The following is a 72,089-nucleotide window of genomic DNA, read 5'->3' as shown; positions in this document are numbered from 1 at the left end:
TTGGGAATATCGCGAAAACTAAAGAGTTTAGGAGAGAATAGTTCTAATAATAGTTATAGGCCAAAAAATGGGCTTCAATTAAGTTGTCGGGGGTTTTTTGCGCATGTCAAAGGGGAAATCGCGATTGAAAATATCGATAAAATCATCTCCGGTCGATTAGGGAAGGGGACGAGTATTCTCTTACTCCTCTCATTTGTAGCGCATCCGTGGCCGAAATTTTGAGGAATTTACATAGAATATTATTATAAAATAAAAGTAAATATTGCGATTGGGCTTTAATTATTTTATGAAAAATTTCGTTTATAACTATATCGTTAATTTGAACTATTTTTCTACAATATTCAGAGAAATTAAAAATGTTCCACGTAAAAAATAATTAAAATTTTTTTTTTCTCGATAAATTATTCAATAAACAATTTAAATTTTTTGATAAATAATTGAACCGAAAAAAACATTTTTTTGAAACTTCATGGAACTTTTATTCTTTTTTTGAATTTTTTATTAAAATTGTTTGAATGATCGATATTGTTATAAGTTATATAACTTGTAACCAAAATTTATTATAAACAATTTAAATCTCGATAGCAGTTTTTAGTCTTACAATATAAAAATATTCTATTTTAGATAAAACGAAGGAAATTATTAAACAAAAAATCAAAAGAAAGCAGTTTTTCAATTAGAGCCACTTTTTCTTACCACTATAATAAAATATTTGAACAAAAAGTTTTCATATAGCATGCTATCGAGATTCGAACTCTTTATAATAAGTTTCGTTTACAACAGTATCGATCATTAATTTAGTTTTTTACTTAATTGAATGTAAAGTATATATGTTTGGAATACAATATGTACATGGCAAAACAACGTTTGCCGGGTCAGCTAGTTATTATTATAATAATCTGGCATCTACACAATATTATCTTTCCGATTTCTACTCTTTCGGACTCTTTCTTCCCCCCCCCCCACAGTAAGTTTGGACTCACTGGAGACGGAGTTGACTGTTAGTCCAAAATGTCCAACTTATATCTAACGTGCGAACAAACTTCTATGTAAGTGAGTGGTTATTAACTATTTATATGTCTATTCCTCCTCTTGTTCCAATTCTTTTAATTAACTCTTATTTTGAGTAAGTATTTTAGCCTCTTCAGGCGAAATTTTTGATAATCTGAGACGATTTGGGGATACTTCTCCCCTTTTTCCACCGTCTATTAATTCTACTTCTTCTCTATCTGTTACGTTCAATATTTCGAAAGGCCCGTCCCAGTAAGGGTAAAGCTTCCCTTTCTCAATATAAACGTAATCTCCAATCTTAAAATCTACTGAATTTTTTTTTTTATCATAATATTCTTTTGTTTTCTCTTTACTTTGTATAAGGTTGTGTCTGGCACAGTCTTGAATTTCATGGATATTGCTTACCAGGTCTTCCATGTACCCTTGGAATGTGGGTAACTTTCCTGACTCTAGTAATGGTTTACCTGAGGGTAATCTTGCCCTCTTCCCATAAACTAACTCATATGGTGTAAATTTGGTAGACTCATGGACACTTGTGTTGTAGGACAAAATTGCCAAAATTAACCACTCGTCCCAATTGTCTTTTTTATTATTTACATATTGTTTGAGATATTCTACCAGTGGATGATGTGATCTTTCTAATGAACCATTGCTTTGTGGATGGAAAGCAGTGGTCCGACATTTATCGATTTTAAATCTATTTGCCATTGCTTTCAAAAGCTGGCTCTCGAAAGTTCTCCCTCTGTTACTGAGGATTGTGACTGGAGTACCATAAAAGCTTACGAAATTATCAATAAATGCTTTAATTATTTCTGGAGTAGTTCGATTAGGAATGGCTGCTGCCACTACAAACTTCGTCAGTAGGCATTGCACTGTGAAAATACATTGATTGCCCGATTCGGTAAGGGTTAAAGGGCCTACTACGTCCATAGCAATTTTTTCAAATGCCGACCTTGGTGTATCAGTGATCACCATTGGCTGTTTTGTTCGCTTACGAACTAATTTATTTTTCTGACAGTCCAAGCAGTGTTGTATTCGTGATTGGATATCTTCCTTCAAATTTTCCCAATAAAATCTTTCTCGAATTCTATTGTAAGTTTTATTTACCCCTTTATGCCCCCGTATGGGTGCCTGATGGGCTTCGTTAAAAATTTTATCCATTTCTTTTGCATCTACATATTCAATTTCGTTAGTGCATATTATAATTTTGATTTTACTATTTATGAATTTCTTCGTTATCATTTCTAAAATTTCGGACCATTCTATATTACAAATTTTATTTGACTTTGATATTACTACTGACTCTATTTCTTTTTCCGACATAATTTCGTGAGCGTGTTTTAGAGCCTCTTTTATATAATTAATTATTAATAATATTGACTCCCCTTCCTTTCTTCTTATTATTAGCGGAAAATGAAGCTTCACATTGAATTTGTATTGAGCCAATTTTAGCCTCCATTTACAAATTCTGTTATTATTATTGACTGGGTTACTGAAGCTTTGAAGCTACGTGGTCAGTTACTACCGGAAACTATGAGTTATATACATAAAGCCGAAAATTCACAATCGATTCCAAAATGGCTCTGGTTCTTTTTCATATGTATAATTCAGTTCAGCCCCTCTAAGAGCTCTGGAAAAATGAGCAATCGGTTTATCTTTCCCGATTTCGCCCTGCGATTAAACGCCACTAATAGCATATCCAGAAGCATCCGTAGTAATGATGTATGGTTTGCTCAAATCTGGGTATTGTAGAATTGGGGCATTACAAAGGAGGTGACTTTTAAGAGTCACAAATGCTTTCTCTTCCTCCTCCGTCCACACAAATTCTACGCCATCTTGTAATAATTTTGTCAAAGGTTTTGCGATTTTTGAATAATTTTCGATAAATCTGCGGTAGTATCCACTAAGCCCTAAGAATTGACGGACATCATTTCAGTAATTTTTTTATTATTTTCTTCGAGAGTTTTTGCAAAAATGACTATATCGTCCAAATAGATGAACATAGAGATTCCTTGCATACCGACAAAGACTAAATTCATTAATCGTTGAAAAGTTGCAGGTGAAATAGCCAAGCCAAACGGCATGCGCGTGAACTCCCAGTGACCTCGTGGAGTTGAAAAAGCAGTCTTGTGCGCATCTTTAGGATCCATTTCTATTTGATGGTATCCAGATGCTAAGTCAAATACAGAGAAATATTTCGATCCCTTCAATTGGTCCAATATATCCGTAATATTAGGTAACGGTAACGCATCCGCAATCGTTTTTTCATTTCATCAATGGTCGATAATCAATTACTATTGATTAGACATTCTATGTCTAATATTGCCTTTAGAATCAGGTATTTTAGGGACAATCCAAACAGTCAAACCAAAACTCCCTCCTGTACTTGTCTCTCAACTTCTTCTCGTAAATTATGGGGGGTCTATAAATTTTATTATTTATGGGGAGGTCATCCGTTGTGGGGATACGATGGCGAACCAAATGTGTTGAACTCAATGGTTCATCAGGCAATTGAAACCTGTCTGAGTATTTTTTTATTATGTTACATACATGGTCCAATTCTTCCGTATTCAAATGTTCGAGTCTTAATAATTCTTTGACTTGATTATAAAGTTCCAAATTATTTACCTCATTTATTGTGTATACATTATTAGATTTATTTGAATTTATTTCCGCATATCCGGATAAATTGGACTCTGTATTGGTTGTAAAATTTAATTTATTTTCATTTGATTTGAGGTTACAATTTCCTCGCCAATTTGGTTTATTATTCTCTTTTTTTTTTTTATTACTTTTGAAAGCTTTTTTATTATGTGGGTTAAATAATTTAATTTAATTTTCTGATTCATTCTTTTTCTCATGCAATAATTTTTCTTTTACTTTGTAACGTATTTTATCAACATTTAATTTTTCATTTTCATTTTCACTCAAGGCAATTTCATTTAATTTAACATCATTTATATTTAACAATTTTTCATTTAAATCCCTACCTAAAGGAACTCTATTTGAATCAACATCATTTATTTTTAATAATTTTTCATTTAAATTTAATTCGGCAATCTCTAAAGAATTCCGGTTCCGGATTCCATCGTTCTCTCGAGCATGTCGTTTAAAGTTCTAAAACCGACCATATTTCTTTCTGGTCCTTTAGTAAGTTCTTTAATTTTTGGATTCTCAAACACAATAGCTTTATCATTAATTTCTAATACATTTTTATCAAAGTTTATAATTGCGCCTGTTGATTCGAAAAATTCCAAACCCAAAATACCTGCGCAATTAATAGGCACTTTATCAGGTATAATTAGACAGATTATTTCTTTACCTAGAATATTTATTTTTGCTTTTCCCAAAGTGTTTATAAGGCCCTTCGATATGCCTTGCAAGGTTTCTATTTCGCCTTCGTTCATCTCGAGGCCCGATGCCGGAAAGTTTTTTTAAAGATTCGGGGTTGCTCCCGAATCTAACATCATTTTAACCGTTTCATTACCGTTATTCAGCTCAATTTCTATATAAGGAATAGTGTTAAAATTTGTTGCATTTATGGTGATGACTGGTTTATTTATTTTAATTGACTCTACCTTTTTATTTATTTTAAGCATTTTATTGTTTAAATTATTATCTGTTTCTTTTATTATTACACATTCGTTATCAGATACAAATCCAGTCGCCCCCATAGCTGCAATATTTTCACTATTAATTTTTTTAATTATTAGTTTATGCCGTCCCTCCTCGCTTAAAAGGACGGTTGCAAGTTTTCCTGCACTCTATGTCGGAAATTTTTCTTAACGCAATTAATTTCTATGTGATCATCACCTTTGCAAAAATCACAACCTCTAATCGAGCCATCTATTCTATTATCCGCATATTTATTACCACCAATGTTACCATTATTATTACCATTATTATAGACATTGTAGTTCGGCCGTCGTCACTAATCGCAATGTCTTGCTTATTGACCAATTATATTACATAATTGGCAGGTTGGACGTTGGTTCCACATCGGTGTTGGCTTTTCATTAAATCTTACTTGAAGACGCTGCTGATTTTCTCGTTGCATTCCACAGTTTCTTGCAGCATGCCTCTTTATTCTGCATAATTGGCATGTTGGTGTAACGTAGTTTTGTTGTGGTCTAACATAATTTCCAATCTTGTAACAAGTTTTTGCGTCATGACCTTTAATGTTGCAAATTTGACATACTTTGTCATTTTCTAGCTTTGGTGCGATTGTTGGGCAATTTTTTGCTATGTGTTCCATACTGTCACACAATTGGCATTTTTGTTGGCTTTTATTTTTCCAACACTTCTGAATGGTTTTTACCATTACATTTTGTACGCTGCTTCCAAGTGACAAAGTCTTGGGTGCACTCACTTGCCGAATGTCCCCTTTGTCTAGATTTAAAGCATATCTTCATTTCTTTTGACATCGTGGGCTTTTCCTCTATTGTCATTGGAGGTTTAGCTAATTTGCATTGTGGTGCTATATGATCTTTTTCTCGACATAATTGGCAAAAATTGACTTCGAAAGTTCTTCTTTTACTTTCTTCTCTGCCTAATGCTGTCCTTCTGGCCAATTCTTCTTCTCTTTCTGCTGCCTGTTGTATAATACTCTTATAACCTTCTGTCCAGGTTATGTAATCTCCAAGTTCAGGTTCAATTCCTGACCTTAATACGTCTTTTGTTAATTCTTTTATTTCATCTTTGATTTGGTTTATTCTTTCATTTTCTGTGGGTATATGCATTTCTTCAATGAAATTTGTGCATTTACGAATTCTTTTAACAAAGTTTCTTACAGGTTCGTTTCTCTTTTGGACAAGTTTGAATGCTTCCCCAATTAGTACTTTTTAATTTTTGGTTTTACTGATTAATTCTTTGAGTGATTTTATCAGTTCATCAACAGTTTCGAAAGTCATTTTCGTCATATCGTCCCTTACCTCTCTAATTACTTTTGTTCTTCGTTGTTTCTACCAAACGTTTTTCCAAGTTCTACCTACATAGTCCCGATTTTCTTCACATTCTATTCTAAATTTTGTGAGATCTTGAGACTTACCTGTATAATTAGAGATATTTTTACACAACTGAGTCATGAGCGTCATCAGATGAGTTGTTTCTTGGATCTCTGCCAACCTTCTTGTTGATGTATCCGTCATTGTGTTGCTTGTTGGAGTTCTTGTTCGGACTCAATATTGGGTTTATTTCTATTTTCTTGATAGCTGTACTTACTTCCCTTTTTTAGATTATTGAATGCAACTAGACTTGTATTCAATTTTCTTTCTTTTTATTCTTTATATTTTCAGGATCAATACCACTTATTAATCTCTGTGATTCCGCAATTTGTTGATTCAGCTCGTCGTCCCCCCAATATTGATCATCTATTTCTTCTATCAATAATTCTTGTTCTCGTTCGATTGATGCGTCGCTGCTGCTGCTGTCTGGCAACCTGGTGTTTCTTGCAATATAATTACTGAAGTTGTTGTTAATATTGTCTCCGTCGTTGGTTATAATTGAATCGTTATAGTGGTGTATATTTATTGTGGGTGAATTAATATGTACTTTTATTGGGGTGGTATATGTAAATTTGTTCGATTCTGGTAACTCTTTAAGTGGTTCTGATAATGGTGTGTTTTCTAAAATTTCTTCATCTATTTGACTTTTAATTTCTTGACTTTGTTTACTGCTAAAAAACGATTTAGCCAATGAACCAAAACTTTGCAAACTTGAATTAGTCTTAGCGCTCTCGCGCTAAAAAGGATAATAAATATTCTAGTTAAAAGGAATAAACTGATCTTCGAATAAACACTCGTTGTTGTTTTTATTAATTATTATCAAAAAGAATACTGAATATTCCAATTAAAAGGCTTAAAATGTTCTTTGAATGAACAACTGTTTGTTGTGTAATTATTAATCATTATCAAAAAAAAATTAATAAATGTTTTCGATGTTTCGATAATTAACAGGCTTAAAATGTTTCTTAAATAAACAATGTGATTGTTTATTATTGATTGTTATAAAAAGAATAATAAATATTCTAATCAAAATAAATAAAATGTTTTCGAATAAACAATCGTTATTGTTTAATATTAGTTTTTATAAAAAAAAATAATAAATATTCTAATTAAAAATGAATAAAATGTTTTCCGAATAAACGATTGTTTGTTGTATATTATTAATTTGATATTAATAAAACTTAATTAATGGAACAACTAAATGGAAGGATTTGACAGCTGACCCTAAGGGGATGCACGGCCATTGCGTTTTTCAATGGCGGCTGAGGGTTGCTAGGGCCCGTCCTTTAGTGTTGTTTAGTCCCACTTGCCTAGTCCTTCTATTCACGCCTATCCGGAGGAGGGGTTTGGGCCTTGGAAAATATGGCGTTTTCCAAAGATGGCTTCTTCTCTTTCTAATTCTTTTTCTTGCCGCTTGTCGTAATTTTCCCGTTTGAATTTCTGTGGTGCATATATATATATATATATATATAATAAAAATATTAATAACCAAGCAAATAACACATAGATTTTTAACCTTTAATTTAATTGAACTCAAAAATTTAATTAGTCATCGATTCAACATTAATTTGTTGATATATGTTTATAATTTATAAACAAAAAAAAAAAAAAAAAGGGAATAATCTTTAATATTTATCTTTAAATTCTTTAGTGTTGTAAAATTTTAAGAATTAACCCACAGTTTATTTTTGGTTCTTATTGTTTTTTAATTTAATTCATTTATATATTTATAAAAGGATAATAAATACTCTATTATTCATTATAAAACTATTAACAAAGATTCAAATGATTGTTGGAAGAACAATCACCTATTTATAGTAATTCATAAAGAGCAATAGTAAAATATATATATTTTTTTGTAAGTTGTTTTGGTTGAATTATTGTCTTCAAATGTATTTAAAAAAAAATTTAAAATGAGAATCTTAATCACATAATGTTCGGAATTATGTCGGCTTACGAAGTAGCCATAAAAAACTGTGTAAAATTTAAAATTTATAATTTCTATTGTAGTTTATTCCCAAAAAAAAAACTACTTTCTGGTCTCTCTGGGATCAACAGACGGTTGTTTTTCCAACCGAAATGCAATGATTTATTCTTAGTTATTGTTATTATAACTGTACTCATTAATTAATGAGTTGATATTAAATATAATAATGTTCATTAATAAATTCAATTAAGCAACAAAAAAAAAAAATTATTTATTATTGAAACCACTTATAATTTTTGTTCATTTGACAATAAATGTTTGTATAGTTCTTTATCATAAACTACATATGAATGTATTTTTATATAAACAAAATTATTTCATTTATTAACAATCACCCTAATATTTATTTATTAATGAAATTTAAAATTTTTATGTATTTCTATGGACATTCATTTAAATACACCAAAACAATTGATTCCATCATTAAAATAAGTAATAGGAAAAATATTTTTTTATTTATTGATCAATATGATTATTGTTGTATATTATTTAACCACTCATTTGCTGTTTATTATAAACAATTTACATTATTATTGTTGTTTACAATGCTCGAGTCTTTCCCGAAGAGCTTGCATTATTATTGGGTTATGTCTTTAATTAATTATCTAATTAAAACTTCAATGGGGTTATAATATATTTTTTCTATTATTTTTTTTTTTTTTAAACCGTTACTCACTTAGACTGTTTGTTTTCGTGTTATTTCTTGTTATTTCAGGTTAATTGTTCACTTTTTATTAATACTTATATAAATAATGATTATTGTTAACACGATGATACACAACAACATTGTTACTTAAAGTTGGGGATTTTTTTTTCTTTTTTTTTTTTTTGTTAAATATTTATTTTAATAAAAAAAATTATTAAAAATTATTTATTTTTTTTTTTTTAAATTAAACAATTGTTAACACAAATACAATAATATATAAGCGATTTATTATTTGGAATTTGTCATGCAGCCCTGCTTGACATGCTCTTATTTTCTCTCTCTTTTTTTTTTTATCGGCGTTTTGTTTGGGGCCAGATGTCGGTCATCGTAGAGTAATAAAAAAAAAGCATAATTTTATTATGTGAAAAAAAAAAATTTGAAGCTTGGGAATTCTAAGAGCCCCCCGGGTAGTAAACTAAACAGTAATAAAAAGAAGTGAAACTAGAAAATAAAAAAAAAAAAAATTTCATCGTTTTTCTCGAGAAAACACATTAAATTTTATTGTCAACGTTTTTAGCTGCATAAACTTATTTATTAACAAGGGGAAAAAAATTAAAACATGTTTTTTATTCAATTTTATTTCAAATATATTTTTTTTTATGAAAAATGAAAAAAAAACATGTCAATTTCCGAGCACGTACTTAAAAAAAAATTATATAAGCATTAATTCCCAGAATTTTTTTTTTTTCTCCCCCAGACAAAATTATTTAACGATAAAAAAAAAAAATTGACGTCAAGCTAAAAAATTTTAAGAAACAAAGAAAAGTGACGCCGAACTAGAATTTTTAAGAACAAAGGAAAGTGACGCCGAGGTAAAATTATTTAACCACAAAGAACAGGACGCCAAGCGGTAATTTTGGCGCGTAACAACAAAAAAAAATTAACAACTATTTTTATATATATTTTTTTTTTCACAACAAAAATTTACAAGATTTTCCGCGAATTTTTCCGCGCGCGATCTAATTTCTCCGGCATTCTTTTACCCTCCACGAACACGTTTTTTCTATCTTGGTCTCGGGCGAGCCCCCATGAAATATCGTAACCGGATTATTTACTGGACATAAGTATTTTGCCCTATAAAATAATCCTGCCTGATATATAATTAATTAAACCCAATTTAAATTAAAAATTCTTTTTTTTCACATTTCCAACAGAATATTAGTTTGAATAAAAGAAAAAACCGTTTGTATCAAACCAAACATTGATTCCTTCAAAACCCTTTTTGTTCATAACAAAATTTAATTTTTCTTAATTCATTACTTTTATTGTATTTATTGAGTCATCTGTCATTTGAAAGAAACAGTATATCGTTTTAAACAAATGACAATTGTCTTTTTACAAACAGCCAACGTTTACGTCAAACGTAATGTGGCATAACTTTAGAAGTTATCTTCTTGAAAAAATCCCCCTGCCGTTTGAAACGAGAAACTTATGGAATATAATAATCATAATAGTGCTTCTGTCAAGGAGTAGTGAGGATTACGTTTAGAAGTTTTTCTTCTTGACGCGAACCACTTATCGTTTTTAACAAGACTCTATCTGAATATTATAAACAATTTATTATTTAAAACAAAAACTTTTAGTATTTCTAAACAAACCATTTTTTTATTTAAAATGTATAATTTTTTCTTTATTTTAAACCATTTTTTGCCAAGAAGTTTTCTTCTTAAATTAAGAACAATTCCATTTATTCATAACCAAAAATTTTCACAGTGTATGAAGCACTGTTACATTTATTTTCTTTTGACGAACAAAAATTTTATTCATTTATACAAATTGTATATCGTGCAAAAAATTAATTTAAACATGACTCCACGATTTATTTTTTTTGTTTTATTCAGTTATTTATTTTATTATTTTCTATTTATTTTTTTCGAACAATGAGCAGTTAAAATATATATATATATACCAGGGATACCGAGAAAAAAAAAAAAAATGGATAAATTAATGCTTAATAAATTAATTGTTTTTTTGTTTCGAGAAACCCAAGGGCTATATAGGATTCGACAAACTAACAAAAGCTGATAATGTGATTTATATAAAAATACGACGATTTTATTTTTATCTCAGTTCATTTTGAACTATCGTCTCTTAAAAAACTCTGCACTCCGTTTGATAAAATAAAAACATCATTTTCATAGAAAAATAAAGTTTTAAACTCTCAATATTAAAATGTATTAATATTTTCCCAACAAGTATGGAACGTATTGTAATTGATAACTTCGGTCACGAAGAATCTTTTATTTATCGTGTGTGGAATAATTATTAGTGGCACAGAGAGACACCCCTTCCATTAGATAACTATTTGTTTGATTATCGGTGAGTTTTTAGAATTTTATTGTTATTTGTATTATTGTTATTAATGTAACTGCTTGAAGTTTCCGTTTCTAAATGTGAAGATAATAATAGTCGATAATAGTTTGAATCGATTGATTTTTTTTTGAATTGAATATATATTGTAAGTCCCCCTTTTTTTTTTATTTTCTTTTTGAATTTTGAATATAGTTTTTTTTTTTTTATATTTATTTTTTTCAATTTATTGAATATAAATTGTATAGCTAGTGCTAAAATAATGAGTGCACGAGTATTTTCATGTACTTAATATTTACAAGTTTAGGGACATCCTCAAATTTATAAGCTAATAAATTTATAGCTGTACATAAATTGAAAAATGAAAAAAAAAATTTTAATAATATGATTTCATTAAGCCCTTCATGGTTTAATTTTTGTTTTTCTAAGAACTAAGGATTCATATACATATAAAAATAAAAAACAAAAACTGACGAGCTAAACCTTTATTTTATTAACTGTTAATTGATCATAACAACTAACATAAATTATTATATCTATTCTCATTTATTATTATTTTATATTGTATACATTATCATCAATAATGGAAAAGAAAATAATGACAATAATGAAAAAGATACATTTTTTTTTTAAATAAAAAAAGATGAATTATAATTTCTGTCTTATTTTATTTATTTTTTTTTATTTTGACAAATGTTTAAATGAACTTTGAATAATGGCTTCCTATATTTGTTACCGCAGAATGGGCAAGTACTGTAGTCAGCACGGGAATATTTTTTTTTCGGATTAGGTCGACGTGCAGTTTTAATTGCTTTGCCCTCATCATCATCCATTGAGTTGAACATGAAGTTGCCTTTAGCAACTATACTCCTTAGCATCGCCTTTCTTTTAGTGCTGCCAACTTTCATTTTTAGGATATCTTTCGCCCTTTTATCATTTTTGTGCACTGTCAGAAAATGGCGATATAGTTTTGCCACTTCTTTGCCACAAATTGGACATATATATCGTTTTGGACCAGTATTTGACGTTGGAATTATTGCTTTTTTTTTCGGTCTTTTATTAACTCCATCTTCTTCATTTTCTTTTTCAATATTGACCTATTTTGAAGTAAATTTCATATAAACATGAATTGCAAAATTGCAATAAAGACGGAAATTTATCATCAGAAATGTTTCTAATTTCAAACTGATGATTCTAGTAATTTACGTAAATTTAGCATCCAATAAATCATTATTATTTATACTGGTTATGATTTTCTTTTTTTAAGTTATCAAATTAGTTTTGCATCCACAATTGTGCTCTTTCCTAATTATTCTACAAGACATACAAATTGATATTTTTTAAAACTATTCAAAGGTAGTTCAAGCGTTTTTTTTTTTACAATAATAAAACAGTCATACGAAGTTTATGAAAAATTGAATAGTAAAAATATCCATGTAAAAATATTGATGCTACAGAAAATAATTTACAACTTAATAAATTTATAAATGAAAATTAACAAGTTAATGAACGTCTAATTAATAATAACAATAATATATTGGAAAAATAGCTTTTCATTGCGAAAATTAAAAGTTGTTTATCGTATTTTATTAGTTAGAATTACCCAAATATCGAAAAGCATTTTTGTTCATAAAATTGCATTCATTAAATCAATAACAAAATAACAAAAGCAAGCAGCAATAACAAAAAAAAATAATTACATGTAAATTTGTTTGATTATCGGTGAGTTTTTAGAATTTTATTGTTATTTGTATTATTGTTATTAAAGTAACTGCTTGAAGTTTTCGTTTCTAAATGTAAAGATAATAATTGTCGATAATAGTTTGAATTGATTGATTTTTTTTTAAATTGAATATATATTGTAAGTCCCTCTTTTTTTTTTTATTTTCTTTTTGAATTTTGAATATATTTTTTTTTTCGAATTTATTGAATATAAATTGTATAGCTAGTACTGAAATAATAATAAGTGCACAAGTATTTTCGTATACTTCATATTTACAAGTTTAGGGACGTCCTAATTATTATTCTTAATTTTATTCGAAATTTCAAAAGTTATCATTCCATGTCAATTTTCTGATTTTTTTACATAAAAAAATTGACGTAACGATTGAATAAAAAAAAAAAAAGATTCAAATTCACTTATATAGTGTATTCAATTGGATTTATCCATAAGAAAATTTTAAGAGTCAATATGATAGTCATTTTTATTTATTTGAAAAACATTTTGAATATATACAAATATATTTCACGTAATCTAAATTTCATTCGACTAAAATTTATCATTTAGGAATTACCCCCTGCCATGAATTCACTATGACATATACAAGCGTGGAATACGGGTATTTTTCCAAGAAAAAAATAAATATAATTTTATTTTTGCCTTCAATCTTCTATTACAGTTCATCAAAGAGAAATTTTTTATTTATATTATTTATTCGAATTAAGTCATTAGGTATTCTAAAACCTCTGCACTGAAAAAAAAATTTAAAAAAAAATTTATTTATAAATATATTTAAACCTATTGTCAACAGAAATTAAGATTTCTCTAGAAGACAAAAAAAAAAAAAAATAAATCGTACTTTATAAAGCAATCGTACTTTATAACACAATCTGGCAGTTTTTAAAATTTATTCTTCATCTATTAAACAAAATGATTACTATAAAGTACGAGCTGTTAACATATGAAGTCTTTAGTTACCTAGTACTGTATTTATCAGATGATATGTCACAGAGGCAAACAACTTTAAAAAATTTATGTATTTAATAATTATGAAAAATTTAATTTTATATAAAAATGCAATTTGTTACGTCTTGCTATCAATATTATAATCAAATAAATAAATAAATAAAATATTCAGTAAATTCAAGGGCATATAAAATACCGAGTAGGCAGTTAAAATTTTTCCTTTTTATTTTTTGATTATTTTAGCAAAATCAACATTTTACTTGTTTCTCACAATATGTATTATATTTTTTATTTTTAAATTATTTTTGCAAACCGTAGTTCAAAGTCACATTAGCTACTCGATATTTTACATCCGTTGACGTTACAAATAATTCTCTAATGCTGACTATCGTGGGACAGGTAAAATATAATTGGCTAAGATGTTTCCACCTAAAATCATCCCTACTTTTTAATTTCATTTTTTATGGGAATTGTTATTTTAGAATTCAAGGAGCTCCACTCTTGCGACAACTTTTGTTTGGACAATATCTAAATTAATTCTAAATTTTATATTTTATTACTTAAATATTACAATCAATTGAACTTTTAATTTTCTAATAAATAAAATTTTAAAAGTGAATTTAAATTAAATAATCTTTGTGTTTCAATTGTTATTTTTCCGTTTATAAATTGACTGTTCCTAATATTAAAAATATATTGACTGTGACATTTTTCCGGGGTGTTGTTTTTCTGTGCTACGAGTTTGTGTTACCTATTGGATTATTCTAAATTATCAACATCATCAGGCGACCATCCAGATTGACACGCTCTCTATAATTTAATTTTGGATAATCCACAACAACAAGGTAGAATCTACAAAAATTACACATTCCCTCCTAACCCGTTACCCTGTAGGGAATAACAAAACAAGAGGATTTTTATAAAATACGTTAAATATCAGGCTCATTAATTTTTATTATTGTCAATTTATTATATTATTATTTTTTTGTCAAACGTTCTTCCTTCTTTTTGCTATTTCATAGTTAAAATAAATTAATTAGCCTGGTACGTAACAAATTATAAATTATTTTTCAATTTAGTTTTTGTTTGTCGAACAAAAATTTATCTAAAATTCAAAGAGTAAATATGGATAAACTTTTGCATTACGATATTTTTTTTTATAATGACAAACTCAACAATAATACTCATGTTTTTTTTTTTCTGCTTGTTCATGTTTGAGTTGGCAATATTTGTGTCAATATTTAGGCTACTAAGATGCGATGAACAATGTTTTATGTCAATTATTTATTGACAATTATACTAGCATGAATTATTACCATAATCAATCTGAAAGTGAATGTATTTCTTTTTTTTTACTTTTTTTTGTATCACTTCTTGTTTGTGGTTCAAAGCAAGGCCATAAATAAAATAACATGAATTATAATTTATGAAATACATATAATATAAAATAAAACAACTTACAGTTTTACAAATGTTCATGTTACAACAATTTTCAATCATAATTTTACACTGATCACGTGGTAGCTCTGGTCTTGTTGTCAATGGCGTTAAACCATTTTTACTAACAATAAAACGTATCTTAATACGTGGACGTTGACGTGATTTATTAATAAATAATCCAAGTGTGAAAATCAATATTGATAAAGCTCCAATAATCACAGATAATATTGTAATTAAATTATTGTTTCAAAATTCATAAGTACAATGTAAAATTTCTTTATCTTTGGACATCTTGATAAATTAAATGCAATAGTATTGTTATTTATTATTAAATGAACATTTTAATTTTATTTTTCGGTTAAATTTAAATACCTGCAAGAAGTGTTGATAGCATCACTTGTATTATTTATATTATTTGTAATTTTTGTACAATTATTTTGACAATTATCATGAATTTTAATTTCACAACGTGTTCCACTTGAATCAGTACGATTACAAAATGGCTCACCATTTTTTACACTACATTTAACATCATTTAAACAATATCCAGTACGAATATTTTGTAGACATCTTGGACCAGTGAGCAATGATGAACAGTTACATTGTGGCTTATTTTTTTCAGTAACAATAAATTTACCTTGAAAGCAATAATTCCAACAAACTGATATTTCACAATGATCACCAATGAATCTAAAATTAAATTAAATTAAATTAACAATTTTAAGATTTTATAATTAATAAATTGTTAATATCAAAATTTAGCCATTTTTGCATAAACAAATTTTATTATTTTCAATAAATTTTTCTTCATTTAAACAAAACCTGAATTTTCATTGTTATCTATATCTTCAGCACTTGTTACTAGTTCTTCAATTTTATTTGTATTATTTATTTTTTTAATCACATTGAATGTATCATATAATTTATCACGTAATTTCGATTGTATAAGTTTATCATCAATTAATTTTACTTGTCCTTTTTAATTGTCCTTTTCAATAAACAAAGCTAAAAATTCAATAAATCTAACATAATAATAATAATAATTTGTATCCGAAGACGTAATAAATAAAATCAGGGGTTTTCAAATCACCTTAAAACCGGGAAAAGGCATAACACAATCTCGCGCTCAGAACATACTCATATCTGGACAAAATACAATCGAACAAATGAATAAAACAACCAGAATAAGCAATCTAGAGGATAGCCGCTGGGTCGCTCAGTGTGTGGGTGTTGGTAGAAGGACCGGATAAAGCTGTTACTATTATTTAATCCTAAAAATAATAATTAATAAATACCCCAAAAATAAAAACGAATGACACAATTAATTTATTTTACTCCATATTTATTTATCAAACATTTCTCAATCAACAACGTAACTCAAATACTCAAAATACAAAATAAACTAATCCATAATTATTTCAAAAATCCTAAACTAAAGGGGACCACGTCCAACAAAATATTAATTAATTAATAAGTAATAAACTAATTCTAATAATCAAAAGTATCAAAAGTATCAAGATCAACTCGAGGATCAGCTTTAAGTTGATCACAAAAATCAAAGCTAACAAGAGAATAACACATAGTGGTTGATCCACCATGTCCAACATACAAAAATAACCTCAAACTCACGGTCACCAGACGACTGGTTAAAACAAAGGTCCAGCCAGTCCAACGTCTCTAAGACAAGAGAGCGAGAGTTTTCTCTTAATTATTTTACTGAATTTTACATACGAAAAAGGGAGGGGTTTTGCCTTACCCTAGCGGATGCGTCGACACCTATTCGATCAGGATTTGACTCTCAAATGTAGCACTCAGTCGACAGCGATTTGACAGCCATTCGACAGCATATATAAAACGTAATTCACGAGCACCGGATACTCAAAATGAGTTGGAAAAATATGAAATAAATACAAAATTATAATGAGAATAACTTAAACTGACTGAAACCTTGACTAGTACATGTATTTATTATAAAATAAGAGATTTAATTATACACGGTAGAGAGGTTAGATTGATATGATTCGCATTTCTACTGGAGTCAGAAAGCTGTCGAGCGTCAGACCATTCATCGGTAGTTGACTCGGTCATTATTACCGAGATATTTTGTCACTAAATCGACAGGCTTTCGACACCGAATTGAGAGCTGTCTAATTTATCCATTTTTCATTGTTTTAAATTGTTTAAACAGTATAATGGACTTTATTAATGATAAATTTGTATTTTTTTTATAAAAAAATGGATAAAAAATATAAAAAAACTTGTAAAAATTTAAAAAAAAAAATTTTTTTTTTGTTTATAATTTTTAAATTAATTATTAATAACAATTGCATGTAAGAAACATGATAAAACAGTATAATTAAGCATTTGAAGTATAAACAATCGCCAAAATAATTTTTTTTCAATTTTATATCACTATATGCCAGTTGACTCTGTCTCGACACCGTTTCGATCGCGTTTTGACAGCATTTCGACCGCCTTTCGACAGGCTTTCGACACCGAATTGATAAGTTTATTCTGCTATTTTTATTGTTTTAAATTGTTTAAACATTATAATGGACTTTATTAATGATAGATTAGTATTTTTCTATAAAAAAATAATAGAAAATAAAAAAAAACTTGTAAAAATTTAAAAAAAAAAATTTTTTTTTTGTTTATAAATTTTACAAGTTTTTTTATATTTTTTATTAATTTTTTTATAAAAAAAATACAAATTTATCGATAATAAAGTCCATTGTAATATTTAAACAATTTTATACAATAAAAAATGAGCAAATTATACTTCTCTAACATGGTTCACCATATCCATGATAAGCTAGTGATGGATGATGAATAAGTGGCAACCACTCGGTCCATCACGAATTCCATCACTTCGTCCAACCAGTGGTAATAGTAGGTACCTGGTTTCTGTCTTTCTGTTTGTGTCTAAACTTGGTGTTGTAGATTTGGATGATTCAGCTCTATCAGTTTGTTACTTGATGATATAAAGCTGGTTTAGCCGACACGTCTCCAGTAACTTGATGATGTGTCAGTGATTGCATTTGCCTGTGTGGTACAGTGGAATCACTTTGAACTTATTGAGCAGCACATAGTTTTCTCATCTAAAACACAAATAAATATTAGGTCGTATTGGTGTGATTCGGTTACTGGTTGTAAATTTGCTGGTTGAGAACCAGGCATTGCCTAGCGTTGCATAGGATTACAATATGTACAAGACGCCGTCGTGACGCCTGGTTTTCTACAGCGATAGCAAAAGTGATGCCGTAGTTCCTGGCAATCACGATGGGTATGTCCACGAATATCACAGTTCCAGCACTCAACTTCATTACCACCTGAACGGTCAGCATGCCCTGGTGGAGAAGCAAGATCTGGGGTTGATGATTGATCACGACCAAATCTTCTAGGCAAAAGTACCGGAGTTCCAAGTGGTAAACACTGAATTCCCCGGTCAACTCTACGCGATATTTTTGACAATTTAGCTTGTCTAAGAACATGGAGTTCAGAGGTTTTCCTTTGCTGTACGGTTAATATTCCAATCATGAAGGTCTCTCCTCGAATAGAGTCCGTACGTCGTCTTGATGTGAATTTCTAGATGACGCAAAGGTAACATTACGTGTGTTTGGACATGCAAAACTTGGACACAGAGAGAGCTCTGGTTTGGGAGGAAGTCTACGTGTCTGAGCACCTCTTGTGATACACTCTTGACGTATAGCTTTATCCTCCACAGCTCGCATAGTCGGAAAACGTCTGGATGATATAAGACGCTGATAGGGTGGTAACATATTACGAATAGTATAAAGAACACGTTCACTTTCTGGCCAAGGTGGATTTGTACGTTGAAATAGACCACGCATACAAGTAACGGAGTGACGAACTAAATCACTTGGGCCCTGGGTACGTCTGTCTATTTTTTCCCGTCATGCTCTTTGATAGTCTGGGTCAACAAAACTATCACGAAATGCTTGTCTGGTGACCTCCCAGTTGAAGAACTCCTCAGTGTGAGCCATGAATCAGGTTAAAGCCTCACCATGAAGGCAGAAAGATAAAACTGATAGGATTCCTTGATCAGTGGCACCAGTGACCATTCGTGTCTGATCAATTTTGAATAAGATTCCCTCGACATCTTCAACTGGTTTACCAGCGAAGCGAAGGTTGCGATCTGAAAGAAAGATCTGAATCGTCCAGTATCTACGTAATTTTCAATCGCTTGAATGAAGAAAGTGCTGGATTGACCAGGCAACACGTAATTTTGATTATCCAAGACTTAGATCAACAACAATCAGAAAGAATTGAATGTATCTGAACCTGGTACGTCTAGGAATCACGAAAATCCAATGATCTGAGTCTTGGATCAAGTCAGTACCAGGTGAAACCAAAAAGGCTGTGCATGGGTCGTCCAGGTACCACGGATCACTTCTTGGATCAACCAAAAACACGAGAATTTAACTAAAAACTAAATCTCGGATCGACCAAGATCACGTGAAGCCAATTGATAAACAAAGGGACCTAGATCGTCCAGGAACCACCATGATTTATCAAGAAGACCAAGAGAAATACTGGATCGACCGAGTATTGCGTAATATTATCAACTAACAAAGAAAATATCGGATCGACCGTTACTTCTTGAATTTATTAACTTTCTTTCACTTGATTTAATATTTGTTACGTACCAGGCTAATTAATTTATATTTTCTATGAAATAACAAAAAAAAAAGAAGAATGTTTAACTAGAAAAATACTATTGTAATAACTTAAAAATAATATAACTCAATGAGCCTGATATTTAACTTAGTTTTATCAAATCCTCTTGTCTTGTTATTCCCTACAGGGTAACGGGTGAGGAGGGAATGTGTATGATTGTAGATGTACCTTGAAGTCAGATATACATATACAGACTGTCCCATTTTAATTGGATAATGGATTTTTCTTGAAAAAAATAGCTCAAATTAAAAAATGATTCAAGTAAAAGTTTTAGGGTTTAGAAAGGGACCTAGAAAAAAAAAAAAAAAAAATTCAAAATGGTGGAGTTTCAGGTATAAAAATAGTTTTTTAAAATAAATACTGAATTTTTTTTATCACCAAAATGTTTCTTACATCAAAACTAACACTTTTTGTTTGAAAAATTTTTCGATAAATTACTGTTTTTTCGGCCTGATTTTATCTGTTGATGGATTTTCCTAAAAAAAAAATGGCTTTGATTTGAAAATGGTATTTGGAAAAGTTGTAGCGTTTAGGAAGACAAACACGAAAAAAAAAAAAATTTGGTAAAAAATTCAAAATGGCGGAGTGAGAAGCATGGATAAAAAAAATGGACTTAGCCAAAAAATTTTATTTAAAAAAAGTGTTAATCTTGATGCGAACAATTTTTTAGTAAAAAAAAATTACACCTAACCTCAAAAAAAAGATGTTCATACTCTAAACTCCGCCATTTTGATCTTTTTAAATTTTTTTTTTTTTTCGTGTTTGTCTTCCTGAACGCTACAACTAAATATCAGTTTTCAATTTAAGCCATATTTTTTGAGGAAAACTCATCAACAGACAAAATTGGGCCGAAAAAAAAGTGATTTTATCGAAAAACTTTTCAAGTAAGAAGTGTTAGTTTAGATGTAAGAAACATTTTAGTACAAAGAAAAAATATAGTATCCATTTGAAAAAACTTCGTTCATACCTGAAACTCCGCCATTTTGAACTTTTTGGTTTTTTTTTTTTCCAAGTCCCCCGCCAAACCCTACAACTTTTACTTGAATCATTTTTCAATTCGAGCCATATTTTTCGAGAAAAATCCGTTATCCAATTAAAATGGGACAGTCTATATATTCATGAAATACTGAGTTTTTTTCAGTTGCTCTTTTATCTTCAGGATTTCTGTCGGGATGATATTTTTTAATATTTTCCCGATATATCTACTTTAGATGACTTAAGGTTCCAATATTATTGAATATTGAGTCAATTTCAGCCTCGTAATCTGACATGTTACAGCCTGAAAAATATAAATAAAATTAATACAAATTATAATGGAAATAAATTTGATTTTGATTTAGTAGCTATCTCCTCAATATTTCAATAAAAAAAAAAAAAAAAAACAAAAAACAAAACGAACTATTTGATGTTTAAAAAATTTAATGTCAAATATTGATCGATTTTTTCAACATCTTTTTTATGAGCGAATTAACCACAAACACATGATGGTGCATCATCGCCGCCACTACCACCACCGTGTATTTGTTCTATTATGATTGCTGTTGTTTATATATGATCAATATTGTTGTTGTTATTATTATAATTTCCACTTGGTACATCATTTATTGAATTATTATTTACTCCTGTTGTTGTTGTTTCATTGAATGATTCAATATTTAATCATCTGTTCCATTTTTTTGTCCTTAACAAATTCATTCAAGATCTTGAATTTATTTTGATCATGACAAGCACGATCATAACAAGCACAAGCACTTGAATAACCACTATCTTGTGTATATTATTTGATTTTCAGACAGATTCATTTTAAATACTCATTATTTGATTTAAAATATTATTACAACTACCAGTACAAGTCTCATTACCAGATATTGGTATAGCATCTGGTCCTATTTTAAATTTTACTGATTTAGGATTACCAGTACATTTATCAGATGTTTTTGATAATATTTCAGTGTCATTAATTGTCTCTTCAATTCCTATACAATCTAAAATACGATCTTTACTATCTTCACGTTCACGTAGTACCAAATTTTATCCAAATATTATTTATTGTTGTTTGGTATTGTGATTATGATGTTGCTGTCGTATTATATCAAGCACTTGAATAACCACTATCTTGGGTTTTATTTGTTTATTTGACAAATTCATTTTCGATACTCATTATTTGATTAAAAATATCATTACAACTACCAGTACAAGTCTCATGAAAATTACCAGACATTGGTATAGGATCTAGTCGTATTTTAAATTTTACTGATTTAGGATTACCAGTACATTCATCACATGTTTCTAATAATATTTCAATGTCATTAATTGTCTCTTGAAATCCTATACAATCTAAATTATCCATCTTTGCTATCTTTACGTTCACGTGGTACCACATTTCATCCACATATTATTTATTGTTGTTTGGTATTATGATTATGATGTTGCTGTCGTATTATGTCAAGCACTTGAATAACCATTATCTTGGGTATTATTCGTTTATTTAACAGATTAATTTTAAATACTCATTATTTGATCAAAAATAATATAATAAATTATATATTGTATATAATAAAAGTTTTAACCTTAATATTCACCTTTGTCTCTTGAATCTTTTATGAAACTATTTATTTAAAATTTTGAAACAAATTTTAAACAAATTTTTTCGTATCGTTGTCAAGGGAATAAATAAATAAAACAAAATAAAAAATAATTCAAAATTACTTACCTTCATACCGTTACTTTCGTTGCATCCATCTTTTGTTTTTTTTTTTTTTACTGCCCATTCTAAAGAAGTTTCACTTCAATAATAATTTTACCACAAAGATTATTTAATTCAAATTCACTTTTAAAATTTTATTTATTAGAAACGTAAAAGTTCAATTGATTTTATTATTTGTTTAATTTGATTTGATTTATAAAATTTAAATTAAATAATTAGCTTAGATATTGTCCAAACAAAAGTTGTCGCAAGAGTGAAGCTCCTTAATTTGTTAAAATAATAATTCCCCATAAAAATAAATTAAAAGTAGGGATGATTCTAGGTGGAAACATCTTTGACCAATCAAAACTGATGGTTCTCATGCTAGTCAGCGTTTAATTATTGCTGAGATATTATTCGAAATAATTGTTAAACTCAACGGATGTTGAATATCGAGTTGTTGATTTAAAAATGCAATTGTGAGTTGAGAAAAATGAAAGTTAAAATGAAAAATAATATTGAAAAAGATCTGGTAACGTTTGTTGGGGCGTGTGGCCCGCGTTACCATTGAAAATTCAAAATTTTCAATACTCCGGCTAGGGCCGTGTTAAATTTTATCTCTTAGATGGTTTTTGAAAGTAACAATACAATAATAATACATTTTTTTTTATTTTTCTGAAAATCGATTTTTTTTTTTTTTTTCGTTCATGTTAAGGAAAGCTATAACTTCTGTTAGAATCAACGGAATGACTTCATATTAGGCTCAAAAAACGTGGTTTTTAAAACTTCATCGCCCCTCAAGGAGTTTATCTTGATTCCAATAGTCAATTTTTTTCTATTTTTGAAACAACAGAGACAAAAATATTTCAAAAATTCTATTTTTTACTATTTTATGAAAACTGTAATTTTTTTTGAAAAAATTTTCGACTAAAAGTTGTAGAATTTTTTCACATATGCTTTTTAAGTCTTATACAAAGTATTTAGGACGATTTTCTCGAAAGTTAGAGCGTTTTTCAAAAATTACTCGAAAACTAGGAAATCAATAACTTTTGATAAAATTGTAGTAAAGACTCCGTATTAGGCTCAAACAACGCGTCTTTAGAAACTCTATTGCCCCTCATGAGAAAGAGCATTATCTGTTCAGTCACTTTTTTTTTTTCTAAAAACTCAATTTAAAAAAAAAAATCTCTAACACCATTTCATCACGAGTTATTATTTGCCTAGAAAATGAAAACGGCACAAGCTATAACTCAAAATGGAATAGTTGCAGAGGTTTCATATTAGGCTTAAAATAATCGTTTTTCAAAATTCTATAACTTTTTTGAATAAATTTTTATCGTACGAATAGTATTTTTCGTGCAAAAAAAAAAAAAAACAATTTTTTTTTTTTTCGTTTTTTGGAAAAAAAAAAAAATGGCCGAATAGATATCGCTTTTCTCTATCAAGGGCGATAGAATTTCTAGAGCCGCTTCTTTTGAGCCAAATCCGAAGTCTTTACGACAATTAATTTAGAAGTGATGAACGTTTTTTTTTTTTGGGGGATAAATCCAATACTGCGGCTAGCCTCTCGGCTCCTAGCCTCCGTAAAAAGTAAATAATATTAAAAAAAAATGTCACTGACACTAAAAGTGAAATATAACTATTAAAAAATAAAAGGAAAAAATTTAAGTGCTACTCGATATTATACTCTATCCCTTGAATTTACCAAATATTATTTTTAAATTAATTTTTTTTAAATATAAAAATACCGGTACGTAACATATTATATTGTTATAAACAATATAAAAAAAAATTTATAAATAAATAATTATCAACAATAAAAGATATTCTAGGATGACCTGAATAAATTTTAGACAAGGCAAGCAAAGACAAAGGATTTTCCTTTGTTACTAAGCTACTCACAAAGGATTTCATTTCCCCCAATACTACGCGTGTGTCAGAGAGAGAGGTCTATGTATTACTCAACAGGTCTAAACCCGCATGGGCCTGTCAACGCACACAAAGAAAAAAAATATAAAACGCCGGTTTAATTAATAATTTACTAATTAATCAGGATGACAATAATAAATACACACTAATAAATAATTAAACAATATAATTAATCTAATGCCAACTTTATAAAGCCGGTTTTAACAATGGATTTTTGACTGTCTGGTTATCCAAACAGATCAAACGAATACTAGTGAATAATTAATTCTATTTACCTTATTCTTTCATAGCCACTGTAGTACAATATCTCCTCTATATATTGGCACAATTCTTAATAATTATAATTTCACTTTTAAACACACTTTATTTCTTACGGCGTCTGAGCTGTCAGTTTGTTCTCATGGCGATCTATACCCAATTAACGCGAGAAACGAATAAGATGTCAGCCACCGGTTAACCGGCTTATTCCAACTCTCCTCTCGCATGAGGCTCGCACATGCGCATAATAGAATTTACACAACCAAGCATGAGAAACACGTCCAACGCGTAAATGAATGAATTTTAAGGCTACCTTACTCTAACAAAATAATAATATAATATTTTTAAAATAATAATTAAGCAATATCGTGTCACTGTAATTAATTCAAATAATTTAGCGGAGTTGTCAAATAACGGAGTTTCTACCTAAAATTAAATATTGTTGATATCGCGTCACGTAAAATAATTGAATAAATATTACGACGGAGTTGTCAACGAGTTGTTATGATTTATTACTAATATCGCATCTGGCTAATCAGACGGAGTTGTTAATAATAATTAAAACCAGAATGAAATAACAATGACGAGCAAGTGCCTGTTTGGGCGCCATTTGTAACATGATATTTCTGCCAGTTATCTTTTCGGACCTGGACAAAATACAATCGAACAAATGAATGAAACAACCGAAACAAGCAATCTAGAGGAAAGGGTCGCTCAGTGTGTGGGTTCTGGTAGAAGGGCCGAATAAAGCTGTTACCATTATTTAATCCTGAAAATAATAATTAATAATACCCCAAAAATAATAACAAATGACACAATTAATCCATTTTACTCCATATTTATTCATCAAACATTTCTCAATCAACAACGTAACTAAAATACCAACGTAACTCAAATACTCAAAATACAAAATAAACTAATCCATAATTATCTTAAAAATCCTAAACTAAAGGGGACCGCGTCCAACAAAATATTAATTAATTAATAATTAATAAACTAATTCTAATGATCAAAAGTATCAAAACTATCAAGATCAACTCGAGGATCAGCTTTAAGTTGATCACAAAAATCAAAGCTAACAAGAGAATAACACATAGTGGTTGATCCACCATGTCCAACATACAAAAATAACCTCAAACTCACGGTCACCAGACGACTGGTTAAAACAAAGGTCCAGTCAGTCCGACGTCTCTAAGACAAGAGAGCGAGAGTTTTCTCTTAATTATTTTACTGAATTTTACATATGAAAAAGGGAGGGGATTTGCCCTACTCTAATTTCTTGATATTGATGATGTCGTGCCAAAGATGAAGAGTCGACCAAATGATTTTGTGGCTAAGCCTTCAAGGCAACGAGAATTCGTTACAATCTTCATCATCAGCCCAATAAATTTTACCATCAGTTTGATCAATGTTAATGGATCAAGAGATTTGTTTCAATAATCATTTTAATATAACTACCATCATAATTACAACTTGATGTACTTGGATTTAATTTATCACTACTTGACCAGTAAAATTTTCTACTACATGTATCAATTGCCAATCCACGTAAACTTGTATTTGGTAATTTAATTATTTCAACTGGTTCAAATTTTCTACTATCAATTTTCATGATTGATCGTTCAATTGAATCTATATAAATTATATTTTTACTAGTATAATCTCAATTTAATCCTACAATATGATTATCTTGATTTTTAGCTTTTAATAATCTCTACCAATTTCTGTCTTTTGTATTTAAATTCTTATACAATATTGAGGTATTAATATTTTTTTTATAACCAAGATACATCGTACGTGTAACATCATCATATGCTATTGCTGTTAATTCATTTGCATCATGAATCAAATCATTATCACACGTCCAGTCATGCTGGCATTATTTGATAAAAATATAATTTCTTGTACTTCATATTTACAAGTTTGGGGACGTCCTCAAACTTATGAGCTAATGCGTAAAGTTACACATCAATAAATACAAAAAATAAACAACAAACAATAGATTGTCATTGAATTATGACAACAAATGAAGAACTACTATTTTTTTTTTTTTAAGTTTTGCAAATTTAGTTTTTTGTTCTGCCAATTTTTAATTTGTGTGGATATATAATTTTATTCCAGGGTCAACTACAGATGTTCCAACTTATTATGCACTGGACGAGGTTATTACCTAAATGGAGTGTTTAGAACCACTACTGAACAGATTGGCCATAAACCTGATCCTCTTTTACTCACAAGATCTAAAGGCTTACAGAAACTTCGACAACCATGTGAAACAACATTATAAGATATAAACGATATTTTTAATCAAGTCACCACCAAACAAGAATATCAAGAATGTTTTGCATCTGTTAGCAAAGTAAATATTTTGCAGAATATGCGAACATGGCGTGCATCTGCAGAATTTCCAGAATTTCAAAATTCTTTTTATGTTTAAGAACGTTCTTACATCAGCTAGAGAGAGGTCATTGATGAAGTGTCACGGTGGACATATAACATCTCAATTGAAAACCATTGAAAATGGACAGGCTATAATTTTTTATGATGAGCGGATCATAGGGCATTATACAAATAAAGTAACGGAAATGTATATTTTTCCATCAACAACATCAATACCCGTAGATATACCAGTAGACGAAGTATTAATCATTGCTGTTATCGTAGGACCCCGCGTAAGTAATTTGCACATACTTTGATATATATTGAATTTATTCTGTTAATGTCCCCAAAGTTCGTATTATATTTGTATATATGTTCAAATTCTTTCGTAATTATTATTGATAAGAACTTACGATATAAAATTTTTCAAAAAATCCTCAAAGTCGTGTTCATAGAAACACAAAATATGAGTCCAAAAATTGTTTCAAAAAATGTTTATTTTATAATTCGGTGAATAAAGAATTTTCGTATTTTTTTGAAATAGACGCTGTTGACCAAATAAGATGAAAGTTCGAAAACAGATATTTAGCAAATAAACGAAAGTAAGGAAAAGTGGTGGGAGGGATACGATATAAGTAGGAGTAAAATAGTTTCTTCAGCTTCTAATATAAAATCTCTTGTCGCAAAATATTTTTTTTATTATACTAGTCGAAACAAGTTTCAACAAGTTTCAACATGTGTGAAATACGTGCAACAAATTTTGGTCCTCTAAAAGCATATAAAATGAGCATTCGTACAAGAGTAAGTATATAATTCTTATTTATTCGATCTGAATAATTTATTTATTTTCTTATGAAGATAATAATGATTATTATTACATTGTTTATTTTAGATGAATAACAGTCTCTCACGTATTCAATTAAATTTGAAAAAAAAAAATAAGAAAAATAATTAATTTTTCAAAACCATTTAAAAATCAACACGTTAATGAACTTTAAATGAGTATAGAAAGTGTAAGGGAATTTTAACTATTCATATTTTTACTTATCATTTAATAAATTGAAAAAAAAAATCAATAAAAAAATAATAATAATATTAAAAAAATTTTTTTTTATTTTTGTTCTGAAAATGGTAAAATAATATAAGAATGATAATAGTAATAATTTCCATAATATTAGTCTATTTATTTTATTTTAGTGATGATTTAAGAAAAAAATTCCAATGAGTTTGAAAATGATATACAGAGCTATGAGGATCGAAAAGGAACAAATTATATAAATAAAATTAAAATGATAATTTTATCAAGGAAGAGCGTGAAAAAGAAAAAGTACAGATTTCAAAAGAAAAACCTATTAACTTTGATTTAAACTTTGATTCAAAAAAAAAAATTCAAAAAAATAAGTAAAAAGTATATATAAATGAATAAATAAATAAAAAATTTGTATCCATGATGAAACGATCCCAAGCATTTATCATAACAATCTAGATACCTAACCACCTCATCATAAATACAAATTACATTTCATGTTTTCATTAGTTCATATATATCCATGAAACAATCATGAGCGTTGACGTGTTTGGTCATCAGCTAATGAAAAGAAAGGTTAGAAATGGTTCAGTTGGAGCTCGAGGAAAGATTTGAGGTCAGAGAAATATTTTTTCCAGTATAAATAGAGGTACAAAAAGACTATAGTAGTTATATAGGGCCGGTTTAAGGCCATGGTGAGGGGGTGAAGCTTGGTCAAGGGGGCAGGGGTCGGGGATCAGAGGTTAGGTCGGGGGAAGGGGGGTAGAAATCTCGAAGTTTCTAGAACTTTCGAGATGCATCTGGAAGTTTCTAGAAACTTCCAAAATGACGTCATCGAGCATTCTAGAATGTTCTTCAATGACGTCATGTTTATTTATTCATAACGTCATAATAGCTGGCAATAATAAGAAATATTCCAGGAAAAATATTTTTCATATCGGATTATTAAATTGTGATATTGAATATTTTGTTTCATGGAAGTATCAGTTTATTAAAATATGATGTCATATATTGAAATGTAACGTCATTTATTAATGTACAAAATAATTTATTTACAACCAGAAATATTTATGAGAAAATTCTAGAATGTTTTATATCGAATATTTTTGAATAAAATTCTAGAATAGTCTCGAATACTTACTTTGGTTGGGTGAGTCCTATAAAAATGAAAGTTTTTTCGTTTGAAAAATTAGTCTTACCACACTTATTGTGCTTGAAACATTTTGAAAAAAATACAGTGATCAACCGCTTTTGTCCATAACATTTTATCAAAATGGCAATGATCGTTGACATTCAAGGATTTCAATTACCTGATCAGTTTGTTGTGAGAGAATTTGCAAGCATAAGTTTGCATGATGAACGAATAAATCATATACTATTCAAACCACCTGGATCATGGAGAGATGTACCACAGAAATATCAATTGATGAACAATTGGTTGACACGAAATTGGCATGGTCTGAAGTGGGGGAATGGTGATGTACCATTTGAAAAAACATACAAAAACATGACTAAAATTTTAAAACCGGCTGAGTATATATGTGTCAAAGGATTAGAAAAGAAAAAGTGGTTAGAAAATATTCTTGATTATTCAAAACCAGTGATTGATCTTCATGATTACGGTTGTCCATCTTTGAAGACAGTACGAATACCTATTTATGAAAATCATAAATGTGGATATGAAAAAATCGAACATATAAACTGTGCTGTAAAAAACGTTTTGAATTTGAAACACTGGTACATATCGATGTAAGTATATTTTATGAATCCATAATTGATAATCTTGAATTAATATATTTCATCTGGTTTCAAAAATTCATTTTTTTTTTTTTAGGTTATTGGAAGTACATTGCTGGGGTGAATCTACAATTTTTTCACAATTTTTATCATCAAATGCATCATACATTGATAAATTCAGTGAATTAAAGACTTTTCATGAAGATTTACGTTGCTTTTGGGAAAATATGGAACTTCTAAAGAAAGATTTCAATGTTGACACACATGAAGAAGTACTTACATGTCACAATAATCAAGCACCTTTGATTTTTTTGTCTACACAACGACCATGGGTCACAGATCTTCATCAACTCGTTGAAAAATATTTCAATAAATCACCATATACTGACTTTGAACAACTTATAAGCGAGTTATTCAAGCTGTGGGATAAAACTGAAAAATTAGAACATCGCATTCAAGGAAAAGAGATAAATATAGAAGATGAAATAGAAGAATAATTTTTTTTGTAACAGAAAAAATAAATATATCTTTTTTTTCAAATAATTTTTTTGTTGTAAATTTTTTTCTATCTTATTCATATATTTGATAAAGGTTGAATAAAAACATCAATTTTTTTTAATTTTTAATAAAAAAAAAATTTATTTTATATTGTTTAAAATTTTTCACATTTTTTAATTAATATTGGATCGATAATTTCACTCAATCGTTGAATTCTCAAGTTGAAACGTTCATGATCACGAGCAAGTTGTTCCCATTCTCCACGTCGTGCAGCCTTGTATGCATACAACCATGTATACATCATATGAATTTTAGGTGTTGAATTGAAAGAAACTTGATTCTTAATTATCCTTGAGTCTTCCATATTTGATATTTTCATATTGATTTGGCTTCTTTTCTCCCCAATTATATGACTTTGGTTCATTGAATTTTTTTTCTTTTTCTTCATTCAACAAACAAGTTTTATCTGAATTTTCTTTAGCAGATTTATCTTTGCTTTTAAACATTTTTCGTGTTGTTTCATCAAAAGACGATTGATTAAAGAGAGATTTTTACGTTTTTCTCTCCTATTTACACCAATTTTCGTACTTCATTCAACAAACAAGTTTTATCTGAATTTTCCTTAGCAGATTTATCTTTGTTTTAAATATTTTTCGTGTTGTTTCACCAAAAGACGATTGATCAATGAGAGATTTTTACATTTTTCTCTCCTATTTATACCAATTTTCGTACTGAACCACTGATAGGTTTGTACTCTACAATTCGATCATGTAAAATTAAACAGTAAGCTGATGTATCATCAGGAAACTGTTCGACTGATTCGATTTCCAAACGTATATCCACAGGTCCACTTTTAAGAAATTCATTTTGTTTAGAACAGTCTATAACAGCAAGTGGTGCTTGATTCAAAAATTCCGTTTTTGTTAATAATGGTTCTGGCTCTTTCCCAAAGTATGATAATTGGAAACTTGTAAACATACCATAGAGCAGAGCAAATTGATTCTTGTTTATATCAAGATTCAAATTTCCATACGGGTAGGATTGTGAATTTAAAAATAATTTCACATCTCGCAAATTGCAATGATCAAAATGACTTGCATTTTCAGCAGCTTGATTCTTACGTGCAGTTTGAAATCCTACAATCACATATCTTGGTTTCTCGAGTTATGTTGATGTTTTGACACTCCATATATGTTTTGAAGTTGCAGGAAGTAGAGGGTAATCATACAGCTCCCAGGCTCGAAAACTCAGTGAAATAGCTGGATCTTTTGATATGTAGTTTAATAGTTGAATTTTTACTTCATCTGAGACTCGAATATATGGTACAACCCATTCTATTTTTTGAATAGCAATTTTTGCCGTTTCTGCTGCTACTGTTTTTAGGTATGCATTGGTATCAGTATTTGATCTTGTAAGAATGAGTTCATGTTTTGCATTAGTAATCACTTTACGATAATCTTCAGCAAATCCAAGTAGTAAGCTCAATGGTATTGATATATCAAAGAATCCATTGGCATTATTGATAGCAGAATCAGTCCAGCCTGAATTTTCCAATAGTGCTTTCTGATTAGGTGTGAGTGATACATAACCTTTCATGAGAGTTGTGAGTCCTACATTTTTACTACGATCTACTTCAACAGCATTTATTTCATAGCGGATTTCTTCAAATAAATGAGCAATAGCCATTTTTACTAGACTTGTAGTATTTGCAACAGCGGCTCCATCATTTTTTGTGAATTTTCCTTGAATATGTAGAGTACTTTTAGATGGTAGTACGCACAGATCTTGATGTTGAATTCCAATTCTTATTTCATCATTATTATTAAAAGATGGCGCTCCATAGGGTTGATGAGCATGGAGTTCATAATGAGCTATAGACTCATTAAAAACAATCGAATTTTGAATATTTAGGATTTCTTCCATGGTATAAAACAAAAAAAACAACACAATTTTACTATCACTTTATTTGACGTAGTTTGAGATTGAGACTCTTGAGAAACTGAACGTTTTGACGTGTTAGCTTTCTGACTGTCTGATGATGACTGATGAGTTTTTGACATGTTGGTTTATTTATATAACTGTTTCCAACTATTCTCTTTTGAAAGACAATACCCATTATTTTATACTTTTCACATGTAGTCTTATTGTTATGACTTCTCCTCGGAAATTTACTAAATCTCCGTCTTGATCTACAATTTTTAGCTGAAGATGATGTATTGCTCGGACAGCGACTGGTAGATAAATGACATGTGAAGGTACTTCTATGATCTTATATCCTGTTGGAACACCAGGGAAAAATTCATGTATAGTATGAACTTGTTGATTATTCAAATATGCACCTGTTGTTATATTACATTCAACACGTAAAGCATTCACTTTCAATATTGTCACTGGTAAATCAGATTTATGAGTTACATTAGGTTCTAAGATTTGAGGTGAAAATCCTAATAATCTTCCAATAGAATCTTCAGGAATAAAATTTATCGGACGATCACATTTAATTTCACAACACAGTTCACTATTATTTGGTTTAAGACTTATGGAGACCATTTGCAGAAGGTATTTTTCAATGTCTTCGATTTCATAACTTCCTGTCGGTATATAAAAAATAATTTCACTCTCATAACCAATATAAAATTTATTGTTATGTAAATCAATATTAGGTATCGAATGAGAAGAAACTAGCATCATTTATTGCTTTTTTTATACTAGCAGCACCCCCACTCAATGCTCCAACAGCACTTAAACCAGCGAAAAGTGGCATTATGAACGGTAAAAAACCACCTATTTTTGATGGTAATGGTAGAATACGTGGCATTTGAATTCTTTCTCGCCCTCTTGCTTTTTTTATAGCATTACGTGCATCTTCAAGTGCACCTTTGATAGGATTCTTTTCTGGTTTAATAAATTCTTTTGATAGGTTTATAATTTTTTTAAATGATGTTTTTTTCCCTGTTTTCCCCGTCTTTCTTTTCAGACCCATACCCAATTTTGATTTAGATTTCATTGTATTAGCTATACCCCAAGCAGCTGTTTTTTCACCTATGGAAGAATCTTTTGCAAGTACACGTTTCCAAGCTCTCTCAACGAGGTCTCTATCAGCTTGATTTCTGACGTTGATATTATCTCGATTTTCAGAATAAGCAATATCGTGCTGTTTACAAGCAGCGTCTAATGGATTTATACCAGGATCACCTCGAGCTAATCTTTTTGATAATTTAGTACCTGGTCCACAGTATTGATAGCCCGGAACGTGAAGTTCAATAGGAAGTTTGTTAATTAAAGTATTGATAAGACCTTTACCACTTTTTTTAGAACGTCTGTGCACAATCATTGTGTTTTCAAAACTAAAACCAAATCTAAAAAAACTCGGTATTTATAGAAGAATAGTCAGTCGTAAACATGGAGTTTGCTGAGCAGAATGTAAAATTACCAGTAGTTAATTTTGACAGTGTTGTTCAACAAAGTTCAAGTAAAAAAAATCAAAAACGACATGGTAAACTTTTACCTAATAGTGTGCGAGGAATCTTTTGTGGTCCCTCAAATTGTGGTAAAACAAATGCTCTTCTAGCTTTAATTACTCATCCGAATGGGCTACGATTTGAAAATGTATATGTTTATTCGAAATCTTTGAATCAACCAAAATATCAGTTCTTAGAGAAATTACTTGAATCCACGAAATGCATTGGTTATTATCCATTTAATGAAAATGAGAGTGTAATTGAACCTCAAGCTGCTCATCCAAATTCAATAATGATTTTTGATGATGTTATGTGTGAAAAACAAAACAATATCAGAACTTATTTTTCTATGGGACGTCATCAAAATGTTGATTGTTTTTATCTTTCTCAAACTTATGCACGTATACCAAAACATTTAGTACGAGATAATGCAAACTTTCTTGTCATTTTTCGACAAGATGAAATGAATTTAAAACATATTTATAATGATCATGTGAATACTGACATGACGTATACTCAATTCCGAAATTTATGTTTAAATTGTTGGGATAGTGATAAGCATGGATTCGTTGTTATCGATAAAGACAGCGAGATTAACAATGGTCGATACCGTTAAGGATATGACTGTTTTGTTACTATAAATACAAAAGAACTTTTAAAATAAAAATAGTTATAGAACAAGTCTGAATGCATCAACATGGCAAATCAAATGTTTGATAAAGAAAAAAATAATCTGTATCAGATTACAAAAGCTAGCGATGCAATCCGACGTAAACATAAAATGTTAAAAATGGGACAAGCCGCTTCTGATAAATATGCAAGTGATATATTTAAGCCCATTGTAACACCCTTGGAAAAATTATTAAATCAAACAACAACAACAAGTGATATCAAGAAAGAAATTAAAAATGAACCTGATAATGAGTATGTGAAAAAAGAACAAGCAAAAGAAGAAGAAGATGATTTTAATGAAACGTTTGAAAACTTGGATGAGAATTCTGCAAGAAAGTCTTTATCTGATCAAACATCTTCTCCCCTCAACACTTCTTTTCTGTTAAATAATGAAAAATATCTGAAAAAAGTCAATGATAATAAGGGTCGATCAGCAGGATTCCAAGTACGAAAACTTGACAATAATCTCATGTTTGGAGATTCGAATATTAAATTTAAAAATAACCGGATCTCTGTTGGAGATGAAACTTATCAAGAGACACCGGGCTTATCAGAACTTCTTTTTAATTATAAAGTTAATGATTCATTAATAAATAATGATGATGTAAAAAATTTTATAAAAATTATTAAATCAACGAATGCTCAGTATAGATATTTTAAACCTGATTGTGGATTGAGAAAAGACCCAACTGTCAAGTATGAAAAATATATTTCACCATTCATGAAATCCTCAACAAAAACTGGTACATCGTTACCTCGTTAAAAGATTACAAACAGAAGTAACAAATTCGACTACGTTCATTGGGATGATCCCAACGAACTTGTAGATCGTCTCCGATTAATATTGGCTTCGCAGGCAGCTGGTAATCCCAGTCATACGAATGAAATCATTTCTATAATCGAAGAATTGAGGGAAGCTGGGATTATATATTAATTTATATGCATATGAGGCTTGAGCTCAGTTGCTCACCAGCTGTCAAGATGAGTATTGATATTTTCGGACGACAATCGAAGAATAAAAATTCATTACAAAGTATTCGAGGTCCTCCAGGTGATGGTTTCAAACGAACATCGGATGGACATTATAATATAAATAATAAACGATTGTGTAATGTTGCTGATGCATTAGAATCAAATGATGCAACATCTGTTAAAATTACTAAGACAATTATAAAAGAAGAAACACGAATTTTATATCAATTGAATAAATCTCTACGAGATGATGTTGATAATAATAATATAATAGCCAATTCACTTCAGTCTCAATTTCAAGAGTTCATTAAAAATTATCGTCTTGAATTTGAGACAACACAAAGTCTTTCACTTCAAAATCTAGAATCCATTCAGACATTGGAGTCCAGATTAACTTCGTTGAATAGAGCCTTTGATAATTTTAAACTAAATTTTGAAAAATCACTCAACACATTGAGCACTGAAATTGGAAATTTGGAGATTAAAATAATAAAAAAACTGACAATCTTGGATAATCGTCATTACGTATTGTTTCCCTACACAAACCTGCTCGAAGAAATTATACTCGTCGTCATGTTGACATTAAAGGATTGGATGAAACTTGGCAAGCAGATCTTGTTGATATGCAAGCTTATACGTCTGTTAACCAAAACTATAAATACTTGCTCACAATTATTGATATATTTTCAAAATTTGCATGGACTATACCAATAAAATCAAAAACTGGAAAAGATGTTACAGCAGCGATGAAATCTGTACTTGATAAAGGACGTATTCCAAAAAATTTACATGTTGATCAAGGAAAAGAATTTTACAACAAGGAATTTGAAGGTCTTATGCAAAAACATAAGATACATATGTACTCAACATACAGCAATCTCATAGCATCAGTTGTTGAACGCTTTAATAGAACACTGAAGAATAAAATGTGGGAAAAATTTACTTATCAAGGATCCTACAAGTGGTTAGAAATTTTACCACATCTGCTTGAAAATTATAATAATTCAAAACACAGAACAATAAAGATGAAACCAATAGATGTTACGAAAGGAAATAAAAAACAACTATTGAGAAATGTTTATAAAAAATTTCAACAGAATCGTGATATCAAAAATAAATTCAAGATTGGTGATAAAGTTCGAATAAGTAAATATAAAACTGTTTTTGAAAAAGGTTATACACCAAATTTCACAACAGAAATATTTACAATCAAGGAAGTGAAATATACAGATCCAGTGACATATAAACTCATAGATTATAAAAATAATCCAATTGAAGGAGGATTTTACGAAGAAGAGTTAACTAAAGTTAAATATCCTGATATTTATTTAGTTGAAAAAATCGTGAAAAAACGTGGCGATAAGTTACATGTAAAATGGTTAGGTTTTGACGATACACATAATAGTTGGATAAATAAATCAGATCTGTAAAAAAAAATAAATAAATTTTTTTTTTCTTTTAATAAAATAAACTTTGTGAAAAATATTTTAATTATCTTTTTATTTTATAACCCCATGGTACAGTATCCGTAGTATTTGGTAACAATTGTCTCTTATCATCTAACCAACTTAAAGCTATTTTCTTTTGTGCAATTGTATTTACTTTATGTTTTTTACTTCTAATTAGATATTGAGTTTTTGTTAATAATTTATGATTAAAAAGATAATTTTTGTAATCATCAAAGGTAATTTCTTTTAACATTGAACCTTTAACACCTTTGGCTTTTTTAGCATCTTTTTTTTCTCCAAGTACACGGAATGTATAGAGTTTAGCTCTTAAACCAATAAATTCAGTTATAATTTTTCCGCAACTTTCATCTTTCATTAATCCGAGTACTTTTTTATTTACACGAGGCATTTCAAAAATATTATCTCGAGAATAATCAGAAGTATCGAATTTATCTAAATTTTTTTTCATTTCTTCATAAATATTAAAATTGAAATTATATAACAAACTATCTGTGTCGTGATACATTAATTTTGCATTGTTACCAAATCTAGATTTTATATAATTATAATGAAAATCATATAGACATGTTTTTGATATATCAAGTATTGAAAATCCTACATAAACTGGTTTATTGAAATGAATTTTTGTTCGACTCATTTCAATAATAACAATGTCTTCTCCAAATACTGTAAGGCTGTGGAAATTTGGTTGTTGAATGTAGTATTTAGCACCAAATCTGTTTTCCCATCTAGTGACCATTTTAACATCTTTTTGATTTCTTACATTTTCAATACATTTTCCATATACAGCATTATTCAAAAGTTTATAATAATCTTTTTCAAATTGAGTCGTTGCTTCTTGTCTTTTTTCCGTATTTAAATCTATGTATTTTTTCAACCAAGATGACTGTTTAAATTTGAGAACTCGATGAATTCTCAATAGTTTCATACCGAGTTGTGAATATTGTTTGAGATTTTTATAATGAATAATATATTTTTCTTTTGAATAAAAAGTTGTCATCAGTTTGCATTGTTTAGAATTAGGTGGTATTTTGTGCTCTGGACACAATGGAAGATCTTGATGGAGTTCATGTAATTCTTCAGGATATTCAAGATCGACTTCATAAATGTAGCCTGTAGAAGAGTCGTCAGATGTTGATTAAATGTCTTCTAAAGACCACTGATTATTGTCCCATTCAAAGCCACCATATGGAAGATGTTGTGACATTGCCATTCCATATAAATTATTAACATCAAAGTACATGAGGTATGAGTCATCTTTGATTGTATCATACTCATTACCCATGTATGGATTGTTGGCTTTTGCATAACGGTTTGGATATACGGCTACTCCACCTCGTATTCCTTTCTCGATGAATAAGAGTTGTTCAGCATCTGTTAGTAATTCCAATTCTACACCAGTACATTTCAGCATACAATCCCATGAGAATCCTGGTGTTGTATAGCAATGGAGAGGATCCAAATTGTATGATGACAAACAATTTTTTCGGAAATTTTCGAAAATATCAGCTAATAACAAAACATCTGTACGTAAATATAAATCTGAATAATCACCAAGCGTTTTAATTTCAAATTTATTCCAAACTGTTTCAGCATGTTGATAGTCGTCATGTGAAATGTTACTTTTGCTTAATCTTGAATAGAATTCGTTAATTGATGGTAACTTTATATCTTCCAGTCTTCCCCAGCTATTAATGTATTCATATGGAAATACTCCTTTTCTTTTTAATAGCTGGAATTTTTCAAAGTCTTCACAGTATTGTTTGGTAATTTTTTTATCATCATCAGACAAGTTTGAAGCCAGTTTATCAAGACTAGTTGCCATGAATCTATAGGAGTCGATGAATCTCAAATTCACTAGTCGGCTACCTCTTCCATTTAAACATGGATACTTGACTTCTTTTGTGAAAGATATATATTTTTCTTTGTTGATTGGTAAAATTCTAATTGAGCCCTCGAACATGTTTGCTAGAGGTTTCAAAATAAAATGTGAGTCATAACCTGAGAGATTATGAAATACTACTGGTAGTGTATGTGAATCTGTATAGTTGACATTACATCCAGGATGAGCTGCTCCACGATAATGGCCACTACGATGGCAGTGATTATGATTTCTGATGTCTGTCGGTAAATTCTTTTTCACAAATATGACATATTTGAGCTGTTTGAAAATCTATGATTTGCTCTTGAGTAAGAGGCTTCATTGGCATTGGATTATTCAAAATGTTATTTACTTGTAGAGTTCTTTTTTGAAGTTCTCCGACAAACCACTCTATACAATCAGGACCACGTCGTATCATAAATTCTGATAGAGACTTGTCATAAGTACAATGAAAATAATATGCAGCACTGTGCGGTACATGATTATCTGAATCATTCTCTCCAGGTTCTAAAATACATTCAAGATCTGCATAGATGACAAATGGTGCTGGTTCTTTAAATCGATGATTTTTAAAATTTAATATATTTTCACCTACTTCTGGTAAAATCATTCTCACTTTATTGTTATTCTCACAATGTGCTAAATGTTTTTCATACGAATTTTGAACTTGAAAGTGACAGAGACAACGATCACAAAACCACTTTTTATGATTATTTTTTGAAATTTGTGTACTGACAAGTCGTGATAAATTTTGTATACAAGCAAAATGAAATATTGGTTCATCAGTTGACAATCCACTATTCATAATAAGTGAATGAATTGTGGGTTTTGATGATTTATGTTTACTCAAATATACTGGTGCTATTTTACATTTATCATAAATATCATAAACATTGATAGATAAATCATTCATAATCTCAAATTTTGGAATGTCACGTAATATTATCGGGAAATCAATACCATCATATTTTAAAATTGTCTTAAAATCTCGGTATGATGTCATACGATAACTGTGTGATCGAGTTGGATACAGAGCTGCTGTGACTGCATATAAAAAACAGTACTCATCATTATTTTTTATATTCTTAACTGCTCTTTTTGCTTGGATTTTTTTTGGTAATTCGATAAATGTTGATAAACCACCTCTCAATGGCTCATAACGATTAATATTAATCATTAAATTAATTATTGCTCTTAATGTCCAACCAGAATCTTTTTCTTGAAAATCTTCAATTTTCGTGAAAAACTTATTTGTTAAATTGTCATTAAACCAATTTTTCAAGTCAGTAGTTGGTAAAATCACTTGATTTTTCGTATTGAAATATTTTGTCTCATCAATAAATTCACCATTTTTCACAATTCTAAATTTAAAAGCTAAAACACCATTCACTTTTAAATTTTCATGATTTATCAAAATATTTTTTATACGATTAATTGTCATTTTTTTAGCATCCTCTAAAAATAAATTGATGTCTGTATGTTGAAGATTTACAATGGTTCCTGATCTTATTTACATTCTAAGAATATCAGATATCTAAGTAATATTAAGATTAGGTTCTAAGATATCTCGCCAGTCTTATATAACATATTTAGTTTTTAGATACTCGCGTTATCAAAAACAATATGAAACTGACCGTGCTATATCTCTCTCAGGCTTTATATAGGACAAGATTTGTTCTAGAGAAATTAAAAACTTTCTGGAAAGATCAAAAAAGATCTGGACAGATCAAAAAGATGTTCTAGAGAAATCGGAAAAGTTTAAAGCAGATTTTTCTGGAAAAATCAAGAATTTTCAATTTATCGATTTATCGATATCTTTTAAAATAATTATCAATATTTCGAGAATAATCTAGATTATGAAAAAATCCGACGTAATATTTGAAACTCTTTAGAATACTTGAGAATATTTGAGAATATTCGAAAACATTCTAGAACATTTTTTTACTATAAAAGGAGTGCAATTCAGATTCACAGCACCAGATCAATTCAAGCATTTGAACAGTGTTCATCAAGAAAAAAAAGTGAAGGTATTTATATATATTACTTTTTTAACCAATTCAATTTTATAAATTTTTTATTAATTAATTATTTCAAAATATATTTTGATTTATTAATTTTTCTTATAGAAACATGGATTTATCAAAACTCAACCAAATTGCTGCCTGCATTAATGGTAATTTACCATTAAAAAAGATGGTTGACTTAACACCAGGGGCTGAATATAAAATTACCAATTTGAGGAAAGCTAATACGAGATTTGGAGTAAAAGTCATCGCAACGATTAATCAAGAATATGACGTTTTTCTTCCCAACCGGATTTCTATATTTCTTGAAAACGAGTCAGAGTTCAGCACGCGAAAGAATTCAGTAGATGGGAATCATCTCGCATTACGTGTTCTGACAGGATCACCTAATAATACATATGAGTTTTTTTTCTATTTAAAAGAAAAACAAAAAAATATATAATACAATCAATCAATCGAATTTTTGTAATGTATTCTAAAAAGATAAAAAAATAAAAAATAAATCATTACATTGATATTTTCGAAGATTATTCATAATTTTTCTTAAAAAAAAAAATTTTGAAAAAAATGTATATTTGAAGAAATAAAAAAAAATTTCCAAAAATTAAATGATAATCTATCATACGTTCCTGAAAAAAAAAATAAATATTAATTGATATTCGATGAGATTGATATTCAAAAAATTAAATTAAAAAAAATGAAAAAATATATCTACAATTGAATTATAAAAAAAAAAAAAAAAAATCAATCCACAGTTGATTAATTATCAAACTGGAAAAAAAAAAAAAACAAATATCTATATGTATTTTACCTGAAAGAAAATTTATATAAGTTAATCAACTAAAGAATTATTTTTTGGTATGCATATTTATTTTAAAAGTATAATTACATATCAATCACAAAAATGATTGAATTTTTTTTTGTTTTTTAAAATGATTAAATATGAATAATAAATAATGATTGAATATACATAATAATATGATGATTGGATATAACGAATATTATCATTTTTGATTATTAACAATGTTATTAGTATTTTTTTGTATTTTTTGGAATTTGTTTTTTTAGTTATTCAATTAGTTCAAAATGGAGCTCATCGTCTTCTTTTGTACACTTGACGTTTTTATCATCAAATATAACTTGGACTCCGTTGTTTGGTTTTGTAATAATTCTTGAAATTTTGATAATGAAAACCAAAGTTTCATTATCTACTTCATGTAGCCATTCAGCGGGAATCCAAGCCCTGATGGTTGGATCTTCGTCATCCACATAAAGAACTTGGAGTCTGAAACCAAAAATTTTAATTATTCAAATACAAAAAAAATAAAAATAAACAATGAATTAATAATTAATAATTAATAATTAATAATGACTGCCATTCAATCATGAAAAAAAAAAATCACAACCATACACTAACTAATCGATTGTTTTTTTTTTTTTTGGAATCACGAATTTTTCGAAAAAGAAAAATTAATTTATTATCGTAATTATTTAATTGAAAGTTATATGTAAACACAATGCGATGCAAATAAGTAAACTTTGTATGTTATTCAACGAGCATTGTACGATTATTAAAGCGGCACATGTACGTTAAGAACGTACACGGAATTCTTGAAAGAATCACTGGAACTTTGCCATCTGCGCGCATAAATCAAACGTACTCATTTTTGATCACTTCTACAGAACGTTTTTTTTTTATCAAATGATAAAAAAATTTTTTACAAATATACAGTTTACTATCGACCGCTGATATTGTGTTTTTACATAATTTTGATTTCAATTAATAAAAATTTTTTTTTTTTTAAAGTACACTCAAAAACAAAATAAATAATTTGAAATTCAAAAATGCATTCTCTATTTGATAACTTTCCTACAATTTAAGCCATTCAACTACTTATCATTCAAAAAACAATAAATCATGTCAAATTTAAAAATGCATTAGCTATTTAATTAGTTTCCTACAATCTAGCCATTTAACTACTCATTTTTAGTCATTCATTCGAAAATTTAAAGAAGAACACGCATCATCCAATAAAAAAATCATTTAAAACTTAAAAATGTATTTTCCATTCAATCACTTCTTATAAAAAAAATTTTGAATATCAATCATATTCTTTTATCACAACAATGGAAATTATAAACATTCTCTCAAAAAAATAAAAAAATAAAGTACTATAAACATATTTACAATATTGAAACTAAAAAAATTTTATTCAATCACTCAATCACTTTTCTTAAGGGGCAACAAAAGGTTTACTAAGAAGATTATGATATTCTTCCTGTTTTACCGGTAAAGCTGAATTTTTGTGCCCTCTATAATAAATTGAACTAAAATTACGAAGTTTCTTTAAAGCAAGGTACTAATAAGAAAATTTTGATGTATTAAATAAGTATGGGTACTGGCGTATACCAATGACCTATATTCTGATGTACAGTACTGTACAGTACTGTATGGTACTGTATATATTAGAGATATACAAATACGTACAAAAACAAAAATAACAATGTATACGTAAATTATTGTATGGAAAAAGAATTCAATTATTTTTTTCGTATAGAAGACTTTAGAAAGCAAGTAAGTACGAAAAAATAGAATAGGAAAATATAATCAAATAAATCTAACATGCAATTAACACTGCCTAAATAAGACAGTGACATTTATTTTGATTTTTTTACCTATTTTACCCATGCAATTATTTTATAGTATGAAATTACAATACTATTTTATACTATTGACTTCATTACAAAGTAAGTAAAAAATATTTAATAAAGCAAGAAAATAAATAAAAAATCAAATAAATCTAACATGCAATTAACAATGCCTAAATAAGACAATGAGATTTATTTTAATTTTTTTTTTTTCTTTTTTTTTTTTTTCTAAAACAAAAAATCCAATAACAATTACCCATGCAATTATTTTATATTTTTTTATATTGTAATATTATAAATAATGAAATTTTTTAATTATAATTTGAATTGCTTACCTATTACAGAAGAAAATTGAAACAATTAAATTTTTTGTCAACTGGATTTATATTACCAATTTACTCACCAAATATCAAGTAAAAAATACAACCTGTTGAAAATAAAAATAAATATAAAGTATAAATTATTAATTTATATAGAATTTCTCTCAAAAAATTGATCGAGATAAATTTTTAATATATAAGTATATTTTTTCACCTATTCGTCAGATCAAGTCGAATCAAAACTTATTTATTTATTTAATCATTTTTAATTTTCTGTTCTTGCAATTGTAACAGCATTTAGTTTCTCAATTAAAAAAACTATTATTTTTTGAAAATTCGTCCAGAGTACTTCGATGACTTTGACAAAAAAATACTAAGCCCAAATAAATAAAATCTGTTGAAAATAAAAGTGAATATAAATTATTAGTCACAAATTTAAAAAAACACAAATTTATAAAATTTATTACAATTATTTTTTAAAAGAAATATTTTTATTTACCTTTGTATCTGTTTATTCAGTCTTGATAATATAATGATTTCGATAATATATTGCCATAAAATGTGAGCTTGAATTTGTTAAATTATTTTTTAAGTTTAGCAAATTTTATTATTGATTCTTTTGTTCCAGTACTTTTTGTTCTTCATAATAACTTAATAAATGATTACATAATACTTCTGTATTACCAACAATAATATTGCATTAATAAGACCATATTTTTACTTGTTAATGCAACATTTAAACTTCTTGGATCATTTAAAAATTCTCATGTTCATTCGATCTAACACATGACATTAAAATAATATTTTTTTCACGTCCTCCTAATGCTTCAATTTCTTGATATAATTTTGAATGTATTTAGTCTTCATATTACATATATTGTATTATATATGCACGGTTAAAACACCAATATGTTATGATTTGATTTCATAACGTAAAAATCTTGTTGTTATTTTTTTAATATTTAATGCTTTAGTGCGATTTAAATATGATGTACCACGACAAACAATTTTTTCTTGTTCTTCAACTGGTACCATATGAATATATGGACCAGAATTGGTTTAGTTGCTTGTATATTTTTATCAATGAAAATTTAATATAATAAAGAGGTGGATCACCAACACCAACACATGCACAACATACTATGTCAGCAACTTCAAGTTATTTTTTTTTTCATTATTGACCAAATTTATCTTTCAATTGTTGTAATTTTTTTAATTCATTATTTTTTTCTTAGCTTCAATTGATCAACAGCTCTATTTGATGGTGCACATTTTGTTTAAAAAGTTGATATATAATTGTTGCACCTTTTTCTTTTTTCACCAGTACCAGTTTTTTCTTGTATTATTGATAATAAATGTTGTAATGCATGTACTTAACGGCATATACTTGTGATTGATTTAAATTTCGTGCACTAGAATATTTTGGCTGATAATACTGATGAATCATCAACAGCAAATTTACATAATAAAATCAACAAAAAAATTATCATGAATTCAGTTGGTGCACCAATAAGGTTTTTTATTTAAATACTAACTTTTTTCCTTAAATAATTTTGATAATATAAACAAAAATAATTCATGGTTTATGTAATTTGCTAAGATAACATAACCATAATTTGCACTAATTTAATGTCACTGCATTTTAGCTATTAAAATAAACTTTTTAATTTTTTATTTGAACAAATATTTTAACGTACTTCAATTTTTTCTTGTCATTCATTTAAATGTTTATTAATATAATTAATGGTACTTGTTGCAGTACTTTATCAACACCACGTTTTTCTAAATCTTGAAATGTTCCATCAACATTGTCACACCATAATTCTTCAAGCTTATAATTCTTCTTTGTTGCATTGATATTTGACGTCATTTTTCTTGTTCAGATGATATTTTAACAAACCAAGTTAAAACTAAAATTTTTAATTAATATTTATTTAATTATTCTTTAATTGACAGCACTTAAAATAAAAAAATAAAATGACAAAATGTACAAGCGTTATTTTTGAGGTTACGTTGCTTATTGAACGTGGACAACTTTCAGCGCTATATTTGCACATGCGCATAATCAATTCATAATATGGCGTTGCAACAGAGATTTTTTTTTTTTTTTTCTTTCATTTAATTTATATATCCAAAAAATATTGGCTTCATAATGAAGATATAAAAAATCTGTTGTAAAGAAAACAAAAAAAAAAAATATTAATCTATACAAACTAGAATTAATAAAGTTTAAATTATATTTTTTTACTCTTTGTGTTCTTACACGTAAACCAAGTTTTTTTTGGTATTTCAAGTAGTGATGATTATTTTGCTTTTATTTTAATTACATTTAGACCAGTATAACTTGTTAATTGTAGAGATGATAAGGAAATTGGGCATATTGAGAATCTTTCATCGTAGTAATTATAACTTGGTAAATTATAATTACTAGTAAATCAAGTTGTGGATTCAGAGAAGGTATTCCTGGAAAACTTGGCAATTGCAGAAATGCGGGAGATGATTGAATAGTAGGAAAATATATACATTGTTGAGGTTGTAAAGATGGTGATTGAATATTTGGAAAATAGGATGCTGGAGTGATAAATCTTGTTTCTGTGTTTATGGTTGGCCCTGTTCCATTTTTATTCAGCATCATCTAGAGAAAACAAAGTTATCAATTAATCATATTACTCAGTTTTATAATTATCAAATTTTTCATTTTATTAAGAGTATATACTTTTTCTAATTCTGTAACTCTCGTTTTTAGATATTTGTTTTCTTGCTCCACTTTATTAACTTTTCTCCAAAAGGAACTGTGGGTTTTCATTTACATTACTTTGAGAAGATAAAACAATTTTTATATCATTAGTCGTAGGAACAATTGTATTATTATCTTGAATTTTTCAGACTCATTCCCATCAACATTTTTAGTTGCATCTTGCTGACTGTCTGTATCTTTTTTTGTTTTTGTTTTTGGGATTTCTTGAATTATTTTTCATTACATATTATATTAGAATCCGTCTTTTTCGGTGGTCTACCACGGCGTTTCACTGGTTCATCATTAACTACAAAATTATTATACATAAAAATTCTGTTTTATCATTTGACATAATAATATTAACTGATAACTCACCCAATTTAGGTATTTGACTTGCTTTATTCGAGCTTTTATCTTTCATATTTTTTAAACTCCAAAGTGTTGTTTTCAGTCAATTTATTATTTTTGTCAATTATTTTAGGTTGATCAGTTTTTTGTTTCCTGGCCTGGAAGTAAAAAAAAATTATTCTCTGATAAACTTTAACTTCGATCAATCTAAATAAAATTATATTCATAAATCAAAAACAATTTAAGAGTAATATAGGGAAATAATAATAGGAAAATATAAGTAATGATTTACCTCGTTCAGGTCTTTGACTTGATTTACTCTGGTTTTACCTTCACTAAATTTTAAACGTCAACATCCTTTTTTTAGTAAATTTATCATCATTGTATATCAGCTGGTTGATTTATTTTATTCTTTACCTATGTAAAAATTTTAATATGGTTAATATTATCAAAATAAAGTTGTATTTTTCTTTTTTTTTAACAGTGATCTCAATCAATATTGCTCAAGATTTAAATAATAAGATATAAAAAACAGTTTAAAATATTTTAAAACAGTTATTTTTTTTTAATAAATATATGACAATTCTGAACTAAGTTTATTCAATAAAAAATTTTTTTATTTAGTGGTAAGCTGTTAAGAAAATACACTTGTTGTTTTACTTTGATCTTCCATAAAATTTTTAAACATTGAGGTGCTCCTTCAGTAGATTTATTACCATCATTTTTTTGTTCTTGCTTCATTAGTTAACTTCTCTCGTTCCTTGGCCTAAAAATAAAATAATTTGTAAGATGTTCATGTCATGTTCATAAATAATAAAATACTAAAAATAATAATAATTGAAAACTGTTTTTATTTCTTCTAAGTACGCAGACATATGAATTTGACTATCATTATACACACAAATAAGAAAAATATATACCATATTTTTGATTTGTTGTTTATCAATAAATATTTTTTAACACTTACTTGTCTGACGTTTATTTTTTTTCAATGTTCAGTGTGAATGATACTTCGAGAATATAAAAAATATAAAGGACGTGTAACGTAAATCACACACCATATCAAGATAGCAGCCCATCCACAGTGTGACGTCAAAGTCCCTCTCAATGTAGCATTTTTTTTCGGATGCCATTTCATGTATAAGTTCAATGCACGCGCAGTCATTATCATACTTATAAATACAGAAATTTATTAAATAATATCAAGTAGACATATAAATAGTAATTATTCTCGACATTATCATTTACTTTTTAACAATCGGTTAAAACTTGGTTTTAATTTTTATTTGTTATTAAAGAATTAAATAAAATTATTGTAAGAATACTTTGTAACACTGTGTTGTTAAAAGTTTTTACTCTGTCAATGATTATGGTTATGGTTATGGTGATTACCACATGTCAACTGTTGAATCTCTACTCTAGAAAAGTTAACAGAAACTTGTTGCTAGAATTTCAGCAAATGGAAATAATGTTGTTCTAATGCAGGTATTGCTTGATAAGTGCACATTGGGTTGGTGGTCATCATGATTGATTATCACATTGGGCCACCAAAATGTTGGTCCATCAGCTCTATCAATATCAACAGAAAAATTATTATCATTTTAATGATACTGTGATATTCATATGACACAGTCAAATAATTTATTAATGATTTTTTCATTTTTTTGTGAACAAATGTATATGTGTTTTCCAAACGTTAAAGATTATAATTTTCATGTTATTTTATATTTCAGTAATGTGATGGATTTAGTGACGAAATAATATATCTGGAAAATCAGATATATATATCACGACTTATTTTAATTTATTATAGTTATCAAGAATCAATGCAGAAATTTAAGAAAAGTTTTCACAGTTGTAATGATAAATTCCCAATAAGTGGCTGGGTCGTCATCACCTGTCAATAATTACTTGTCTGCTACTTGAACAGTTTTTTTGGAAAATTTGCAAAAAAATAATGATGAAGATGTAACAATTGGTTCAGCAAATAAAAAAAGAATCATCAACTTCATCTTCAATATTTCACAAAGTGGTAATTCATTTGTTGAACCGAACTATCTGGTAATATTGAATTTTAAAATAATATTGACTAGACAAGTAGTTGATTTTATTTTTTAGTATATTTATTTCCTTATAAATTTAATTTTTTCAGATAATCTGCATTAGAACTTTGTTATCAAAAATAAAATAATGAAAATATCTAACTTTGTAGAACCGTTGTATTTTTTATATTCCAATATTTGACGATCATATGTATCGTGATTCAAAATGGCAAAAACGTAAAGCTGAAACATAAATTGGCTACTTCATCAAAGTATAATAGAATTTTTAAAATAAACAAGACATAAAGGTATTGAGTGTTAAATGAGTGGTTGAATGAATAAAATGGAAAAATTATTAGCGACACTGATTGTAAACTGATTTACTAAAAATGTATTGAACAAAAAATAAATATAACATGAAAGAATATTATAATAAAAGAAATTTTAAAAGCAAAAGAACAAATGAAAAATAATGGATTTGTATCTTGATTGATAATTGACAATAAAAGTATAGATAACACTTTATATGTAAAAATGTAAAAATTAATTGTTTAAAAACCTTATAAAATTAACAATGAAACTTAAATTGTTGAATTTTTTTTATTGTTTTCTATTTTACTTTATGTACCATGAATTTTTTATTTACCATGAAATTATTTATGTTTTTTGTTCTTTCAATACTAATAATACTCAATATACTGTTATGCTTAAAAAGTCATTCAGGTGTTAATTATTAATAATATATTTAATGTTTTATTGTTGTATAATAATAACACATTGAATGTTCCATTGTTGTATTATATCACTATATATTATTATTCATTATTAACTAATTTTTTTAAAAAATTTTTGATTATCGTATTTTATAGTAAATAAAATTTTGAAAAAATTTATAAAATCAGACGTAAATTATAAAAATGGAATTATTATACTAGATTCGAGTATTATTCTTTTACGCTCATGACTCTTTAAATGGAAACAGTGTTAACTCATTATGAATAATAATGTTCGTCATATGTTGACGCATTTCCGTCACATCTCGCGAAAATTCAATTTGTGATGGGTTCGCCGTGCGCCGCAGTTCATAAAGCTGCTGCCTGGCCATCTGGTTGTTTGGTGGTATGAATCGTATGTCATTTTCTAGCCATTGGATATCGTCAGTTTTCTCATCATCAGCAAATTGAGTATAATTATCCCTGGCTTCACCATAAACATGAATTTTATTATTTTTTGATATATGCAACAATCTTGAGTTTTGCCCACCAATGATTGCAATATCAAAGTCTCCAGTTCACGGTTGAATCATATTTTGGCTTGTCTCTTGCGAAATTTATACTGTTCAAACCATATGTTTGTATTGCATCATCGTTGAGCAAACTATTTTGATGTGTAAACATCTTTAGGCGCGGGTTGGGTTAGAGAGAAAAACATAGAGAGACGTCAGATCCGGTAACGGATCTGGGCAGTCCATTTTCTGTCAGTTTGTTATTGCGGTCTAATCGTGAAAACCGTACCGCCATGTAAATGTGCGTATTTATATATTTAATTTATTTATTATTATATATATATATGCGCCGTTGTATATATTAATATACAAGTATTTTATTTGTATTTATTAGTTATACTTGCATTTGTTAGGCGAAGTAAAGTTCATATTGTACATATACACTGAGAGAAATTTTAACTAAAAATTAAAATCATGGTTGGATAGAAATTACTATAGTACTTTGTAATTTTTGTTTTAATTCTGGGACTGGCCGCGAGAGTCGGAATTCTACAATAAAATTATGTAAAATGTGTAAAATGTCAAAAAATTGTTGGGTTACTTCAAGCCTCTATACATCGTTATCTCTTGCAGATAGACATGGGGTTGAGTGAAGTTTATTATTGAAAATTCAATTCTAAACAATTTATAATGAATTACTTTTTTTGATTAATCTCTTAGATAATGAGTTATGAGTTAATTAAAATAAAGACATACATGTTTTGTGAAAACAAAATTATTATATGGTTGAATAAAAAATACTGCACAATTTAATAAATATTCTTATATATATAATAAAATTATCATGTAGACATATAAAAGTTAGCATAGACTTAAATATTTTTTACTATATAGCTTTGTAAAAATTCTGTTTGTGGGACGAAATAACACAAAGATGGCCGACCGATTGAACAAATGATTGAACTGTCATGTAATTTCAAGCATTTCTACAGCCTTATCTGTTGAAGCTAGGTATGGGGTTAAGCGAGGTTTATTGTTGGTTATTTATTTCTAAACAATTTATCAAGAATAACTTTTTTCTATTTAACAATTAGTTTTCGAGTTTTGAGCGTGTAAACAGAAAAGAAAAATGTTGGCGGGAATTGATTGCTATTCTCCGTGAATCTAGCACAAACTGCCCAACTTAACACAAAAATGTCCAACTTTTTAAATAAGATTTGTAATAAAATTTAGTAAATTCTAAAACCGGTAGTGGGTAAATTCTCAGTCTGCTAGATTTTACTTGTGAGTGTCGTGAATTTAGTCATTTTTAAACAGAAATTACAATAAAATTGTGTAAATTTTATGGCTTAGTAGTGTATATAGTCAATGGCCAGATTTTTACATAATTTTATTGTAAAAATTATCTATCAATATGCGAATAATTTATAAATGACGGGGAACGCAGTTTTACTATTTATTTTGTATTTTTCTTTTACGTTTGTAATTCTTAGTTAATATTTCTCTCAGTGTATATACATTATACATGCATATGCAAGTATTTTTCATTTACAAGATTAATATACCTATTGTTTATATGAAATAATATTTCCTGAATACAAAACATAATATTGAATTATTATACAATAATAATTTATTTATAATATTGACTAATTTTATGTTTTTAAAAAAGAGAAATAGACATTGATGACTGATGTGTTAGTTTGAAAGAAAAAATTATTATTGTAATTGTACAGAAGAATTTCAGAAGATATTATCATAACCGAGACAACATGTTTTTATTCGGTTTTTATAGAAAATTTTCTCACGATTACGGGAAAAATACGGAAAAAATTCCTACGAATGCGCAGTGGTTAAAAATGGAGTTGAAATATGGAAAAAACGGCTATTTATCGGTTATATATCGTGTAGCTATTGAAATAACGATTAATTCTCAAATTTAATAATGGCCATCAATAAATCTCGTCAAGTAAAAAAAATAGTCAACATAAAAAAATTCGATATCGCGAATAGTTTTCGAGTTATAATAACTTATATATTTCGATATATTAAGTTTTTTTTTGTAATATTAATAAAGGCAATCGATAAAACTCGCCAAGCTAAAAAAAAAGCCCAATAAAAATTTTTATATCTCGAATAGTTATCAAATTATCGATATTTTTTTTAAAATGTATACAATTTTTTTTTCTCAAAAAAAAAGTCGAAATTTTTGTTTTTTTTTTCAAAAAAACTGCTAATTATTGATTGTCGCGTATTGTTAAGCACGAATATATATTTTTTTTTTTTGAAAATAATGAATATATCCAAGTTTTTTTTACTTGGTCGCTAGGTTTTTTACTTAGCTATATTTTTTACTTTATAGCCAAACACACAATATCTACATAATTTGACTTAGCTATATTTTTTACTTAGCTACATCTTTTCCTTAGCTACATCTTTTCCTTAGCTACATCTTTTCCTTAGCTACATCTTTTCCTTAGCTATTTTTTTTACTTAGCTATATTTTTTACTTAGCTATATTTATAGCCAAACACACAATACCTACATAATTTTACCAGCTATATCTTTTACTTAGCTATATTTTTTACTTAGCTATATATTTATAGCCAAACACACAATATCTACATAATTTTACTAGCTATATTTTTAACTTAGCTATATTTTTTACTTAGCTATATTATTTACTTAGCTTTATTTTTTTACTTAGCTCTATTATATTATCAATTATGAAAAAAATTATCATTAACATTAGAAAGATATCAATAATTCGAAAACTATTCGCGCGATCAAAAAATTGTATTTGATTTTCTTTTCTCCTTGATGAGTTTAATCGACTTCCATTATTAAATAAATAAATTTAAAAAAATCGATATATCGAAATTTTAAAAAATATTATAACTCGAAAACTATTCGAGATATCGAAGTTTTTTTAAAAACATTTTCTTCTCCCCAACGATCTCTATTGATTGCCATTATTAAATTTAAGAATAATTCGTTATTTCAATAACTATACGACATATAACCGATAAATAGCCGTTTTTTTCATATTTCAACTTCATTTTTAACTACTTTGCGCATTCGTAGGAATTTTTCGTAGAAACACGCCGAAGATGTTTACACATAATAAACCCGCGAGTCTAGATGGCTCACAAAATTTTTTTTTCTTGTATATTCATAATCACGTCTTCTTCTCTTATATTTTGAATAACTGTTTCAACAATGTTATCGTCCCCATTGTCAGTTTTCATTGTTGTTTTATTCTGTAATGAAGTTTTTCTGAATGACATAGTTTCATTGTCAGATTCTTCGGACAATCTATGTTCAACCGAATTGATCGTTTTTGTATTATTCTTTCTTTTATTTATTGCACCGTTTTCATTGATTTTTTTTTGTGGTTTTTTTCGAGAAACACTTTTAGGCTCGCGAATCTCTATTCCTCTATTGGCTCTCGAGTCAATAATTTCAGGGAGCAATGATTCCTCCCAGAATGAAAGCAGCTTGGGCAGCATCTTATTTTCCCAAAATTCAAGATCAGGATAGACTTTAATATAATTAATAAGTAAATATTATAATATAATTAATAAGTAAATATTACGAAATAACAAAATTTTTTTTTTGTTATATGCAGTTGACCTTGAATTTGGTAATAGTAATGATACGATTTTTTCATATTTTTTGGATCACTATTGTCTTCAAACATTCCGTTGTATGTTTTTATTGTTTTTACCCAGGTAGAAATTCAGCCTCGAATTGACATCGATCGAGGCTCATTTCCGAGCCTTCCGCTCGGATGGACGTCGGGAGCGAGCTCTATTCGATGTCGGAATGTAATGCTATTCGACGTCGAAACGAGACTAAAACGAGGCTAAAAAAAAAAAAAGTGGGATAGAACCTCAAAAAAGTTATTATTTAATTGTTTTATATAGTTTTATTGCGCAGTTGTAATGATTATTATTAATGAAACAACAATTAATGAATTTTGAAAGCGTCTCGGTATATCCTCGACGTCGAAACGAGAAACGAGGTTAAAAAAATGGAAATTCTAAAATGTTATTATTTAATTGTTTATATAGTTTTATTAGTAAATAATAGTAAAACTAATAAATATTATTGATAAAATCATAAATAGTTATTTCTATACTGGCTTTTTGGTCTCGATTCGACGTCGAAACGAAATGAAAACGAAGCTAATAAGTAAAAAAACCGGAAAAATTAAAATGTTAATAGTTATTTTTTTAGGTTTTACTAATAATAGTAAAACATAAATAATGAATTTCATAGTATTTTTCTATTGAGTCTTGGTAAGTCGATTCGACGTCGAAACGAGACTGAAACGATAGTCGGAAAACCTAAAAAATGTTATTATTTGTTTTTATAGTTTTTGTAATTAATAGTAAAACTAATATTATTCATCAACAACATTTTTGTTAAGGGTTTTTCTATTCAGTCCTCTCGGCGTGTTTTAGTCTCGATTCGACGTCGAAACGAGACTGAAACGAGACTAAAAAAAAAGTCGGAAATATTTTCTGAAAATGTTATTATTTAATTGTTTTATATAGTTTTATTGTAAATTATAAAACAAAAGTATTATTTATCAAACAACATAATTAATGAATTTTACGGTATTTTTCTATTCAGTCTCGGTATAACCGGTTTTTGTTCGTTCGACGTCGAAGCAGAAAACTAAAAACAAGGCTTAAAAAGGTAAAACCACAAACATGCGCCAATTTATACTACATCTTATTTGCTTTTCCAGTAATTACAGTAATAGATTTTATGTAAAAAAAATAATCTCAAAGAAAAGCAGTAGCTAAGGAAAAATGTAGCTAAGAAATAATGTGACTAGATTTATTTCCTTTAACCATAATTCTTTAGCGACTTCTCAATTCCTTTTACATCTTTTCTTATTTTCTTTTTTGGACATTTGTATTTTAAAAATAAATTTACAATATTTTATTTATAAAATAAATAAAATGTCCAAGGAAAAACCAATAGGAATTAATGTAACTTGAGGGGTGGCCCCAGCGAAACATAATTCTTTGGCAACCTCAATTCCTTAGCTACATCTTTTCCTGAGCCACTGCTTTTTCTTGGACATTTGTATTTGAAAAAAAAAAATTTACATGTATTTTATTTATAAAATAAATAAAAAATGTCCAAGGAAAAGCAGTAGCTAAGGGAAAAATGTAGCTAAGGAATTAAAGTGACTAAGGAATTATTTCCTTGAAACATAATTCGAATCGAGACTAAAAACCGGTTACACCGAGACTGAATAGAAAAATACCGTAAAATTCATTAATTATGTTGTTTGATAAATAATAATTCTTTATTTTTCTATAATTTACAATAAAACTATATAAAACAATTAAATAATAACATTTTTTAGAATATTTCCGACTTTTTTTTTTTAGTCTCGTTTCAGTCTCGTTTCGACGTCGAATCGAGACTAAAAAGCGGTTACGCCGAGACTGAATAGAAAAACACCTTAAAATTCATTAGTTATGTTGTTTTATGAATAATAATTATTCGTTTTACTATTATTTACAATAAAACTATAAAAAACAATTAAATAATAACATTTTTTAGGTTTTTCCGACTATTTTTTTTTAGCCTCGTTTCAGTCTCGTTTCGACGTCGAATCGAGACCAAAAACCGGTTATACCAAGACTCAATAGAAAAATACTATGAAATTCATTATTTATGACGTTTTATCAATAATAATTATTAGTTTTACTATTATTTACAATAAAACTATAAAAAACAATTAAATAATAACATTTTTTAGGTTTTTTCCGACTTATTTTTTTTTAGCCTCGTTTTAGTCTCGTTTCGACGTCGAATCGAGACCAAAAACCGGTTATACCGAGACTCAATAGAAAAATACTATGAAATTCATTATTTATGATGTTTTATCAATAATATTTATTAGTTTTACTATTATTTACAATAAAACTATATAAAACAATTAAATAATAACATTTTTTAGAATTTTTCCGCCTTATTTTTTTTTAGCCTCGTTTTAGTCTCGTTTCGACGTCGAATCGAGACTAAAAAGCGGTTACGCCGAGACTGAATAGAAAAACACCTCAAAATTCATTAATTATGTTGTTTCATTAATAATAATCATTACTTTTACTGTTATTTACAATAAAACTATATAAAACAATTAAATAATAACTTTTTTGAGGTTCTATCCCACTTTTTTTTTTTTTAGCCTCGTTTTAGTCTCGTTTCGACGTCGAATAGCATTACATTCCGACATCGAATAGAGCTCGCTCCCGACGTCCATCCGAGCGGAAGGCTCGGAAATGAGCCTCGATCGATGTCAATTCGAGGCTGAATTTCTACCTGGGTAAAAACAATAAAAACATACAACGGAATGTTTGAAGACAATAGTGATCCAAAAAATATGAAAAAATCGTATCATTACTATTACCAAATTCAAGGTCAACTGCATATAACAAAAAAAAAATTTTGTTATTTCGTAATATTTACTTATTAATTATATTATAATATTTACTTATTAATTATATTAAAGTCTATCCTGATCTTGAATTTTGGGAAAATAAGATGCTGCCCAAGCTGCTTTCATTCTGGGAGTCAATTTATCCAAATTATTGACTCGAGAGCCAATGGAGGAATGGAGATTCGCGACCCTAAAAGTGTTTCTCGAAAAAAACCACAAAAAAAAATCAATGAAAACGGTGCAATAAATAAAAGAAAGAATAATACAAAAACGATCAATTCGGTTGAACATAGATTGTCCGAAGAATCTGACAATGAAACTATGTCATTCAGAAAAACTTCATTACAGAATAAAACAACAATGAAAACTGACAATGGGGACGATAACATTGTTGAAACAGTTGTTCAAAATATAAGAGAAGAAAACGTGATTATAAATATACAAGAAAATCTTGTGAGCCAATCTAGACTCGCGGGTTTATTATGTAAACATCTTCGGCGTGTTTCTTAAATAGAAAATTCCAGACGCAAAAGTAGTTAAAAATGAAGTTGAAATATGAAAAAAACGGCTATTTATCGGTTATATGTCGTATAGTTATTGAAATAACGAATTATTCTTAAATTTAATAATGGCAATCAATAGAGATCGTTGGGGAGAAGAAAATGTTTTTAAAAAAACTTCGATATCTCGAATAGTTTTCGAGTTATAATATTTTTTAAAATTTCGATATATCGATTTTTTTAAATTTATTTATTTAATAATGGAAGTCGATTAAACTCATCAAGGAGAAAAGAAAATCAAATACAATTTTTTGATCGCGCGAATAGTTTTCGAATTATTGATATCTTTCTAATGTTAATGATAATTTTTTTCATAATTGATAATATAATAGAGCTAAGTAAAAAAATAAAGCTAAGTAAATAATATAGCTAAGTAAAAAATATAGCTAAGTTAAAAATATAGCTAGTAAAATTATGTAGATATTGTGTGTTTGGCTATAAATATATAGCTAAGTAAAAAATATAGCTAAGTAAAAGATATAGCTGGTAAAATTATGTAGGTATTGTGTGTTTGGCTATAAATATAGCTAAGTAAAAAATATAGCTAAGTAAAAAAAATAGCTAAGGAAAAGATGTAGCTAAGGAAAAGATGTAGCTAAGGAAAAGATGTAGCTAAGTAAAAAATATAGCTAAGTCAAATTATGTAGATATTGTGTGTTTGGCTATAAAGTAAAAAATATAGCTAAGTAAAAAACCTAGCGACCAAGTAAAAAAAACTTGGATATATTCATTATTTTCAATAAAAAAAATATATATTCGTGCTTAACAATACGCGACAATCAATAATTAGCAGTTTTTTTGAAAAAAAAAACAAAAATTTCGACTTTTTTTTTGAGAAAAAAAAATTGTATACATTTTAAAAAAAATATCGATAATTTGATAACTATTCGAGATATAAAAATTTTTATTGGGCTTTTTTTTTAGCTTGGCGAGTTTTATCGATTGCCTTTATTAATATTACAAAAAAAAACTTAATATATCGAAATATATAAGTTATTATAACTCGAAAACTATTCGCGATATCGAATTTTTTTATGTTGACTATTTTTTTTACTTGACGAGATTTATTGATGGCCATTATTAAATTTGAGAATTAATCGTTATTTCAATAGCTACACGATATATAACCGATAAATAGCCGTTTTTTCCATATTTCAACTACATTTTAACCACTGCGCATTCGTAGGAATTTTTCCGTATTTTCCCGTAATCGTGAGAAAATTTTCTATAAAACCGAATAAAAACATGTTGTCTCGGTTATGATAATATCTTCTGAAATTCTTCTGTACAATTACAATAATAATTTTCTCTTTCAAACTAACACATCAGTCATCAATGTCTATTTCTTTTTAAAACATAAAATTAGTCAATATTATAAATAAATTATTATTGTATAATAATTCAATATTATGTTTTGTATTCAGGAAATATTATTTCATATAAACAATATTAATAGGTATATTAATCTTGTAAATGAAAAATACTTGCATATGCATGTATAATGTATATACACTGAGAGAAATATTAACTAAGAATTACAAACGTAAAAAAAAAAAATACAAAATAAATAGTAAAAACTCCGTTCCCCCGTCATTTATAAGAATTATTCGCATATTGATAGATAATTTTACAATAAAATTATGTAAAAATCTGGCCATTGACTATATACACTACTAAGCCATAAAATTTACACAATTTTATTGTAATTTCTGTTTAAAAAAATGACTAAATTCACGACACTCACAAGTAAAATCTAGCAGACTGAGAATTTACCCACTACCGGTTTTAGAATTTACTAAATTTTATTACAAATCTTATTTAAAAGTTGGACATTTTTTGTGTTAAGTTGGGCAGTTTGTGCTAGATTCACGGAGAATAGCAATCAATTCCCGCCAACATTTTTTCTTTTCTGTTTACACGCTCAAAACTCGAAAACTAATTGTTAAATAGAAAAGTTATTCTTGATAAATTGTTTAGAAATAAATAACCAACAATAAACCTCGCTTAACCCCATACCTAGCTTCAACAGATAAGGCTGTAGAAATGCTTGAAATTACATGACAGTTCAATCATTTGTTCAATCGGTCGGCCATCTTTGTGTTATTTCGTCCCACAAACAGAATTTTTACAAAGCTATATAGTAAAAAATATTTAAGTCTATGCTAACTTTTATATGTCTACATGATAATTTTTATTATATATATAAGAATATTTATTAAATTGTGCAGTATTTTTTATTCAACCATATAATAATTTTTATTGTTTTCACAAAACATGTATGTCTTTATTTTTAATTAACTCATAACTCATTATCTAAGAGATTAATCAAAAAAAGTAATTCATTATAAATTGTTTAGAATTGAATTTTCAATAATAAACTTCACTCAACCCCATGTCTATCTGCAAGAGATAACGATGTATAGAGGCTTGAAGTAACCCAACAATTTTTTGACATTTTACACATTTTACATAATTTTATTGTAGAATTCCGACTCTCGCGGCCAGTCCCAGAATTAAAACAAAAATTACAAAGTACTATAGTAATTTCTATCCAACCATGATTTTAATTTTTAGTTAAAATTTCTCTCAGTGTATATGTACAATATGAACTTTACTTCGCCTAACAAATGCAAGTATAACTAATAAATACAAATAAAATACTTGTATATTAATATATACAACGGCGCATATATATATATAATAATAAATAAATTAAATATATAAATACGCACATTTAAATTCATCTATACGACAGAACGGCTGATGGTAACGGTTACCGACCGATTACCAAGGCACTGCAAGGCGCAATGTAGACTGACAGAAAATGGATTTCTGCCCAGATCCGTTACCGGATCTGACGTCTAAACTCTATGTTTTTTCCTTTTACTCTAACCCAACCCGCGCCTAAAGATGTTTACACATCAAAAATAGTTTGCTCAACGATGATGCAATACAAACTTATATGAATAGTTTGGGAGCAAATGTGCCTAGTATAAATTTCGCAAGAGTTTTGCACATGAGCTACCAAAATATGATTCAACCGTGAACTGGAGACTTTGATATTGCAATCATTGGTGGGCAAAACTCAAGTCATTGGTGTTGCATATATCAAAAAAATAATAAAATTCATGTTTATGATAGTGGAGCCAGGGATAATTATACTCAATTTGCTGATGATGAGAAAAAGTATCTGAGAAAACGATATCCAATGGTACTAGAAAATGACATACGATTCATACCAATGAAAACCAAACAACCAGATAGATACAGCTGTGGAATATATGCAGCAGCTTTTGCGACAGCATTGGCGTACGGACTAGACCCATCACAAATTGAATTTTCGCGAGATGTGACGGAAATGCGTCAACATATGACGAACATTATTATTCATAATGAGTTAACACTGTTTCCATTTAAAGAATCATGATCGTAAAAGAATAATACTCGAATCTAGTATAATAATTCCATTTTTTTATAATTTACGTCTGATTTTATAAATTTTTTCAAAATTTTATTTACTATAAAATACGATAATCAAAAATTTTTTAAAAAAATTAGTTAATAATGAATAATAATATATAGTGATATAATACAACAATGGAACATTCAATGTGTTATTATTATACAACAATAAAACATTAAATATATTATTAATAAAAAAATTAACACCTGAATGACTTTTGGTAATTTCCAGATAACAGTATATTGAGTATTATTAGTATTGAAAGAACAAAAAACATAAATAATTTCATGGTAAATAAAAAATTCATGGTACATAAAGTAAAATAGAAAACAATAAAAAAAATTCAACAATTTAAGTTTCATTGTTAATTTTATAAGGTTTTTAAACAATTAATTTTTACATTTTTACATATAAAGTGTTATCTATACTTTTATTGTCAATTATCAATCAAGATACAAATCCATTTTCAATTTTTTCATTTGTTCTTTGCTTTTAAAATTTCTTTTTATTATAATATTCTTTCATGTTATATTTATTTTTTTTGTTCAATAATTATTTTTTAGTAAATCAGTTTACAATCAGTGTCGCTAATAATTTTTTCCATTTTATTTGTACATTCAATAGCCACTCATTTAACACTCAATACCTTTATTGTCTTGTTTATTTTAAAAATTCTATTATACTTTGATGAAGTAGCCAATTTATGTTTCAGCTTTACGGTTTGCCTTTTGATTTTCAATCATTTGATACATATGGATCGTCAAATATTGGAATATAAAATAATACAAAGTTAGATATTTTCATTATTTTATTTTTGATAACAAAGTTCTAATGCAGATTATCTGAAAAAAATTAAATTTATAAGGAAATAAATATACTAAAAAAATAAAAATCAACTACTTGTCTAGTCAATATTATTTTTTAAAATTCAATATTTACCAGATATATTTGTTCCTGGTTCAACAAATGAATTACCACTTTGTTATTGAAATGGTAATGAAGATGAAGTTGATGGTGCTCGATTTTGTTTATTTGCTGAACCAATTGTTACATCTTCATCATTATTTTTTTTTGCAAATTTTCCATCAAAAACTGTTCAAGTAGCAGACAAGTAATTATTGACAGATTGTGATGACGCAACCTTATCAATTTATCCAATACATATTGTGGAATTTGGTCATGTTACTAACTCACGAAAACTTTTCTTAATATTTCTGCATTGACATTGATGTAATATATCAACTAAATTATTTAAATTTAGTCGTGATATATTTATCTGATTTTCCAGATATATTATATTCGTCACTAAATCCATCACATTACTGAAATATAAAATAACATGAAAATTATAATCTTTAACGTTTGGAAAATTCACATATACATTTGTTCACAAGTGGAAAAATCATTAGATGATAAATTATTTGAATAACTTACATATACTTGACTTCGTTGTCATATGAATATCACAGTATCATTAAAATGATAATAATTTTTCTGTTGATATTGATAGAGCTGATGGACCAACATTTTGGTGGCCCAATGTATTGATAATCAATCATGATGACCACCAACCCAATGTGCACTATCAAGTGTACCAGCCTGCATTAGAACAACAACATTATTTCCATTTGCTGAAATTCTAGCAACAAGTTTCTGTTAACTTTTTCTAGAGTAGAGCATTCAACAGTTGACGTTTATGTGGTAATCACCATAACCATAACCATAATCATTGACAGAGTAAAAAAAACTTTTAACAACACAGTGTTACAAAAATTAGTATTCTTACAATAATTTTATTTAATTCTTTAATAACAAATAAAAATTAAAACCAAGTTTTAACCTATTGTTAAAAAGTAAATGATAATGTCGAGAATAATTACTATTTATATGTCTACTTGATATTATTTAATAAATTTTTGTATTTATAAGTATGATAATGACTGCGCATGTGCATTGAACTTATACATGAAATGGCATCCGAAAAAAAATGTGCTTCACATTGAGAGGACTTTGACGTCACACTGTGGATGGGCTGCTGTCTATACTTGATATGTAGTGTGTGATTTACGTTACACGTCCTTTATATTTTTTTTTTATATTTCTCGAAGTATCATTTTATTCACTGTTTAACAAATTGAAAAAATGTCATCAGCTTGTCAGACAAGTAAGTGTTAAAAAAATATTTATTGTTAAAACAAAATCAAATGCAATATGTTTGTATATATTTTTTTTCTTTGGGGTTATGTTTGTGTGTGTGGGCAATAATGTTATAGTCAAAAATTCATATGTCTGCAGTACTTAGAAGAAATAAAAAACAGTTTTTTCAATTATTATTATTATTTTAGTATTTTATTATTTATGAACATGACATGAACATCTTACAAATTATTTTATTTTTAGGCCAAGGAACAAAAAAAAGAGAGAAGAAGTTAACTAATGAAGCAAAGACAATTAAAAATGATGGTAATAAATCTACTGAAGAGAGCACCTCAATGTTTAAAAATTTTATGGAAGATCAAAGTAAAAACAAATCAAGTCAAGGATCTGCACAATGTGAGTTACTTCTTAATACAGCTTATGCACCACTCTCAAATAAAAAAATTTTTTTTATTGAATAAACTTAGTTCAGAATTGTCATATATTTATATTAAAAAAAAAAAAAAAAATAACTGTTTTAAAAATATTTTAAACTGTTTTTTTTTTTTTTATATTTCTTATTATTTAAATCTTGAGCAATATTGATTGAGATCACTGTTAAAATAAAAAGAAAAATACAACTTTATTTTGATAATATTAACCATATTAATATTTTAAAAAATTTTTACATAGGTAAAGGGAATAAAATAAATCAACCAGCTGATATAATAAACAATGATGATAAATTTACTAAAAAAAGGATGTTGACGTTTAAAAATTTAATTGAAGGTAAAAACCAGAGTAAATCAAGTCAAAGACCTAGACGAGGTAAATCATTACTTAATATTTTCCTATTATTATTTCCTATATTACTCTTAAATTGTTTTTGATTTATGAATATAATTTTATTTAGATTGATCGAAGTTAAAGTTTATCAGAAAATAATTTTTTTTTTTTACTTCCAGGCCAGGAAACAAAAAAAACTGATCAACCTAAAATAATTGACAAAAATAATAAATTGACTGAAAACAACACTTTGGAGTTTAAAAAAAATATGAAAGATAAAAGCTCGAATAAAGCAAGTCAAATACCTAAATTGGGTGAGTTATCAGTTAATATTATTATGTCAAATGATAAAAAAACAGAATTTTTATGTATAATAATTTTGTAGTTAATGATGAACCAGTGAAACGCCGTGGTAGACCACCGAAAAAGACGGATTCTAATATAATATGTAATGAAAAAAATAATTCAAGAAATCCCACAAAAAAACAAAGAAAAGATACAGACAGTCAGCAAGATGCAACTAAAAATGTTGATGGGAATGAGTCTGAAAAAATTCAAGATAATAATACAATTGTTCCTACGACTAATGATATAAAAAAAATTGTTTTATCTTCTCAAAGTAATGTAAATGAAAAAAAACCCACAGTTCCTTTTTGGAGAAAAGTTAATAAAGTGGAGCAAGAAAACAAATATCTAAAAACGAGAGTTACAGAATTAGAAAAAGTATATACTCTTAATAAAAATGAAAAAATTTGATAATTATAAAATTGAGTAATATGATTAATTGATAACTTTGTTTTCTCTAGATGATGCTGAATAAAAATGGAACAGGGCCAACCATAAACACAGAAACAAGATTTATCACTCCAGCATCCTATTTTCCAAATATTCAATCACCATCTTTACAACCTCAACAATGTATATATTTTCCTACTATTCAATCATCTCCCGCATTTCTGCAGCAATTGCCAAGTTTTCCAGGAATACCTTCTCTGAATCCACAACTTGGATTTACTAGTAATTATAATTTACCAAGTTATAATTACTACGATGAAAGACTTCAATATGCCCAATTTCCTTATCATCTCTACAATTAACAAGTTATACTGGTCTAAATGTAATTAAAATAAAAGCAAAATAATCATCACTACTTGAAATACCAAAAAAAACTTGGTTTACGTGTAAGAACACAAAGAGTAAAAAAATATAATTTAAACTTTATTAATTCTAGTTTGTATAGATTAATATTTTTTTTTTTTGTTTTCTTTACAACAGATTTTTTATATCTTCATTATGAAGCCAATATTTTTTGGATATATAAATTAAATGAAAGAAAAAAAAAAAAAAAATCTCTGTTGCAACGCCATATTATGAATTGATTATGCGCATGTGCAAATATAGCGCTGAAAGTTGTCCACGTTCAATAAGCAACGTAACCTCAAAAATAACGCTTGTACATTTTGTCATTTTATTTTTTTATTTTAAGTGCTGTCAATTAAAGAATAATTAAATAAATATTAATTAAAAATTTTAGTTTTAACTTGGTTTGTTAAAATATCATCTGAACAAGAAAAATGACGTCAAATATCAATGCAACAAAGAAGAATTATAAGCTTGAAGAATTATGGTGTGACAATGTTGATGGAACATTTCAAGATTTAGAAAAACGTGGTGTTGATAAAGTACTGCAACAAGTACCATTAATTATATTAATAAACATTTAAATGAATGACAAGAAAAATTGAAGTACGTTAAAATATTTGTTCAAATAAAAAATTAAAAAAGTTTATTTTTAATAGCTAAAAATGCAGTGACATTAAATTAGTGCAAATTATGGTTATGTTATCTTAGCAAATTACATAAACCATGAATTATTTTTGTTTATATTATCAAAATTATTTAAGGAAAAAGTTAGTATTTAAATAAAAAACCTTATTGGTGCACCAACTGAATTCATGATAATTTTTTTGTTGATTTTATTATGTAAATTTGCTGTTGATGATTCATCAGTATTATCAGCCAAAATATTCTAGTGCACGAAATTTAAATCAATCACAAGTATATGCCGTTAAGTACATGCATTACAACATTTATTATCAATAATACAAGAAAAAACTGGTACTGGTGAAAAAAGAAAAAGGTGCAACAATTATATATCAACTTTTTAAACAAAATGTGCACCATCAAATAGAGCTGTTGATCAATTGAAGCTAAGAAAAAAAATAATGAATTAAAAAAATTACAACAATTGAAAGATAAATTTGGTCAATAATGAAAAAAAAAATAACTTGAAGTTGCTGACATAGTATGTTGTGCATGTGTTGGTGTTGGTGATCCACCTCTTTATTATATTAAATTTTCATTGATAAAAATATACAAGCAACTAAACCAATTCTGGTCCATATATTCATATGGTACCAGTTGAAGAACAAGAAAAAATTGTTTGTCGTGGTACATCATATTTAAATCGCACTAAAGCATTAAATATTAAAAAAATAACAACAAGATTTTTACGTTATGAAATCAAATCATAACATATTGGTGTTTTAACCGTGCATATATAATACAATATATGTAATATGAAGACTAAATACATTCAAAATTATATCAAGAAATTGAAGCATTAGGAGGACGTGAAAAAAATATTATTTTAATGTCATGTGTTAGATCGAATGAACATGAGAATTTTTAAATGATCCAAGAAGTTTAAATGTTGCATTAACAAGTAAAAATATGGTCTTATTAATGCAATATTATTGTTGGTAATACAGAAGTATTATGTAATCATTTATTAAGTTATTATGAAGAACAAAAAGTACTGGAACAAAAGAATCAATAATAAAATTTGCTAAACTTAAAAAATAATTTAACAAATTCAAGCTCACATTTTATGGCAATATATTATCGAAATCATTATATTATCAAGACTGAATAAACAGATACAAAGGTAAATAAAAATATTTCTTTTAAAAAATAATTGTAATAAATTTTATAAATTTGTGTTTTTTTAAATTTGTGACTAATAATTTATATTCACTTTTATTTTCAACAGATTTTATTTATTTGGGCTTAGTATTTTTTTGTCAAAGTCATCGAAGTACTCTGGACGAATTTTCAAAAAATAATAGTTTTTTTAATTGAGAAACTAAATGCTGTTACAATTGCAAGAACAGAAAATTAAAAATGATTAAATAAATAAATAAGTTTTGATTCGACTTGATCTGACGAATAGGTGAAAAAATATACTTATATATTAAAAATTTATCTCGATCAATTTTTTGAGAGAAATTCTATATAAATTAATAATTTATACTTTATATTTATTTTTATTTTCAACAGGTTGTATTTTTTACTTGATATTTGGTGAGTAAATTGGTAATATAAATCCAGTTGACAAAAAATTTAATTGTTTCAATTTTCTTCTGTAATAGGTAAGCAATTCAAATTATAATTAAAAAATTTCATTATTTATAATATTACAATATAAAAAAATATAAAATAATTGCATGGGTAATTGTTATTGGATTTTTTGTTTTAGAAAAAAAAAAAAAAGAAAAAAAAAAAATTAAAATAAATCTCATTGTCTTATTTAGGCATTGTTAATTGCATGTTAGATTTATTTGATTTTTTATTTATTTTCTTGCTTTATTAAATATTTTTTACTTACTTTGTAATGAAGTCAATAGTATAAAATAGTATTGTAATTTCATACTATAAAATAATTGCATGGGTAAAATAGGTAAAAAAATCAAAATAAATGTCACTGTCTTATTTAGGCAGTGTTAATTGCATGTTAGATTTATTTGATTATATTTTCCTATTCTATTTTTTCGTACTTACTTGCTTTCTAAAGTCTTCTATACGAAAAAAATAATTGAATTCTTTTTCCATACAATAATTTACGTATACATTGTTATTTTTGTTTTTGTACGTATTTGTATATCTCTAATATATACAGTACCATACAGTACTGTACAGTACTGTACATCAGAATATAGGTCATTGGTATACGCCAGTACCCATACTTATTTAATACATCAAATTTTCTTATTAGTACCTTGCTTTAAAGAAACTTCGTAATTTTAGTTCAATTTATTATAGAGGGCACAAAAATTCAGCTTTACCGGTAAAACAGGAAGAATATCATAATCTTCTTAGTAAACCTTTTGTTGCCCCTTAAGAAAAACTAAATATCAATCACATTTTAAAATTAAAGAATTTCATTCAATAAATTTGAGAAAATTAAAAAACTAATTGTCAACTTAAATTATTCATTCACAGAAAACGATTAATCCACTTTCAGTCACTCTAAAAAAACGTAAATAAAAATAAAAAGAATATTTAAACACTTTTGAAACACTTTCTAAAATAATTAAAAAAAACAAAATTAAAAGAGAGAACTTCTCATTTAAACAGTTTAAAAAAATTACAATATTCACTTACCCTGACATCTTGTATTTTTTGTTCTTTTCTTTTGTTATGTTAATTGAGCAACGTTAAATTAAGTAATGATGGAAGGAATAACTTGTAGATCTTTATATAGAAAGAAAGAGGGTATAGAAGAAAGGGGATCGTTATCAAAAAAATATGGAAAATCAACAGGTTGTTGACAATATTCAAATATATTCATTCCAAACGTCATATGAGTGCAGGAAACTCATATGACAATCAGTTTGGAAAGTCTAAAAATCACGTACGCAGATTAATATTTTAAAGTTTTTCGACTGATCAATCGTGATTTTTTTATTTATGAAGAATTATTAAACTTTTTTCTATTTCGCATATTTAAACATTATTGAGTAAATAGATTTTAAAATCATATTTCAAAACTGTTTGACTATCAAATGAAAATATATTCATTGAAAACATATTATGGTCTTCAAAATGTAATAATCAAACAATCTTGAAATATTAATCCGCCTACGTGATTTTTTTTTTTTTTTTTCAGTATTTTTGCGATGGATATTAAAATTATCAAGTGAACACATTTTATATTTCAAGGCTACTCATTATCGACAAAATAAGGTAGTCAACAGTTTGCCGACAATATTCAAATATATTTTATTTCAATTGTCATATGAGACTCCTGCGCTTTCTCATATGACTATCAGTTTAAATAATTTAAAAATCACGTAGGCAGATTAATATTTCAGTTTCTGGATTGATCGAAGGTTATTTTCTATCGGAAATTATTACAGTCTTCTAATATTAATCTGCTTTCCTGATTTTTAGTTGTTTGCTAGTAATTATAATATTCTATTTTATTCCGCCTATTAAAAATTATTAAGTCAACAACATACTGATATTTCAAGGCTACTCAATTGTCATATGAGACATCTCATCGGAAATTATACGGGCCTCTAATATAACAATCGAGTAATGTGCTTACGCTATTTATTTTTTTGATTGCATTTATTTTTTTAATTGCATTCATTTGTACGGGAGGAGTGGTCACGCAATGTAGTGGGTGTATAACAAAATTTAATTTGATATATATTGTTATCGAATTATAGTTATCGTATTTAATTTTTTTTTCTTGCAGATAACAATGGATCTCGAAAATTTAAAAAAATTGTAAAAAGCAAGAGAATATTTACCAATCAAGAAACTACAGAGTGGAAAGATTTACAAAGTAACCAAGGTATGTCAAATAAATACAAAATATGGATTAGGAGTGATAGTTGAGTTGAATAAGGTTCCTCAAGTTTTCCTACCATCAAGATTTGTTGAACATTTCAAAGCTGAAAAAAAGACTATGAAGAATTTTCCAAAGCCATTGAGAAAGTAATTTTGAGAATAAGTGTTTCAGGAGAAGACAAGAGATGTGTTAAATTTGATGATAATATTAAAAAAAGTAATAATAATAATAATAAAAGAATTGTTAAAGATTATGAAGAAGAAGAAGAAATTATAGATCATTAGGGCTTCACCCAAGACTAAATATGCCAAGACTAGACCCAATCTTGTCTTGGTCTTGTCTTGGTACAAAATATGCGAATCTTGTCTTGATCTTGTCTTGGTTTTAAAAAGGTCAGTCTTGTCTTGGTCTTGGCTTAGTCTTGGCTTAGTCTTGGTCTTGGTCTTGTCTTGGTCTTGATTCAATCTTGGTATTGTCTTGGCCTTGTCTTGGTCTTGATGAATTTCTTGCATTTTTTAAACCATAAAAAAATACAAAATACACAAATGAAATGAAAAAAAAAAAAAAACACATGACTATTAGGATTATATAGGTTGAAAATATTTTATATTTTTATTTAAAATATTAAATTACTTTTATTACAAAGATTTGTCCAACCAAGAATGTAAACATAACAAGGCTCGTACGGATTCATCGTTTAATGAATTTCGTGTTTTTGTCATGACTAATCCTGCAACTGAAAAAAGACGTTCTGATGGCACAGATGTAGCCATGATTGAAAATAAATCTCTGGCCATTCGTGAAAGTGTTGGAAAATTATGTTCATGAACTTTCCACCAATCCAAAATATTTTGATCCTTTGTAGCTCTCTTCAAGGCTAGATATCCATCTAACTCAGCCTTGAAATCAACAGATTTTGGTGAGTCTTCATAAAGAGATGAAAAATCTATTGAGTCGTTTTCATCATCTACCTTCTCTGAGATTTCTGGTACCACATTTTCTTCAACATGAGATGTTTCTGTCTTCATAGAAACATGATAATCTCGGTAACTTTTATTGAAATGTTCAACTGATTCTTGTTTCATTTCAAGACCCCATGAGGTAGCAGAGAAGGTATCTATTTTGTGTCTTGGATCCAGAATAAGTACTGCACAGTATACCCAATTTGTTTTATAATAATGCTTCAGCATTTTGTCTCGCCAAGAAAAGCCTCAATTAAAATTTCATCAACACTTGATCGGCTTTTCTTTTCATCAATTTTCTTGACAATTTTTCAATTTTAGTAAGTAGCATGTTAAAAACTACTATTACTAATGGTAGTGTAATATATTTATCTCCTCAAAGAGCAATCGAAGTTTCCTTAAAATGCTATAAGAAACTATGAATTCTCATAATTAGTTCCCATACATTATCTGTGAGTGTCACTTTTTTCCATTTCAAAGAATCACTTGCCCACAAATTCAACCCTTTTTTCAATACTAGACCTACGTCTATCATATCGTGGGTGGTATTCCAACGAGTACAAACGTCTAGAATTGGTTTTTTATATTTAATGCCAGCTAGATTACACGAATTTTTTAAAGCATTTTGTATATTTTCTGATCTTCTAATTGTCACAAATGTTTTTCTTAATTTTAAAATTGCAAGTGATGGACTTAAATTGTCCTCAGTATCATCATCTGATGAATCATCCTCCACTGATATTTCCTCATCATCAACTTCATCCTCATCATCTCTGTTTTGCGTATAGACATTATCGTTCTCTTGACCTTTGCATTTCATAAGTTTTAAAACATCTTGCACCCCCAGATTCATAATGTGAGCAAAACAACGAAAATGCTGATTGATTTTATCAAATTTGTATTCGGAATTTTCCATTAATAAACTTCATGCATAAAAGTAGTATTAGCGGATGCATTGTCGACTGTGATGCCTTGGACTTTATGTTCTAGTTCATATTCTTGGAGGCATTTAAAAAAGGTTTTCGCAATATCAGCACCTGTATGATGTCCTTTTGACGGAATAAAATCGAGAGTGAGCGAACAAATATTCCAATCTTTATTAACAAAATGAATTGTTATTCCATAATAAGATCGACCGTTAAAACTGGTCCAGCCATCTATGGTAAACGAGACTTTTGATGAATTTTCCAGCAACTTTTTTTTAACTATTTGTTGTTGTATAGTGAACTGACGAATAATCAATGCTCGTGCCGCATTTCGTTGAGGCATTTTAATATTTGGATTAAGTAATTTAAAAAATTCCTGAGTTTCAGCATCATCGAAAAAATTAAATGGCAATTTTTTCTTGGCCATCCATTTAGCAAGTGTAGCTTCAAAATTTTTTGCCAATAAATTATCCTAGAATAAAATAAAAAAATTAGAATGAATTAATTATAAGTAAAATGTGTATATTAATGTATTAGCTATTAATGAAGTATTTTTTTACTATATTTTTATTTATGTTATACACTATACTCATAATATATATATTTAATGATTTAATTGTATTTAAAAGATTCTCAAATTCTCAAACTTTTTAAAATATATTTTTATTATTATTTATATGCATTAAAAATGCCCAATTCATCAAAATTTTTTCGAATCCATATTCAAATGAAATTATAATGAAAGTAAATAAAAATAAGTAAAGTAAAGTTGAAATAAAATAAAAAAATATCAAGAGTCCCAATATATTATTTTTTTTTATGTATATATGTATGTATTTATTATATTTTTTTTTTATTAGTTATGTGCGTTATGTTTATAGATAAACACGACGTTTTATAAACATAAAGACTAGCACGACAAACACCCAAGAGAAACCAGGGTAACGGCTCATGATTAAGTGTATAAATATAGTATTCGTGTGAGTCGTTTTTGTT

General features: G+C 27.7%; 3 protein-coding genes and 1 long non-coding RNA gene across 4 annotated transcripts; 2 read left to right on the top strand and 2 right to left on the bottom strand.

Moving 5' to 3' along the window:
* Positions 1 to 34,606: 34,606 nt before the first annotated feature.
* LOC122850894 lies at positions 34,607 to 36,890 on the top strand. Its single transcript, XM_044149950.1, has 3 exons — positions 34,607 to 34,791; positions 35,451 to 35,803; positions 35,974 to 36,890. Exons 1-3 carry the CDS (start codon positions 34,607 to 34,609, stop codon positions 36,888 to 36,890), a joined length of 1,455 nt encoding a protein of 484 aa, XP_044005885.1.
* Positions 36,891 to 61,440: 24,550 nt separating this feature from the next.
* On the bottom strand, positions 61,441 to 62,351 carry LOC122851953. Its single transcript, XR_006373772.1, has 3 exons — positions 62,080 to 62,351; positions 61,585 to 61,967; positions 61,441 to 61,487 (listed from the first exon to the last, which is right to left on the bottom strand). It is a non-coding gene; the product is annotated as an uncharacterized LOC122851953 (long non-coding RNA).
* Positions 62,352 to 63,807: 1,456 nt separating this feature from the next.
* Positions 63,808 to 64,664, top strand: LOC122850893. Its single transcript, XM_044149949.1, has 2 exons — positions 63,808 to 64,290; positions 64,374 to 64,664. The coding sequence occupies exons 1-2, from the start codon at positions 63,934 to 63,936 to the stop codon at positions 64,662 to 64,664; spliced, it is 648 nt and encodes a 215-aa protein (XP_044005884.1). The 5' UTR covers positions 63,808 to 63,933.
* Positions 64,665 to 69,843: 5,179 nt separating this feature from the next.
* LOC122850892 (zinc finger BED domain-containing protein DAYSLEEPER-like) lies at positions 69,844 to 70,395 on the bottom strand. The gene has a single exon (XM_044149948.1). The coding sequence runs from the start codon at positions 70,393 to 70,395 to the stop codon at positions 69,844 to 69,846; it is 552 nt and encodes a 183-aa protein (XP_044005883.1).
* Between the last annotated feature and the right edge of the window lie 1,694 nt (positions 70,396 to 72,089).

This window comes from Aphidius gifuensis, linkage group LG3 (assembly GCF_014905175.1).
Source record: "Aphidius gifuensis isolate YNYX2018 linkage group LG3, ASM1490517v1, whole genome shotgun sequence".
Taxonomy (NCBI): domain Eukaryota; kingdom Metazoa; phylum Arthropoda; class Insecta; order Hymenoptera; family Braconidae; genus Aphidius; species Aphidius gifuensis.
Note: the sequence above shows the minus strand (reverse complement) of the source record. Positions and strands in the feature narration are given on the sequence as shown.

Coding starts and splice junctions, on each gene's coding strand:
- LOC122850893 (XM_044149949.1), top strand. CDS start 63,934: ATGTATAATAATTTTGTAGTTAATGATGAACCAGTGAAACGCCGTGGT. Junction 64,291..64,373: donor GAGTTACAGAATTAGAAAAA/GTATATACTCTT, acceptor TGTTTTCTCTAG/ATGATGCTGAATAAAAATGG.
- LOC122850894 (XM_044149950.1), top strand. CDS start 34,607: ATGGGACAAGCCGCTTCTGATAAATATGCAAGTGATATATTTAAGCCC. Junction 34,792..35,450: donor GAAGATGATTTTAATGAAAC/GTTTGAAAACTT, acceptor GCTTGAGCTCAG/TTGCTCACCAGCTGTCAAGA. Junction 35,804..35,973: donor TGAATTTGAGACAACACAAA/GTCTTTCACTTC, acceptor ACAATCTTGGAT/AATCGTCATTACGTATTGTT.
- LOC122850892 (XM_044149948.1), bottom strand. CDS start 70,395: ATGCTGAAGCATTATTATAAAACAAATTGGGTATACTGTGCAGTACTT.